At 31.3% G+C, this 72089-nt stretch overlaps 1 protein-coding gene, 1 non-coding gene and 2 pseudogenes across 2 annotated transcripts; all 4 read left to right on the forward strand.

Annotated features, from left to right (window-relative positions):
• The first annotated feature begins 1124 nt into the window (after window positions 1-1124).
• LOC110664962 (protein argonaute 16-like) lies at window positions 1125-17902 on the forward strand (annotated as a pseudogene).
• Window positions 17903-31112: 13210 nt separating this feature from the next.
• On the forward strand, window positions 31113-53358 carry LOC131169330 (protein argonaute 16-like; annotated as a pseudogene).
• LOC131169999 (small nucleolar RNA R71) lies at window positions 40813-40919 on the forward strand. Its single transcript, XR_009140943.1, has one exon. It is a non-coding gene; the product is annotated as a small nucleolar RNA R71 (small nucleolar RNA).
• Window positions 53359-60953: 7595 nt separating the features above from the next.
• On the forward strand, window positions 60954-66580 carry LOC110664170 (protein argonaute 16-like). The gene is made up of 22 exons (XM_058129203.1): window positions 60954-61080; window positions 61331-61483; window positions 61576-61772; window positions 61874-62217; window positions 62369-62466; window positions 62547-62644; window positions 62743-62914; window positions 63005-63121; window positions 63196-63303; window positions 63393-63455; window positions 63552-63665; window positions 63761-63926; window positions 64012-64124; window positions 64213-64350; window positions 64412-64542; window positions 64766-64831; window positions 65352-65415; window positions 65575-65692; window positions 65778-65851; window positions 65986-66080; window positions 66175-66206; window positions 66285-66580. Exons 2-22 carry the CDS (start codon window positions 61331-61333, stop codon window positions 66437-66439), a joined length of 2616 nt encoding a protein of 871 aa, XP_057985186.1. The 5' UTR covers window positions 60954-61080; the 3' UTR covers window positions 66440-66580.
• Window positions 66581-72089: the final 5509 nt, after the last annotated feature.

The raw sequence follows: 72089 nt of genomic DNA on the forward strand, positions 1-72089 counted from the left end.
ATTTATATAAATATAGATAGATAAATAGATAGATAGATAGATATAGATAAATATAAATAGATAGATAGATCTCTCCATATAGTTGAATTTGGCTGATTAAAATTTTAAAAAAAGTATAATTTAATTTAATTTAATTTAATTTAATTTCTAATTTTTAAGGGATATAATCCATTTTTATTTGCATAGATGATAAAAAATTTATTATATGTTTTACATATTAATATATTAGTATATATTTAAAGAGTTTTTGTAATATTTTTTAATTATTATATTACAATTAATATTAAGGGATATTTTAATTTGATTTAGTTTTGTACATAAGCAATCATATGCATTTGTTTATAGTCCTTCACGGATTGGGCGGTAAATTGTGTGTACACGTTATCAAAGATTGTATATTTGCAGAGCATCATAAAAATAACGCTCTCTTATAAATATAATTCTTTTTTTTAATATGAAAAATAGATTTATATGGTTGTAAAAGATAATGCTTTTGCATATAATAATCTTTTCACTATACTCAGTAAAATCGAATTTTTATTTAATGGAATTGACGTACATATAACGATTGTATTATGATGATTAATTATGATGAGATTTACGCTTGAATCTATCATAATCAACCATTATAATAAATATGTCTTACCTTTTTAAAATTAATATCATTTTACAGTTTATAAAAAATTATTCTGTTTTAGGTTATGACTACTCTTCTCAATAATACTTCTTTAAGAATCGAATCTAATTTCTCTCCTTAACCTTGCACTACACTCAACGCTTGTTGATAATATATATATATATATATAAGAGAGCAATATTTTTTAAATTCTTTCAGTATATTCAAATAATTAGCCCTCAGGATTGCAACCAAAAATGCATTTTCTTTACGATGTGAATTAATGTTCATGTACGGCATGGAGCGAAGGACAGTGAATCCGCCCATTTTTTAATGGAAACTATGCATGAATGGACAGTGAATCGCCCGCAACGAATCTATAAATACAGGCGATTCCTTAAACACAGCACGCTTTGTATTCTTCTTTCATCCATTGTCTTCAACCTCTTGGTTACCACTGAAGACCAGAAAAGCCAAATACACGCTACCTTCACTCTCAGTAAATAATCATCCATTCCCTAGTATTATTTTTGCTTTCTAGCTTTCTAATTGAATGAGTCTTTGATAGTCTTGTGTTTAGCGTCTATTTTTTTCTTATTTGGTTTCTGATGCGCTGATTTTAGTTGTTTTTCTGTGTTAATCTATGTTTCCATTTGTAATTACAAGCATTTTTTGGCAGAACCCATCTATATTTTGTAAAGCTGATAAGTCACTCATGAGATGATCGTTTCTGTTTTGATTGCAAGATGGAAGAAGTATCTGGTGGATCGCGTCCAAAACCAGCCAAACGTCCTATCATAGGCAGGCCTGGGTTTGGAAGCAGCGGGGATCCCATACGATTGCTCAGCAACCACTTCAAAGTTTCTGTCAATGTCACAGATGTCGTGTTTTACCAGTATAGCGTATGTTTCCAGTGGTTTTCTACTTATTGTCTGCTTTATTTCTGGTATTTCAATATATATATATTTATATGCCTTGTGCCTTACAATGCTGCTGCAGGTTTCTATTACGGCTGAAGATAACAGAGTTGTTGATGAAAAGCGAAAAATAATTGATAGGCTTTGCCAGACGTACTCATATGAACTAGCTGGTAAAAGCTTTGCATATGATGGTGAGAAAACCCTCTATTCATTGGTTCGTCTGCCACAGTCCTGGAAGCAGTTCACTGTAGTTTTTGAGGAATCAATTGCAAAACGGTATGTGAATTTTCCATCCACTTCTATATATGATTTGTGTGTTGGAGCATTTTATGTTGTAATTAACTTGTGTTGAATTAAATTGTCTTTGCATGATAATGGAAGTCCCAACGCCGATGGTGGTCGTAGCTTTGCGGCAACTTGTAAGAGGTCTAAACGTCGTTTGCGGTCAGAGACTTTCAAAGTAGAAATAGTTTATGCTGCGAAAATCCCTTTAAATTCCATTGCTCTGTCTCTCCAAGGAAATGAGACAAATAATAATGCTCGAGATGCTTTAAGAGTGCTGGATACTATCTTGAAGAACAGGCAAAGCGGGTGCCTTCTGTTAAGGCAGACATTCTTTCATGACGATCCAAAGAACTTCACTGATGTCGGAGGAGGTATAACAGGAGTTAGGGGATACCATTCCAGCTTCCGTACCACTCAGGGTGGCTTGTCTCTTAATATGGGTATTAAGTTTTTATTTTTTTTGTTTAAATCAAAATTTGGTTTGAGTAGAATGTTGTGTTGTACTTGTAATTTCTGTGTTTTTAATTTGTTGCTGCTTATTCATTGATGTCTGCCATTCTTCTTCTTTCTGGTGTGCTCCAGATGTGTCTATGACGATGTTCCTAACCCCTGGACCAGTGATTGATTTTCTGAAAGCTAATCAGAATGTACAGGATCCATGCTATATTGACTGGGTGAAGGTAATAAGTTGCTATACTGCATCCGCAAAATCCAGCATAGTTTTGTGTTGTTGAAAATTCATTTACATGTTGATCTACAGGCCAAAAGTATGTTGAAAAATTTGAGGGTTAAGCCAAGGCACCGTAACATGCAATATAAAATTATAGGCTTGAGCCAAAAGGTCTGCAAGGAGCAATAGTAAGCGGTTCTTTGCCATCTGTGCCTTTTCCTTCTTTGAATTGTCACTCTTCGTTTTGTATCCATTGTGAACCTCTAACTTTGCTCTCATTTCCTAGTTTTTCAATGAAAGTGAGAAGCCATGATTGTGCGAATGGTGAGCCGCAGGTTGTGAAGATAACAGTGTATGAGTATTTTACTAAACACTGTGGCATAGAACTCACCGACTCTGCATGTCTGCCTTGCCTTGATGTTGGCAATACTAAACAACCAATCTATCTGCCAATAGAGGTATGCTGAATTTTCTTACGCAACATTCTTATTTTTAGCTTGTGTTGCTTTAATCTTGTCTTACTTCCTATGCTTTTCCCTGTGTTGCAGCTTTGTACGCTTGTTCCGCTCCAGCGTTATGCAAAAGCTCTATTCCCAACTCTAAGAGCATCTTTGGTTGCAAGTTCTAGACAAAACCCTCAAGATAGAAAACGAACTGTGATTGATGTAAGTCTTCTTTTATCCGTATGCTATTTTTATGTGGCCTTAACTAATGTAAAAGCATTTGTATCATTTGGCAGGCTGTGAGAAACTACCGTTGCGATGATGATTCTTTGCTTTCTGCAAGTGGTGTTTCCATAGAAAGACAAATGATGCAAGTTAACAGTCGCGTACTTGAAACTCCAATGGTAAATCTTTCTTTTTCTTGTTCCGCACCCCATCTGTGATTCTCTCTGTGCATTTAAATTGATAAAATGCATCTGTATGTAATACGCAGTTGAGGGTAGGAAACAAGGAAGACTTTTTCCCTAGGAATGGTCGGTGGAACTTCAATTACAAGGTACTGTGACTCTCTATTTTGGCTGAACTTTGCTGATTTTATATTTCATTTGTCATCTATTACGTCTAATGTTATTTAAATCTTCTCCAATTGCAGACTCTTTTCAAAACCACTTGCATTGATCGATGGGCTGTGGTTAACTTTTCTGCTCGCTGTTATACTGATAAAATCTTCCATGATCTCATAAGCTGTGGAAGGAGAATGGGCATAGTATGTTCTTGAATTACATTATTATTTTCAATCTTTACCTTTGTAAATTCTGTTTGTATCGCTCATATGCCTGTTCTATATATGCGTCCCTGAAGCAAATTGAAAGCCCACGTACCCCAATATGGGAGGACCCAAAATCTAGAGGAGACAAACCTCTTGATAGAGTAGAAAATATGTTTGAGATGCTGAACAGAGCTAAGCTTCTGAAAGATACCCAGTTTATTTTGTGCGTCTTGCCAGAGAAGAAATCTGACATTTATGGTATATTAATCATCTGTCTCTGTATTACATTTCTTAGGGTAACTCATTGAAATTACTTGACAAATATGTTCCCTTGCACTCCCAGGACCATGGAAGAAGAAATGTCTTTGTGATTTTGGCATTGTTACACAGTGCATTTACCCATCCACGATTAATGATCGGTATCTTACCAATGTACTTCTTAAGATCAATTCTAAGGTATTTCTTGAAAATAGGACCATGAAGTATCTCTATTTGTTTATCCTTTAGATGAGACATTGAGTTAAAATTGTGTCTTTTATTATAGCTTGGAGGAATTAATTCTCTGTTGGCAATTGAGGATTCCATGCAAATACCCCTCATAAAAGATACTCCTACAATGATTTTGGGCATGGGCGTGTCTCTTGGCTCTCCTGGCCGATCAGATATACCATCAGTAGCCGCGGTAAAATTTGAATTCTAATGAATTTTTTCATGCTCAGTATTGATAATGTTGCTATTTTCAGGTTGTCGGATCTCTATATTGGCCACATATTTCAAGGTATAGAGCTTCTGTAAGAGCTCAATCTCCTAAGGAGGAGATGATTGATGCTCTATACAACCCTTTAGCTAATGGGAAGGATGATGGTATGATGAGGTAATGTAGTAAATAGATTTCAATCACATTTGTCAGATTATCAACCTTTGAAGCCTTATTTACATCCTTGGATCCATTGAAATAATGGTTTCTGGTAACAGCAAAACTGTCTTTAATTTCATCAGATAGTCCCACAATCAATATTGTACATAAACATTGCAAAGAATTGTTGTTTTCATGATTCTATCACTCATCTGAGTTGAGGAATTGTTCACTGTTGCAGGAAGCTTTTAGAGGACTTCTGTCATACAAGCAATGGAAACAAACCAAAGCACATTATTGTTTTCAGGTATCACTGCATTATGTTAATTATATTTTGACATCTAATTTGTTTATTTTAAGGGAAATTTTCCAAATGTCTAGGTTCTAGAAAATTTGAGTAACACATGGATTGCTGCCAATTTGTTTATTTTCCATCATAGGGCAATGCCTTGGTGGGATAACAACACTTGGTAGTGGCCCTGAGAATACCTCACCTATCAATATTCAATCGGTGCCTTTCATTCAAAACTCTCTTTGAAGGACCTGAAGAAAGTAAATATGAGGCTTAGAATTGTCATTCTTGATTGCGCATTTAACAATGAGATCTAATGTTGCACCTATAAGCACAATTAATGGGTGCGAACAAGATTATTCTACTTGTTAAAATTATCTTTGTCTTTCTATTTAAACTGTTTAATTATTTGCATTATTAACAGCCAATTAGAACTTAATTATGGTAGATAAGATATATTTGGGATTTATTTAAATATACCTGGTTCCTACTGCTGGATTCTTTTGGTTGATGAACTTCGACTTGATGCTTTCAGGAATGGAGTGGCTGAGTCACAGTTCAGTAAGGTTTTGAACGTTGAAGTGGAGCAGATCCTAAAGGTTCTGCTACAGATTTGTGCCTATTGTAATACTGTACTTGTTCTTTTTGTTCCATTGTAAATGTTGACCCCACAAGCTCAAAGGAGCATAGATTTTGATGATACCAAAACTCAACTAGAATCAAACTAACATTGTTTTAAGTGTTGTGTATCTCAAAGAAGAAGGACAAAAGGATTTTATAATGGATTGGTCCTTATGAAGAAAAGATGACATTCTAAGGATAACACAAGACGAAGCAAAAGAGATAAAAGAAGAAAAGGTTACCTTCCAAGGCTGCATTGAAAATCAGATTTGAAGGTACATCTAGTATAGAAGTTAGTCTTATTTCTTAGGATTTCTTGTGAAAAGAATTGAGGAGTAAAAGTCAATGATGCTTATTTTTAATCCCTCAAAAGATTTTCTTTTTAAATATCATTACTGGCCTAAAAAGTGTTTGACTATGATTTGGTGTAAAGTTTTATAGTTTTGAAAGTTATGCAGAAAAGTTTTCCTGGTATGCTAACTGGTTTGCTACTGATTTTAGTATGCTAACTGGTTTGCTATTTTCTCAAATCGCTTAAGCTTTCAACTCTGCACAACATCGCAGAAAACGACAAAATAACGGCTATTTTCTTGAAATTCGTATTTGTAACGTTCAAATGAGTTCTGCAACGGTAAAAAACGTTCCAAAGCTATAAATACACCTTCCTTTGGTCATTTTGCACTTAATAAAAGTCCCTCTACTGTTCAAAATCTTTAAAGCTTTCATTCAAAGTGCTCAAAGTGATTTATTGCTCATCATTGGCTTATTTACTCAACTCTTCTTTATAGTTGCTGTTGTAATTGAGTGAGAGTGAGTTTTTCAACACATTATTATCATTTGTGAGAGGTCATTCAAGCACCTATTGAAGCTTGGTTGTGATAAGTGTTTGGGATAACACTTGGTAGAAGTGTGAAGCTACTTGTAAAAGCTTTGTTGAGAAGATTTGTAAAGGGCTTTGTCTCTTGCCTTGAAAAGAGAAGAATAGTGGAGTGAAGACTCAAAGTGTGATCTTTGAGAGAGTGGATGTAGGCTAGTTAAAGCCGAACCACTATAAAAATTCCAGTGTTCATTTTCTCAACCCTTGCTCTTTACATTTTTGCAATTTAGCTTTATGAATGATATGCTTTTGCTGATATGAAAATTGATATCATATCTTTGTTGATCTTGCCGCTATCCGAGAAAAATAGTTTCTTGCAAAATCTGCGATATCCGATATATTACATTGGTTATCTGTTGTCTTTGTCGGATAGGATATCCGTATATTGCTCTAGTTGCTATGATAAAAGCGTATTCGGTTCTTGATATATTTCTTGAATGCTTATATAGTCCATTATATCGATTATCACGATTGCATACTGACAACCTTGAGTCAACTTGTCAATAGAGCTATATTGTTCATATTTAGCATTAGTTAATTAAGTTGAACTTAGCTGCAATTTTCAAAGGTTTTGAGCAAGAACCGAAAATTGTTTTTAAAGTCCAATTCACCCCCCTCTTGGACATATTTTGGGACATCAATTTGGTATCAGAGCTTGTCTCTCTTGCTTGAGGATTAAACCCCTTAGAGTGATCCACACACATGGCTAGTTCATCTAGAAATTCTGCTGGTATACCTGCCCCCTTAGCTGAAGGTTATTCCATCACTAGACCACCACTTTTTAATGGCACAAATTACTCCTTTTGGAAAACTAGAATGAGAAACTTTATACAATCTGTTGACATTGATGCTTGGAGAATAGTTAAAGATGGTCCTTATATTCCTTATAAAACCAGTGAAGGAACTGTACAAATTCCTAAAGCTGAAGTTGAATTTGATGATAATGATTGGAAGAAAATTTCTACAAATGCCAAGGCTATTAATATTCTTCATTGTGCTCTTGATATTAATGAGTATAATCGTGTTTCAGGATGTCAAACAGCAAAAGAGATATGGGACAAACTAGAAGTCACATATGATGGAACTTATGTGTTAAAAGAGTCAAAGGAAAACGTCGTCATCCGTGATTATGAATTATTTGAGATGAAACACAGTGAAACTATTCTTTGAGATGAGTACCAGTTTACGGACCTTGTAAATCTACTTAAAGCTCTTGGAAAGAGATTTGAAGAACAAGAACTTGTAAAGAAAATTAGAGGTCTCTTCCAAAGACATGGGAAGCAAAGACTCATTATTCAAGACACCAAGGATTTCAGAAAATACACCTATGATGAGCTGATTGGTTCTCTCATTGCACATGAGATGATTTATAAGAAAGATGAGAATGAAGGTGATCAAAAGAAAAAGAAAGGGATAGCTTTCATATCCGAAAAAGTAGATGAGAAAAGAAAAATGTTGCTCTTAAAAGTGGTTCAAGTGATGATTCAAGTGCTTCAAGTGATGATGATGAAGACATGGCTATGATAGTCAAAAGATTCAAAAGAGCATTTAGAAAAGGTGGAAGCAAATACAAGAAGTTCACAAAGAAATATGCTCCAAAGACTCCAAATCATTCAAGTGAAATAGTTTGTTATGAGTGTAACAAACCAGGCCACATTAAGCCAAAATGTCCTACATTGAAAAAGAAAAATAAGTTTAGAAAGGACAAAAGCAAAAAGGCAATGGCAAAAACTTGGAGTGTGGTGATTCTTCATCAAATAATGAAACAAGTGACAAAGAGGCTGCAAATACTTGTATGATGGCAATTGAAGAAAAAGGTGAAAGCTCACACATCGAAGATAGTGAAAATGAGGTAAATCTTGAACTTTCTAATGTTGATGAATTAGAACTTGCATTTGTGAAGACATATGATAAGTAAAGAACTTTTAAAAAGAAATGCAAAATTTTAGTTCATGAAAATTGTGCTTTAAGATCAGAAAATATTTCATTGAGTATGGTTTCAAAGGAAAATGAATTTTATAAATCTCAAATGAAATTATTTAAGGAATTTAATGATGAGCTTCAAAGATAAAAAGAAGTATGTGAACAAATTATTGAGAAAAAGCAATTCTTGAAGAAAAGTTGAATCTTTGACAAGAGATTTATCTAAATTTACAAAAGGAAAAGAAACACTTGATATACTTCTTGGGAATCAAAGATTTACAAATGAAAAATCTGGAATTGGATATGATGGATTTATGAAGTATGGAAAATACAAACAATTTTTTGTTAAAGCTACATCCTTTTCTCAACCGAGTATTACATGCTTTTATTGTAATCATAGAGGTCATATGATTAATGCTTGTCCTATTAGGAAAGGAACCTTTAAGGCAAAGAAAGTATGGGTGCCTAAAGGAACCCTACCTAATGTTACTAACATTCAAGGACCCAAAGTTGCTTGGGTACCTAAGAACAGTTAACTGATTTCAGGTCTGCCTAAGGAGTATCTTTGGAAAGCAGAACATTGGTACATTGATAGTGGCTGCTCTAGGCACATGACAGGAAATAAAGGCAAGTTTTCCTCTCTTACCTTGAAAGAAGAAGGTTATGTGAAATTTGGTGATAAAAGCAAAGCTAAATTGTTGGATGTGGAACTATTGGTAAAAATCCTTGCATTGAGAATGTTGCATTAGTTCAAGGATTAAAGTATAATCTTTTAAGTGTTAGTCAACTATGTGATAATGGTTTTAAAGTGATTTTACTTCTACACATTGTGAGATTCATGGAAATAATGTTATGTTTGCTGGTGCTAGAATAGATAATATTTACCTACTTGATTTAACAAGCCTTGAAGAAAATTGTGAAACATGCTTTATGACTTCACATGATAGTGCATGGTTATGGCATAGAAAATTAGGACATGCTAGCATGAGTACTCTTGCTAAACTCTCTAGAAAGAACCTTGTTAGAGGACTTCCAAAGCTAAGATTTGAAAAAGAATTTCAATGTAAAGCTTGTGCACTTGGTAAGCATACAAAATCATCTTTTAAATCAAAAAATGTTGTAACTACGTCTAGACCATTGGAATTGTTGCATCTTGATCTTTTTGGTCCAATCACACCTAGAAGTCTAGGAGGCAAGGCATATGCATTTGTAATTGTTGATGATTTTTCAAGATTCACATGGACTTTCTTTCTTGCTCATAAAGATGAAACCTTTGATATATTTGAAGCCTTTTGCAAAAGAACTCAAAATGAAAAAGGATATTGCATTACATCTTTGAGGAGTGATCATGGAAAAGAATTTGAGAATAATTTGTTTGAAAATTTCTGCTCTCAAAATGGTATTTATCATACATTTTCAGCTCCTAGAACTCCACAACAAAATGGAGTTGTTGAAAGGAAAAATAGATCTTTGCAAGAAATGGCAAGAACAATGCTGAATGAAAACAGTTTACCAAAATATTTCTGGGCAGAAGCTGTAAATACAGCATGCTATATTTTGAACAGAGTTTCCATTAGAGCTATTTTAAAGAAAACTCCTTATGAACTTTGGAAAGGAAGAAAACCCAATATTGCATATTTTCATGTCTTTGGTTGCAAATGTTACATTTTGAATAACAAAGACAGCAATCTCAAGAAATTTGATGCTAAATCTTATGAAGGAATATTTCTAGGGTATTCAACAAATAGCAAAGCATATAGGATTTTCAATAGAAAAACATTGACCATGGAAGAATCAATGCATATACTTTTTGATGATGCTAACACTTCCTTGCAAAGGAAAGATTCTTGTGATGATGAATTTGAGCAGATTCTAAATTCAAAGAAGTCGAATAATGATGAGCTTGAATCAAAAGAACAAGTGGAGGATGATCAAAATGACAAAGAAGAAGAACTTCCTTGCTCCACAAATATTGAAATTCAAGAAGACTCCCAACCAAATGTGGAAGAACTACAAATTGAGGAACCTCAACATCAAGATATTCCACAAGAATGGAGGTACCATAGAAATCATTCCAAAGATGACATTCTTGATAGTCCATCACAAAGAATGATGACAAGAGCTCAACTTAGAAGATACTTTGGTAATGTTGCTTTTGTTTCTCAATTTGAACCCAAAACATATGATGATGCTCAAAATGATGAAAATTGGCTTTTTGCTATGCAAGAGGAATTAAATCAATTTGAAAGAAACAAAGTCTGGACACTTGTTCCTAAACCTAAAAAGCACACTGTTATTGGAACTAAATGGGTATTTAGGAATAAGATGGATGAAAAAGGACATGTAGTTAGAAATAAAGCTAGACTAGTAGCTCAAGGATACAACCAAGAGGAAGGTATTGATTTTGATGAAACCTTTGCTCCGGTTGCTAGAATTGAAGCTATTAGAATGTTATGTGCATTTGCATGTTTTAAGAATTTCATGCTTTATCAAATGGATGTTAAAAGTGCATTTTTAAATGGATATATTGATGAAGAAGTTTATGTAGCTCAACCTCCTGGTTTTGAAGACCCTCACTTTCCAAATCATGTTTACAAGCTTACTAAAGCTCTCTATGGTTTAAAGCAAGCTCCTAGAGCATGGTATGAGAGACTTAGTAAATTCTTGCTTCAAAATGATTTTAAAAGAGGAAAAGTGGATACTACTCTTTTCATTAAGAAAATTGGAAAAGACATGCTTATTGTGCAAATTTATGTAGATGATATTATTTTTGGTGCTACTAACCATTCTCTTTGTAAGAAATTTTCCAACATGATGAAAAGTGAATTTGAAATGAGTATGATGGGTGAACTTACTTTCTTCCTTGGATTGCAAATTAAGCAAATGAAAGATGGAATTTTTATAAATCAGTCCAAGTACATAAAGGATATGCTAAAGAAATTCAAAATGGAGGATATGAAAAGTGTTGGAACTCCCATGAGCTCAACAATTAAATTGGAGAAAGATGAAAAAGGTAAAGAGGTAGATAACAAATTTTATAGAGGTATGATTGGTTCTTTACTCTACTTAACAGCATCTAGACCAGATATTCATTTTAGTGTATGTTTATGTGCAAGATTTCAGTCATGTCCAAAAGAATCTCATCTTGTAGCAGTTAAGAGAATTTTTAAATACCTTATTGGCACTCACAATATTGGCTTATGGTATCCAAAATGTGAATCATTTGATCTTATTGGTTATAGTGATTCAGATTTTGCTGGTAGTAGATTAGACAGAAAAAGCACTTTTGGAACTTGTCAATTTTTAGGTCATGCATTAGTTTCATGGCACAGTAAAAAGCAAACCTCTGTTGCACTTTCTCTGCGAAAAGAATATATATTGCGGTGGAAGTTGTGTTGCACAAATTTTGTGGATGAAACAACAGCTTGAAGACTTTGAAATTAAATTTGATCACATTCCCATAAGATGTGACAATACTAGTGCTATAAACCTATCAAAAAATCATGTTCAACACTCTAGAAGCAAGCATATTGAAATTAGACATCATTTCATTAGGGATCATGTTCAAAATGGTGATATTCAAATCGAATTTGTCCCTTCGGAAAAACAGCTTGACATTTTCACAAAGCCACTTAGTGAGGAAACTTTTTGCAAAATAAGAAGAGAACTTGGTATGATTGATGCTTTTGATTAAATTTTGATGTATTCTCATGTTTCCATATGAAAATGAAGTGATATATGTTGATTTGCGATGTTGAAAATGCATTCGATATTTTGGTGTAATTTGAAAAATTACGGATTATATCGGATATGAGCGATGTCTGCGAATTTGCTCTCGGTGGCATACTAATCCGTTTGCTAATTTTCTTGTTTGCTAAACGCTTTACCACTCGCTCCTACTTTTATTTGGCAAGCCGAAGTCAGTCTGATTGCTCTAAAACTCTAAAATTATTTTTCTCAAGCACCTATTACGCATGTTTAAAGCCCATATGACTTAAATACCCCTCTACTTAAAGTATTGCATCATTATGTATTTAAGGGCAAAATGGACTTTTAACACTTTGATTTCTTGAGATTTAATTTTTCTTCTGAACCATCAGTCTTCTCGCCGTCCTTCCTCTGCTACACGCTACCTATTCCCTGCAAAAACCTATAGTTGTGTCCTTTCAAGTTTTAAAATTCAAAACCCTTCTTTCCGTCGCCTCGTTTCCCAGAACCCGAACGGCTTCGTTTTTCTTTTCACCTGCTAACCCGTTTCGGTCGCACCACTTCAAGCGTTCGTCTCCCTTCATCGTTCGTAAATACTTCCGAAAACCTTTGACAGTGAATCGATTAAATCGATTATTTACAGAAAGAAAATCCCCAAAGTTTTTCGTCTCCGTTAAATCTGCCGAAAGAAATCATTTGGCTTTGGTTATTTTTCTTTGTCGATTTGCACTCTCTGTTTCAGTATATTTCAGGTATAAAGCTTAAACCTTTAATGGAATCGTGTTCCATATTCGTCTATGCCTGTGTGTTCTGCCTTCGTAATAGGTTGATATTTTGATTTGCTCTTGTCTGTTTACTCTGCTTTTGTAATATGCTGATAATTTTTTTATTGCTCTCGGTCGTTTGTTCTGTTCTAGCGCTCTGTTGTTAATTTTTGGGCATTAACGTTTCATAAAATATGATACATAATATTAACTCGACAGCTATGGATTTATAAGAACTCTAATATTTTTTTTGCTGTCTGTTCTATTTTGTCATTGCGCTCTGTTGTGAAAAATGAATGTTGATATGCTTAAATTGATTATATATATAAATATATATATATATATATTGGCTGCTCACATCACTTATTTTACAATCTCAGTTCTCTCTGTCATTTCGGCCTAATTTATTTCTAAGATTGGTTATGGCACGAGACAAAGGAAAAGGGAAAGCCAAAATCACCACATATTCATCCTCAGACTCAACTGACGCTAGTGTCCCTGCGTCACCACCTCCACAAAAGGATGCTCCTCTGATAATTGGTAAACCAAAAGAAAAGACCAAGAAAAGAACAAGCGAGCCAGTTCAAGAAAGGGGAACCAAAAAGAAAAAGATTTTAAAAGCTCCAGTTGTGCATATGGAGAGGGCTATTCATGAGCCAAGGTATATTCACTGGCCTGCTTTTGTTGAAATTTCTGTTCCTTTGCAATCTTTGTTTGAGTATCAAAAATGGGATAAACTATGTTCTGATACTGAAGGAGTGTATGTGGACTTAGTGCAAGAATTCTATAAAAATTTGAGGGTTGATGATTCTGAAAAAGATGAGTCCTTTAAGGTGAAAATGAAAGGGACAATTTATGAAGTGACAGTAGCTAGATTAGCTAAAGCCCTAGGAATTCCAAACAGTGGAAACAAAATCTGCTCCCACAAAGATGTTTTTGCTGTTGGTGGGTTCAACAAAAGGGATTTTGAGGGTGAAGTGTTTAAAGGAGAAGTGAAGGATAAGACAAGCATTACTCATGCTCATCAACACATTAAAATTCTGCATAGTTTTATTATTTATGTGTTGAATCCTAGAACCGGCAGTCCCAATTATTTGAGTACCCTTGACCTCTGCATAATTTGGCATATAGTGAACCAAATTGAGTTTAATCTTGCCTATTTTATGCTGAAACAAATCATGAAATGGAAGCCACCCTATAAGCTACCCTATGCTCATCTTCTAAATGGTCTATTTAGAGACTTTGGGATACCTTTGGAATCTGAGAAACTTAGAACCAATATGATTCCAATCACTAGCTTACAAAAAGATGATGATGGTAGAAAGCTTAGATTTGAGCAAGGTGCTAGCTCCAAAGATAGTGCAAGTGGCACTTTAAATGTTGAAGGTATTTTGGAGGAAGTAAACAATTTGAGAGAATTTGTTGAGATGGAACTTGGAGAGCTACAAAAATTTAGAAGTTTTCAAACTATTCTTATGAATGCTCTTGACTCCAAGGTTGATGGATCTTTGATGCTAATGTACAAGATTGTTGAAGAGTTGTTTAAAATCAAAGTCCATTTGGGTATTTCAACCACTGAGGCTGGAGAAACCAGTAAGGTTGCTACTGGATCTGTTCCTCTAGCCGAGAAAGTGAAAGAAAAGGAGAAAGAGAAAGAAAAAGAGGAAGAAGAAGAAACAGAAGAGGAAGAGGAAGAAGAAACAGAAGAAGAAAAGGAAGAAGAGGAAGAAAAAGAAGAAGAGGAAAAAGCTGAAGCAGAAAAAGATGATGATGATTCTGATGAAAATGGTAATGGAGGCAGCAAAGATGGTAGTGGGAAAGACATGAGTGACTCAGTCCGAGGCGAACACGAGACACTGCTCTGCTGCTCTCTGCAAAAGGAAAGGGCAAAGCAGCTCAACAAGAACAAAGACGCATAAGCAGAAGAGGAAAGCGGTAAACCCTCCGCAAAAAGACTAAAGCGGCAAAAGTGCGGTGAGTGCAGCACTACTGAGTTAGCAGCTGGGCCTATTGTTCCTTTGACACCCGGGACTGAATTGGCTGCTGCAATTCTTCAAACTTTGAGTGACAAACCTATCAAGCCCAAAAAGCTGAAAATGGGTGCTCCAAAACCAATCAGGAGAAGTTCCAGGCTGAAAGGATAAACTGAACTTTGATTGAATTTTGTCTAACAGTCTGTCTGATAGTTTGCTACTTAGTCTGCTACTTTTGGTTTTTCTGAACTTTAAATTAGTTTGCTATATCAGTTACTATTTTGGCTGTTTATTCACTGCACTTAAACTGAATTTTGACTTATTCACACATGCATGATTTCTCCCATATTCTTTTGATGCTGACAAAAAGGGGGAGAAAAGTAATGAATGAGTAATCTTGTTGATATTACTTGTGGTTGATATAGTTTGTGAATAGTATATTGTTGATATAACTTTATGGTGTGCATATTGTTGATATCACTTGTGAATGATATATACAATTTGTGATTAGTGTGTATATTGTGCATATTTAGTTAGTATCTTTAGTCACACTTGACTCCTTAAGAAAATGCTTATGGATGTTTTATTGAAATTATTAAGGGGGAGTTATTTGTGATTAATTGTTGATATAAGCACATACATAGGGGGAGTTATTCTCACATACACATTCATACACATACTCACACTTATTGACATTTACTTGGTGATTCAATTGAGTTTTGTCATCATCAAAAAGGGGGAGATTGTTGACCCCACAAGCTCAAAGGAGCATAGATTTTGATGATACCAAAACTCAACTAGAATCAAACTAACATTGTTTTAAGTGTTGTGTATCTCAAAGAAGAAGGACAAAAGGATTTTATAATGGATTGGTCCTTATGAAGAAAAGATGACATTCTAAGGATAACACAAGACGAAGCATTAGAGATAAAAGAAGAAAAGGTTACCTTCAAGGTTGCATTGAAAATCGATTTGAAGGTACATCTAGTATAGAAGTTAGTCTTATTTCTTAGGATTTCTTGTGAAAAGAATTGAGGAGTAAAAGTCAATGATGCTTATTTTTAATCCCTCAAAAGATTTTCTTTTAAATATCATTCTTGGCCTAAAAGTGTTTGACTATGATTTGGTGTAAAGTTTTATAGTTTTGAAAGTTATGCGAGAAAAGTTTTCTGGTATGCTAAGCGGTTTGCTCTTGATTTTAGTATGCTAACTGGTTTGCTATTTTCTCAAATCGCTAAGCTGTTTCAACTCTGCACAACATCGCATAAAACGACAAAATAACGGCTATTTTCTTGAAATTCGTATTTGTAACGTTCAAATGAGTTCTGCAACGGTAAAAAACGTTCCAAAGCTATAAATACACCTTCCTTTGGCCATTTTGCACTTAATGAAAGTCCCTCTACTGTTCAAAATCTTTAAAGCTTTCATTCAAAGTGCTCAAAGTGATTTATTGCTCATCATTGGCTTATTTACTCAACTCTTCTTTATAGTTGCTGTTGTAATTGAGTGAGAGTGAGTTTTTCAACACATTATTATCATTTGTGAGAGGTCATTCAAGCACCTATTGAAGCTTGGTTGTGATAAGTGTTTGGGATAACACTTGGTAGAAGTGTGAAGCTACTTGTAAAAGCTTTGTTGAGAAGATTTGTAAAGGGCTTTGTCTCTTGCCTTGAAAAGAGAAGAATAGTGGAGTGAAGACTCAAAGTGTGATCTTTGAGAGAGTGGATGTAGGCTAGTTAAAGCCGAACCACTATAAAAATTCCAGTGTTCATTTTCTCAACCCTTGCTCTTTACATTTATGCAATTTAGCTTTATGATTGATATGCTTTAGCTGATATGAAAACTGATATTATATGCTGTTGATCTTCTTTGCTATCCGAGAAAAATAGTTTCTTGCAAAATCTGCGATATCGATATATTACATTGGTTATCTGTTGTCTTTGTCGGATAGGATATACGGTATCTTGCTCTAGTTCTTTGTGATAAAAGCGTATTCGGTTCTTGATATATTTCTTGAATGCTTATATAGTCTGTTATATCGATTATCGATTGCATACAATTAACCTTGAGTCAACTTGTCAATAGAGCTATATTGTTCATATTTAGCATTAGTTAATTAAGTTGAACTTAGCTGCAATTTTCAAAGGTTTTGAGCAAGAACCGAAAATTGTTTTTAAAGTCCAATTCACCCCCCTCTTGGACATATTTTGGGACATCAGTAAAGTTTGTGGGCTGCTGTAGGACCTGCTGATAAGGGGAGAAATAAAATGAATTTTCCAATTGCTGTTATTTTCAAGTTGATGAACTTTCTTGTTTTGCAGGCCTATCAGGATCATTTTAAAAGTGAGGTAGACATTCCCAAGTTCACGATGGTGTTGCTCGAAGGATCGCCACACTAAGCTATTTCAAGATATTAGCCACGAAAATGTTCCTTACAGTCGGTTAGTCTGCGAGTTGTTTTATTTTTATGTTTTTCATTTCTTTGTTTTTCATTATGCAATACCCCACAAAATTTCACAGGACCGTTGTAGATACAGATTGTGCATCCCGAAACTATGATTTTTACTTGTGCGCTCATGCAAGCATGACCGTAAGTATTCGCCCCTCTCTCTCTATCACACACGGTGATGCTTGATCGATACACTGCGAGCATAACCTCGGTTTTCTTAATAACGAATCAAACTCGTATGCATTATTTTTATTTTTACGCATTATGATAGGGAACTTCAAGGCACGCACACTATCATATCTTGCTTGATGAGATTGGATTCTCTCCTGATGAGTTGCAAAATCTTATCCATGCTCTTTCTTATGTGTAAGCTTTCAAGCTAGAATTCCTTCTCATCCATCATTTGAATGCAAAATTTTTCATCCTCATGATCATTTGATTGGATTTACTTATTTTTCAGAACCAAAGGAGTACTACCGCTATCGAGCAGGTAATTTTATGCACATTTCAATACTCAACAAGATAATTCGTAGTGCCTTAACAATGTTGTTGTTGTATTTCCTGATGGCTCCTTTGCGTTATGCTAACCTTCTTTGCCGACAGATGGGGCGGTTTATGAAGTTTGAGGATAATTTGTGAAATCTCTTGAGGCGAGTCGATTCAGCTGCCTAGGTTGCACAAGAATGTTGCTAGTTCGATGTTCTTCTGGCGATGTCTTTGTGATTGTTCTTCGTAATATAGTAGTTTTGCGTTTGTTGGCTATAGTGCGATTGTGCTAAGGCTTACTACTCTGTTTCTGTGGAGTGAATGCTTTCAGCGATACTATAATAAAGTTTCCTTAAAGCTTATCTTGTTTCTTTTAATAACTAAAATATAATATTTTATAATCGTTGGTACCAATGAAATTTCTCTAAAATGAAGATATCTACGTGAAGATCATGATAAATAGAGAGTGTGTTTATTTTTATTTAATTAAAAAGATGATAGGAAGGGTTCACAAACTCGCTATGATCACGTCTTAGAGATCTATTACGGTGAAAAAATGTACCAGATGGTCTCTTTTTGAAGTTTTAAATGTAAGGAAAATGATAGTGACCTTGCATTTCCCAAATGAAAGTTGGTTTGCCAAAAATTTTGCCACAAAGGCTTATAGGTCCAAAACTTCATTCATTTGATTCATATTAATTAGAATGCTTTGGGGCGCGAGATTAGTGATGGCAATGGTCAAGTTTTTGCAGACATCCAATCCGATCTAGTATGGTTTGGTTTAGGTAGTATATAAATAGGTTGCGGATTGAATTGAAAATTTAATACTCGTAATAAGTTCGGATTTTATATATTGGGTATTCATTACTCAAATTTATTTATATAAATACTTAGTTAAATATAAAATATGTTTTTATAACAATATTTATAAATTTTTATAGTTTTATTTATATAAAATAAAATTAAAATATTTTATAGAATTTTTAAAATTTTAAAATATAAACTATTAATAAAAATAATTTTTATATAGATTTTTAATTAAAATATATAAAATTAATTGGATTCGATATTTTTCAGATAATAATGATTGAGTTTGAGTTGTTTAAGAATAAATTTTAATCGAATTTTAAGACAAATTTGAGTATTAATCAAATTTGAGTTTAGCTAATTATAATTTTTGTGAGTACCCTTATCTCTATGTAAAATCGTAAGGAACCGTAGACACTAAAATATATTGGAATAAAATATAAAAAAAATTTTATAAAGTTAAAAAATTAAATTTAAAACAAAAATTAAAAAAAAATTAAATTTTATATATTGAAATACATCATAAAATACAAAATTTGAGAAGTTACACTCTTTTCTCCCTTTATCCAATTTCTGTTCATTTTATGTTGTGTTGCTGAAAGGAGGATTGCTACTGTTTTAATGATTATTTTCATTTATTATATTATGAATTCTTAATATTAAAATTTGTATTTCTTAATTTAAATTATTAGTGATGGTGAGTTCATATTTTATATTATATTTAATAATAAAAGAAAATATAAAATATTACAATGATAATTTGTTAGCGATATTATGTTTTTTTTCTGTGCAGCAACAACCCATTTAAATATTTGATTATGAATGGAGCGGCAGGAAAGAGTATACAACGTTGGAAACTTAGAGTGAAGGAAAGAAAGAAAGAAGAAGGGAAATCCATGTGTCAAGTAGGTAGGATTTCACTTAAATTTTTAAATTTATTATATTTATGTAAAATGAAAATTTTAAATTGTATTTATTAATGATAATTTTTCCTATCACATTTTAATTCTATTACATTTATGTAAAATATTAATTTTTAATTAAATTTATTAATAATAATTTTTTCTTTATTTTGTAAACTGTTATAATATATAATTATTATATAATTTAATTTTTTTAAATATAATCCTTAATTAATTTGATCTTTCAAATTTAAATATTAAAAAAATAATTACTAAATATAATTATCATATATTATCATGCTCCTTAATTTTTATTTTGAGAACGTCAATGACTGTAAAATCAATGCTCATATTTATTTTAAAAGAAAACTACAACTGTTTAATATAATATTTTTAAACACATTTACTGCAATAAAATTTAGTGTTTAATTACTGATAATTTGTCAACAAAAAAATGTTTAATTTCAAAAAAATTCTATGAATATTATATTACTCTGTAGTTATTGCCATGACTAAAGGTTTAATTTTCTTTAAAATATTTATTCTAAATTAGAATCAAACTTCATGGGATACTTAATTTTTATGAGAAATTAAGGATTGAATTTTTTTTCTAAGCATGTCTAATTATTAAAGATAATGTCTATCCATTAATTTTTAAATTATTTTAAAAAAAGTCAATATTAATTTTTTTTTTGTATTTCCTAAACAATTATAATATATAACTAGTAAATATAGTTATCATCCACTATTATATTCCTTAATTTTTAATTTCAAAACATTAACTGTAATTATATTTAGTATTTAATTGCTGATGATTTGCCAATGTAAGACGTGTAATATTTCATTAAATAATAATAATAATAATAATAATAATAATAATAAAGAATAACTTATGGCCAATAAAAAAAAAAAGAAAAGCTTATGGCCATTAAGGCCACTAATTTGAAAGTAATTGCCAACTTACTTGATAAAAGTTTATGGCTAATATTTTAGAGTTTTAATATTTCAAATAGCAACGTTAAAATTCTTTCAATTAAAAAATAGCTTTTTTTTAGTTAACAATGATTTAATGCTCTAAATAAATTTAATATGAACTTTCTCTATCTCTTTGCTTATAAATAGTTAATAACTTTTGGTTTTTGTCATTTGACATACACCAAACTTTTTTCTTCTCATCAACCATTATCTCTTCATCAATTGCTCTTAAATCCTCTTTTAATTTGCTCTATTATTTTTCTTGTTTCTTTTAAGAATTATTAGTTTCAATTCACAAATCTTATTATTTTTAATTCTTATTTTACTTTTCTCATTCCATTAAGCACAAGAAAATTAAAATAAATTAATTTTTTTTATAAAAAAAGAGTTGAACTAACATAAATTACGAATTAAATTAAAATAATCAAATAAAAATTAATATTATATTATAGTTAATTAATATAAAGTCAACCTATATTCTCTATATGAAGTTACCCAAATACATAATTGTTGTAAAAAATCACACCCACACAAAATAAAAAACACAAAATTTAACGTGGTTCAGCACAAGCCTATTCCACCAATAAATTCACTATCAAGAAAAAATAATTACAACTACTAATTATTTTTTCTCACCCTCACAAATTACTCAAATAAAACTAAAGGAATTTGACGCACCTCTCCACTTCGTGAACTCTCTACAATGCATTCCATATAATGGCTAACTAACTATTCATATATACAGGCCACTAAAACCTAGCTCTTTTAATATTCTAATTATTAAACTTCATAATTTAAATTATACTAAACTTCCTAAACTAATTGGGTAAATTTTAACAACTGTACTTGAACTTATATAGTTGTAACACTATAGTCCTTTAATTTAAAAATATAACATAAAATCCCCTCAACTTTTAAATTTAGCACAGTAAAATCCCTCTAATCTCCAATCACCGATTTTCTAGTTAGACGTTGACCTGGACAATTTCAGCGTAATGCTTAGTCATCATTTCTCTTTCTTCTCTCAAGTCATGTGTAAATTGAATCCTTCTATTCTCTATAGAGAAAATAATTTTTTTATGTGTTGAGAGAATAATTTTAGACTTTGCATAAGAAAGAAAAGAAAAATGTTGACTAAATACCACGCTAAATCTGTTCACGTTAGCATCTAACCGGAAAATCAGTAATTGGAAGTCAGAGAGATTTTACAGTGTAAAATTTGAAAGTTGAAGGGGTTTTATATTACATTTTAAAGTTGAAGGACTATAATGTTACAACCATATAAGTTCAGGGACAGCTGTTAAAATTTATCATAAACTAATCAAACTTCCTAATTCCAATTGGACTTGGACTCTAACAATAATCTATGCTCTTTTATATGGTTAATGTAATTTTTTCCTAAAAAGTTGAGAGCTATCTTTAAAGTCTTCACTATATAGGGGTTACAGTCATTTTTTTCTATTTCTTTTTTATTTGTTTTTTTACATTAGATTATTTTCCTGTTTTAGTTAAATATTTATTTTTTTATGCAGCCAGAAAAAAGTCAAAGATATATAAAAAAATTACATAAAAAATTTAACTACAAGCAAAAATAATTAAAAATATTAGCAGAAATGAAATAAAAAAATGAAACGTATATGATAATTTGGTCAATGAATCAAATGTTAAAATAGTCCAAATGTGTAATCTTATCAAATTAGGAAATATTTAGTATCGTCAAATTTATTTGACCAATAATATCGGTAAATTTTAATCCATTTTTAAATAAAATAATATTATTATATTTAAATAAATTAATTAATTATATAAACTACCATTAATTTATATATAAAAAATTAAAAATATATTTTTGTTGTATAATTTCGCCATAAACTAATTTAAAAGTTACTATTAAAAAAGAAAATTTATTTAATTAAATTAATTAAGTAAAAATTTTAAATAAAAATTAATTTAATAATAAAAATTTATTATTATTATTATATATATATAATTTATATTTTTTTATTAATTAAATTGATTAATACTAGCAAATGCGGATGTGGAAATAGATATTGCTTAATAAAAACATGTTAAGATATTTTAGTAAGTAAATTCTCATAAACAAATTAAGTTACATTCACTGTTTCATGTACGATTCCTTTATTGCTTCCTTATTTAATAAAAATTAATTATAAAACTAAAAAGTTAACATCCCCTCATTATTTATGATTAATATACAATTTTTATACAATTTTTATTTTATATATATATATTATCCTTGTTTTAAACATTTACATCATATATACATAATATTGATAAGACTAAAATACCCCTGTACGGGAACACCTGGCTATAAAAACAACTGCAATTGCCACAACCGCTACTCAAACTTTACTTGTACGTGGAAAATGTTATATCTAAGCACGTAATTAAAGTGTATGTAAAGTAGTGGCTTATATCATTCGGTTATAACTCAATAATTAAACTCAACTGATGAAATTTGGTTATTCAATAAAAATAAGTTTAATTTAATTATTTTTTTTAATAATAATAAAAATTTTTAATTTTCAATTATCGATTCAGTTACTTTTGACTTAATAACCGTACTAATCAAAATAATTGAATTTCTATTAATTAATATATTAATTATATTTTTTTATGATTTTATAACAATATTTAACTTATAATTATTATCTTATTAATATTCGATTATATTTATTATTTTTTATGAATAAAAATTATAAATAAATTTTTATTAATAATTAATTAATAATATAAAAAATATATTTTATTTTTTCCAATTAATTCAATTATGACCTACAGAATATTTTCGGTTTTGATTAATTTTAGTTTTATATCAATTTCAATTTGATTTGATTAATAATTTTAGAGTATGTTAATTAATGTAAATGTAAATATTTAATCTAATAATTTGATTAGTTAAAATTTTAATTTAATTCAATTCAATTCAATTCAATTTGATTAATGTAAATGTGAATATTTAATCTAATAATTGTTAAACTAATTCTCATATAAACTTGAGCTTACAGCAAACACCCTTGTAAAAAAAATGCTCATAACTACTTCTCATAGTCCCAAGCATATCCTTTCCTCCCTTCCTTAATCCGTTCCATTAAATGAAGATTAAATTAATTGCATGGTTGTTTAAGTGTAACAAGAGATGAAGTCCAATATACAAAATGTTCAATGAATCATTATTAGCTTTTCCCATTGCAATAACTTCGGTGGGATAAATTTTAACAACTATCCCTAAACTTATATGATTGTAACATTATAGTCCTTCAACTTTAAAATGTAACATGAAACCTCCATCAACTTTTAAATTTTATACAGTAAAATCTCTCTGACTTTCAATTATTGATTTTTCAATTAGATGCTGATGTAAATAGATCCAGTGAGGCGCTTAGTCAGCATTTTTCTTTCTTTTCTTATACAAAGTATATAATTATTCACTCTACACATGAAAAATTATGTTCTCTATGGAGAGCAGAAGGATTCAATTTACATATGGTTTGAGAGAGGAAAGAGAAATGATGACTAAGCGTTACGGTGGAACTGTCCAGGTCAATATATAACTGGAAAACCGGTGATTGAAGGCCGAAGGGATTTTTCTGTGTAAAATTTGAAAATTGGAGTGCTTTATATTACATTTTTAAATTAAAGGACTGTAATGTTATAACTATATAAGTTCAAAAACGGTTGTTAAAATTTACCCAACTTCGTTGCATCCAACGTTTTTAGCTGTAATACCTTTGAATGTTTAATGGGTGAATTACAAAATCATCCCTGTAGTTTAGCATAATTAATAAATTAACCCATTTATTTTTAAAAGATAATTATTACATCTACATAGTTTGAACCCCTTAATATATAGGTCGCTACATTTAAATTTTATGGCATGATTGAGGGTGGTTTTTGCCATTTTTGGCTCCGATTATTTTGTGATAAAATATTTTTTAAAATATTTTTTTTTATTTTGAGCGTTTTCGATATTCAGAAAATGAGTTAATGGAAATGTATTTTTTAGAGAGAAAATTAAATTATTTTTAAGGAAAAGATTTTGATAATCTTATTAAAATACGAAAACACTTATATATGCATAGTGTAAACACATATTATTTTTTAATGTTGCAATTAAATAATAAAAAATATTTTATGAATAATTTTGTTAAAAAAATAAAAATTATTTTCTATGGAATAAATAGAGCCTTTTATTTTGCTTTTTGCTCTTTGTAATTAAACCCTAGTTGGAATTGGAATTTTTGGAGTTGATGATCCAACCTCATGAATTTTGATTTCATTTGATTTGAAATTTTTTTAAATTCACCCATAGGGACTTGTATATTTGTCGCTATAAACATGTTTTTTAATATTTTTGTAAATAATAGATAGATTAATAATATTTTTTAATTTTTAATTTTTTAATTTATTTAATTACTTCTTATAAAATTTTATATTTAATTGAAGTTAAATATAAGTAGATGAAGAATTTTAGAAAATCTCCAATTAGACCGATTCAAAAGTTTCCTACCATCTGTGCACCGGTAATATTATACTAGCTCGCCTTGATTAAAAAATCTTCTTTTGCTAAGGTAATCTATATTTATATTATCTATAAATATATGAAAGAAAGACTATTGACTTTATTCAAATTACCTTTCATTTTTAAAATTAATTACAATTATATTTTTATTATTTAAATTAATTTTAAAATTTATATAAATCTAAAATTGTTAATTTTAGAGTTCATATAAATTTAAAATTCTGAATCTACTTATATTTAACTTCAATTAAATATAAAATTTTATAAGAAGTAATAAAATAAATTAAAAAATTAATAAATAAAAATAAAAAAATAAAAAATATTATTAATCTATCTATTATTCACATAAGCAATCATATGCATTTTTTTATAATCCTTTCTTGATTGGGTGGTAAATTGTGGGTACAAGTTATCAAAGATTGTATATTTGCATAGCATCATAAAAATAATGCTCTCCTTAACCTTGCACTACACTCAACACACATCGATAATAATTTATATATATATTTAAGAGAGCAATATTTTTAAATTCTTTCAGTATATTCAAATAATTAGCCCTCGTGATTACAACCAAAAAGCGGTTTCTTTACGATGTGAATTAATATCCATGTACGGCATGGAGCGAAGGCGATGAATCGCCCATTTTTAATGGAAAGTATGCATGAATGGACGGTGAATCGCCATAGCGTATCTATAAATACACGCGATTCCTTAAACGCAAGACGCTCTGTATTCTTCTTTCCTCCATTGTCTTCACTCTCTTGGTGACCATCAAGACGGAGAAGCCAAATACACACCGCCTTCACTCTCGGTAAATAATCATCCATTCCCAGTATTATTTGTGCTTTCTAGCTTTACGCTTGAATGAGTCTTTGATAGTCTTGTGTTTAGCGTCTATTTTTTCTTAATTGGTCTCGATACTCTGATTTTGGTTGTATTTACGTGTCAATCTGTTTTCATTTACGTAATAACAAGCATTTTTGGTATGAATCCATCTATATTTTGGGAAGTGATAAGTCACTTATGAGATGATCGTTTCATTTTGATTGCAAGATGGAAGAAGCGGTGGATCTGTCCAAAACCAACGAAACGTTCTATCATAGCCGGGCACGGTTTGGAAGTAGCGGGCATCCCATGCCATTGCTCGAGAACCACTTCAAAGTTTACGTCAATGTCACGGATGTCGTGTTTTACCAAGATAGTGTATGTTCACCCGGTGGTTTTACGCTTATTATGCCTTTGTTTTACGGTATTTCAATATATATATATATGCCTTATGCCTTACAATGTTGCAGGTTTCTATTACTGCCGAAGATAACAGAGTTGTTGATGAAAAGCGAAAAATAATTGATAGGCTTTGCCAGACGTACTCATGTGAACTAGCTGCTAAAAGCTTCGCATATGATGGTGAGAAAACCCTCTATTCATTGGTTCGTCTGCCACAGTCCTGGATGGAGTTCACTGTTGATGTCCCAAAATATGTCCAAGAGGGGGGTGAATTGGACTTTAAAAACAATTTTCGATTCTTGCTCAAAACCTTTGAAAATTGCAGCTAAGTTCAACTTAATTAACTAATGCTAAATATGAACAATATAGCTCTATTGACAAGTTGACTCAAGGTTAAGCTGTATGCAATCAGTATACTGATATAACAGACTATATAAGCATTCAAGAAATATATCGATGGCCGAATACGTTTTTATCACAAAGAACTAGAGCGATATACGGATATCCTATCCGACTGTGAGATAACCAAGCAGAATATATCGGATATCGGATTTTGCGAGAAACTATTTTTCTCGGATAGCGGCAAGATCAACGGATATGATATCAATTTTCATATCGACAAAAGTATATCATTCATAAAGCTAAATTGCAAAAATGTAAAGAGCAAGGGTTGAGAAAATGAACACTGGAATTTTTATAGTGGTTCGGCTTTAACTAGCCTACATCCACTCTCTCAAAGATCCCACTTTGAGTCTTCACTCCACTATTCTTCTCTTTTCAAGGCAAGAGACAAAGCCCTTTACAAATCTTCTCAACAAAGCTTTTACAAGTAGCTTCACACTTCTACCAAGTGTTATCCCAAACACTTATCACAACCAAGCTTCAATAGGTGCTTGAATGACCTCTCACAAATGATAATAATGTGTTGAAAAAACTCACTCTCACTCAATTACAACAGCAACTATAAAGAAGAGTTGAGTAAATAAGCCAATGATGAGCAATAAATCACTTTGAGCACTTTGAATGAAAGCTTTAAAGATTTTGAACAGTAGAGGGACTTTCATTAAGTGCAAAATGGCCAAAGGAAGGTGTATTTATAGCTTTGGAACGCGTTTTTACCGTTGCGAGAACTCATTTGAACGTTCTGAATCGAATTTCAAGAAAATAGCCGTTATTTTGTCGTTTTACTGCGATGTTGTGCGAGTTGAAACAGTTAGCGTACTTGAGAAAATAGCAAACCAGTTAGCATACTAAAATCAGTAGCAAACCAGTTAGCATACCAGGAAAACTTTTCTGCATAACTCTCAAAACTATAAAACTTTACACCAAATCATAGTCAAATACTTTTTAGGCCAATAATAATGATATTTAAAATGAAAAACTTTTGAGGGATTAAAAATAAGCATCATTGACTTTTACTCCTCAATTCTTTTCACAAGTAATTCTAGAAATTAAAACTAATTTCTATACTAGATGTACCTTCAATTTTGATTTTCAATGCAGCCTTGGAAGGTAACATTTTCTTCTTTGATCTCCTTTGATTCGTCCTGTGTTATCCTTAGAATGTCATCTTTTCTTCAAAAGCACGAATCCATCATGAAATCCTTAGTCTTTTTCACAATACTTAAAACAATGTTAGTTTGATTCTAGTTGAGTTTTGGTATCATCAAAATCTATGCTCCTTTGAGCTTGTGGGGTCAACAATCTCCCCCTTTTTGATGATGACAAAACTCAATTGAATCACCAAGTAAATGTCAATAAGTGTGAGTATGTGTATGAATGTGTATGTGAGAATAACTCCCCCTATGTATGTGCTTATATCAACAATTAATCACAAATAACTCCCCCTTAATAATTTCAATAAAACATCCATAAGCATTTTCTTAAGGAGTCAAGTGTGACTAAAGATACTAACTAAATATGCACAATATACACACTAATCACAAATTGTATATATCATTCACAAGTGATATCAACAATATGCACACCATAAAACTATATCAACAATATACTATTCACAAACTATATCATGCACCATTAATCACAAACTATATCAAGTATCAAGATTACCATTCATTACTTTTCTCCCCCTTTTTGTCAGCATCAAAAGAATATGGGAGAAATCATGCATGTGTGAATAAGTCAAAATTCAGTTTAAGTGCAGTGAATAAACAGTCAAAATAGTAACTGATATAGCAAACTAATTAAAAGTTCAGAAAAACCAAAAGTAGCAAACTAAGTAGCAAACTAACAGACAGACTGTTAGACAAAATTCAATCAAAGTTCAGTTTATCCTTTCAGCCTGGAACTTCTCCTGATTGGTTTTGGAGCACCCATTTTTCAGCTTTTTGAGCTTGATAGGTTTGTCACTCAAAGTTTGAAGAATTGCAGCAGCCAATTCAGTCCCGGGTGTCAAAGGAACAATAGGCCCAGCTGCTAACTCAGTAGTGCCAGACTCAGCTGTAGATTTTTTGCCAGTTTTAGTCTTTTTGCCAGTGGGTTTACCAGTTTCCTCTTTCTGTTTGCGTCTTTGTTCTTGTTGAGCTGTTTTGCCCTTTCCTTTTGCAGGAGCAGGTGTCTCAGGTTCTGCTTCAGACTCTGAGTCACTCATGTCTTTCCCACTTCCATCTTTGCTGCCTCCATTACCATTTTCATCAGAATCATCATCATCTTTTTCTGCTTCAGCTTTTTCCTCTTCTTCCTTTTCTTCCTCTTTCTCTTCTTCTTCTTCAGTTTCTTTCTCTTCCTCTTCTTCTGTTTCTTCTTCTTCTTCCTCTTCTGTTTCTTCTTCTTCTTCTGTTTCTTTCTCTTTCTCCTTTTCTTTCACTTTCTCGGCTAGAGGAACAGAACCAGTAGCAACCTTACTGGTTTCTCCAGCCTCAGTGGTTGAGATACCCAAATGGACTTTGATTTTAAACAACTCTTCAACAATCTTGTACATCAACATCAAAGATCCATCAACCTTAGAGTCTAGAGCATTCATGAGAATAGTTTGAAAACTTCTAAATTTTTGTAGCTCTCCAAGTTCCATCTCAACAAATTCTCTCAAATTGTTTACTTCCTCCAAAATACCTTCAACATTGAAAGTACCACTTGCACTATCTTTGGAGCTAGCACCTTGCTCAAATCTAAGCTTTCTACCATCATCATCCTTTTGCAAGCTAGTGATTGGGATCATATTGGTCCTAAGTTTCTCAGTTTCCAAAGGTATCCCAAAGTCTCTAAATAGACCATTTAGAAGATGAGCATAGGGTAGCTTATAGGGTGGCTTCCATTTCATGATTTGTTTCAACATAAAATAGGCAAGATTAAACTCAATTTGGTTCACTATATGCCAAATTATGCAGAGGTCAAGGGTACTCAAATAGTTGGGATCATGGTTCTAGGATTAAACACATAAATGATAAAACTATGAAGAATTTTAATGTGTTGATGAGCATGAGTAATGCTAGTCTTATCCTTCACTTCTCCTTTAAACACTTCACCCTCAAAATCCCTTTTGTTAAACCCACCAACAGCAAAAACATCTTTGTGGGAGCAGATTTTGTTCCCACTGTTTGGAATTCCTAGGGCTTTAGCTAATCTAGCTACTGTCACTTCATAAATTGTCCCTTTCATTCTCACCTTAAAGGACTCATCTTTTCGAATCATCAACCTCAAATTTTTATAGAATTCTTGCACTAAGTTCACATACACTCCTTCAAGATGTCGAACACGCTTTATCCCATTTTTGATACTCAAACAAAGATTGCAAAGGAACGGAAATTTCAACAAAAGCAGGCCAGTGAATATACCTTGGCTCATGAATAGCCCTCTCCATATGCACAACTGGAGCTTTTAAAATCTTTTTCTTTTTGGTTCCCCTTTCTTGAACTGGCTCGCTTGTTCTTTTCTTGGTCTTTTCTTTTGGTTTACCAATTATCAGAGGAGCATCCTTTTGTGGAGGTGGTGACGCAGGGATACTTGCGTCAGTTGAGTTTGATGATGAGTATGTGGTGATTTTGGCTTTCCCTTTTCCTTTGTCTCGTGCCATAACCAATCTCAGAAACAAATTAGGCCGAAATGACAGAGAGAACTGAGATTATAAAATCAGTGATGTGAGCAGCCAATATATATATATATTTATATATATAATCAATTTAAGCATATCAACATCCATTTTTCACAACAGAGCGCAATGACAAAAAAAATTAGAACAGACAGCAAGAAAAATATTTGGGTTCTTACGAATTCATGGCAGTCGATTTATTATTATATACCACATTTCACGAAGTGTTAATGCCCAAAAAAAAATAACTGAGCGCGAAAACAGAGCAAACAATCGAAAGCAGATAAAAAAAAATTATCATATTGCGAAAACAAATAAAACAAGCATAGATAAAATGTAAAACACGATTCCATCGAAGGTTTAGATTTTATACGAGATATCTTGAAGCAGAGTGCGAGTCGATTCAGGCAAAGGAAAAAAAAAATATCCAACAGCAAACAATTTCTTTCGGCAGATTTAGAGAAATAAAGGAAACGAAGAGTTTTGGGAATTTCTTTCTGCAAACAATCGATTTAATCGATTCACTAACAATAGGTTTCGGAAGTATTTAAAAATGATGAAGGAAAACGATTGCTTGAAGGGGTGCGACCAAAATGGTTTTGTGAATGGAAAGAGAAAGAAAGCGTAGTTCGGGTTAGGAAGCGAGGCGGAAGAAGGGTTTTGAATTTTAAAACTTGAAAGGACACAACTGTAGGTTTTGCAGGGAATAGGTAGCGTGTAGCAGAGGAGAGACGGTGAGAAGACTGATGGTTCAGAAGAAAAAAATTAAATCCCGCGCAAATCAAAGTGATAAAAAGTCCATTTTGCCCTTAAATACATAATGATGCAATACTTTAAGTAGAGGGGTATTTAAGTTATATGGGCTTTAAGCATGCAGAATAGGCGCTTCGAGAAAAAATAATTTTAGAGTTTTAGAGCAATCGGACGACTTCGGTTTGCCAACGAAAAAGTAGGAGCGATGGTAAAGCGTTTAGCAAACAAGAAAATTAGCAAAGCAGTTAGTATGCCACGAGAGCAAATTCTGCAGACATCGCTCATATCGATATAATCCAGAATTTTTCAAATTACACAAAAAAATATCAGAATGCATTTTCAACACTGCAAATCAACATATATCACTTCATTTTCATATGGAAACATGAGAATACATCAAAATTTAATCAAAAGCATCAATCATACCAAGTTCTCTTCTTATTTTGCAAAAAGTTTCCTCACTAAGTGGCTTTGTGAAAATGTCGACAAGTCGTTTTCGTAAGGACAAATTCAATTTGAATATCACCATTTTGAACATGATCCCTAATAAAATGATGTCTAATTTCAATATGCTTGCTTCTAGAGTGTTGAACAGGATTTTTTGATAGGTTTATAGCACTAGTATTGTCACATCTTATGGGAATGTGATCAAATTTAATTTCAAAGTCTTCAAGCTGTTGTTTCATCCACAAAATCTGTGCAACACAACTTCCAGCTGCAATATATTCAGCTTCTGCAGTAGAAAGTGCAACAGAGGTTTGTTTTTACTGTGCCATGAAACTAATGCATGACCTAGAAATTGACAAGTTCCAGAAGTGCTTTTTCTGTCTAATCTACTACCAGCAAAATCTGAATCACTATAACCAATAAGATCAAATGATTCACATTTTGGATACCACAAGCCAATATTGTGAGTGCCAATGAGGTATTTAAAAATTCTCTTAACTGCTACAAGATGAGATTCTTTTGGACATGACTGAAATCTTGCACATAAACATACACTAAAATGAATATCTGGTCTAGATGCTGTTAAGTAAAGTAAAGAACCAATCATACCTCTATAAAATTTGTTATCTACCTCTCTACCTTTTTCATCTTTCTCCAATTTAATTGTTGAGCTCATGGGAGTTCCAATACTCTTCATATCCTCCATTTTGAATTTCTTTAGCATATCCTTTATGTACTTGGACTGATTTATAAAAATTCCATCTTTCATTTGCTTAATTTGCAATCCAAGGAAGAAAGTAAGTTCACCCATCATACTCATTTCAAATTCACTCTTCATCATGTTGGAAAATTTCTTACAAAGAGAATGGTTAGTAGCACCAAAAATAATATCATCTACATAAATTTGCACAATAAGCATGTCTTTTCCAATTTTCTTAATGAAAAGAGTAGTATCCACTTTTCCTCTTTTAAAATCATTTTGAAGCAAGAATTTACTAAGTCTCTCATACCATGCTCTAGGAGCTTGCTTTAAACCATAGAGAGCTTTAGTAAGCTTGTAAACATGATTTGGAAAGTGAGGGTCTTCAAAACCAGGAGGTTGAGCTACATAAACTTCTTCATCAATGTATCCATTTAAAAATGCACTTTTAACATCCATTTGATAAAGCATGAAATTCTTAAAACATGCAAATTGATACGGTGTGTCCGCAAGTGCACGGGTCACAGTAGTATAGTTTTAAAAATTGATATCGATCCCACAGGGAATTGTGCTTAAATTGGAAATAAAAGTATAAGCTAATTAGAATGACAAAAATTAAAAGATATTAAAAATAAAATCTAAAAATTAAAATTAAGACAAAAATTAAAGATGTAAAATGAAATTTGGAATTAAAATTGGTATTTGAGGAATTAAAACTAGATCAATCAATTAACTAAAATTAATTAAACTAGATTACCAAAAATTAATTTGAAATTTCTATTTATGAAATTAAGAAGAATTAAATCTAAAAAAAAAATAAAGTAATTCTAGATATTGGATTTAAATTGGAATTAAATTTAAATTGGATTTAAATTGAAATTGCTATTTATGAGGTTTGGAGAATTTATATCTAATTTCAATGAAAAATAAATTGATTCTAGAGATTGGATTTTCAATATTGTTTGCATGTGATTTTTCCCTAATTTAGCCAAACACATGAGAATTGCAATTTTGAGGGAAATCAATTCTTAAATTTTTGAAACCTTTTTCAAGCATCTCAAAATTGGTTTTCATTAAATCAAACCCTGTTTTCACGGTATTTCAAATCTAACAAAAACCCAATTAATGCTCTAATTGATTTTTGGAAAGTTCCCCTTAATCTTCTTAGCTTATTTCTAACACCAAGAAAATAAAGTTTATTGCAAGATTATCCATCCCCAATATTCACTTTTCAGTCCATCTATTAAGGATTAAAACTTAACTTAATGAGGGCCCATTCATCAAGCAAGGAAATAAGCACACAAGCAATAAATCAAAATATAACAATCTTCATTTAAATGGCTAAATCAGTTCAAAATCACAAAACAAATCAATATTTACAAACCCATCTCTAGAATCTCAATCAACTACTCACAAATCATTGTTTAAAAATAAACCCAAATGAAGAAATGAAGAAATAATGGAAATGTAAGCTTAAAGGGGTAGAAAAACCCAGCAGATTTGCAGCAGGATCTCTGCAGAAAAGTGCAGAAACTTGATCCTTGCTGCTGCTGGAAGAAGATGCAGAAAGTGCTCCTCCTTTTCCCTCTTTCTATCTTTCTAAAAATGACTCCCTTGCTCTCTATGGAAAGAAAGTGATAAAGGGCACTTTATATAGGCAAGGGGACTGTTCTAGAATGGGTAAAAGGGGGAAGGATCCAGAGAAAGTGAGGTAAAAAGGCTGGAGTAACGGAAATGCCACGTCAAAAATTTTCCAGTAAAAACGACATAAGCCGAGTCAGTTGTGTCGCGGGTTGTGTCGCTCTCGGCGTGAATATCTGACGATCGACACAACCTGCGACATGAGCTAATTCGGTTGTGCTGCAGGTTGTGTCGCTCTCGGCCAATTTTTTTTTTTTTTTTTTTTTTTTCAACTTCAAAATTTTTGCAATTCGATTTTAATCTCCTCCAAATGGCTACTCTGATCAAAATACATCAAATTTCTCCAGATTTAACCTACAAAACAAATAAATTCCAAAAATTAAACTAAGAAATGTGAAAATTGTAAAATTGACTAAATATATACTAATATCTAAAATAATAGCTATGAATAAGGGTAAATTATGTGCAAAAATTATACCTAAATGATGATATAAAATGCATGCATCAAATTCCCCCATACTCAAACTCTTGCTTGTCCTCAAGCAAAAATTTCATTGAAACTCATTTGGAAGGGAATAGAATCAGTCTTTGAAAACTCAAAAATTCACTAATCCAAACTACCAACTTACCTCTAGCCACCAACATTCCAAATTCCCACCAGCAAAAGCACAAAGAATGAAGCAAGCACTCTCAACTATTACAGAATAGCTAAGAATTAACCAATCAACCCAAGCAACAAATACCAACCAGCTACAAGAGTCAATTGTGCCAAAACAAACCTAAATGAAATAGATAGCCAATGTGTCTCAAATAGATGGTGAGTAATGTATGAAAGATTATATTGCCAAACCCATATGCAAGCATAAAAGATCTAACTCTACTAATGTAACAAGCATTTTTCAAAGAATCATTAGGTCTTTTTAAGGGTTGTAATGGGGTCAAATAGGGTAAGATTGTGGTTAACAAAGAAAGGGAATAAGGTAAACAAAATATGAGAATAATATTAACCATGAAACTCAAAGTGCATCCATTTTTTTTTTTTCATATATAATACTAATTTTTTTTATCAAGAGGAAAGAAATTCACAATGAATCTTAAGTGCTAACACAATAAAGGGACTACTTTTATAATATATTTTTTTTATTTTGTATGTGTCCCTATTTCACGTCACACCCAAAATTACCTTTGGGATATTTTTGTGACTATTTATTATTTTTTTTATCAACTTTTCACAATTACTCTAGCACTTTTCAAGATGTTTCAATCCTCCAAGTTTTTTTTTTTTTTTTTTATGCACTTAATTGCTAAAATATTATTCTCATAATAGGTGGTAGTGTTTAGGTTTAATGGCTAGGTAAATGATTTGGGTTCCAAAGAAGTTAGGGATTTAAGGTTCAAGGGGGTTTGCAAGGGTTAAAATGAAATTAAGGTAGGTTAAGGCTAAATGTGAGGTTTAAAATATGAAGAAATGCCTAAATCATATTCTTATCAAATGCAAGTTAAAAATTTCGCTTTGAAAGATCTAAGATGCTTGTTCTAGGAATGGTGAGACGACAATGACCATTTTCTTCCTTAAAGGCTTATCCAGACACTCAAAACTCAAAATAACTAACTAGCACTGCATACCTAGATTGATATATTAATTTTCAGCTATTAAATAAGAGAAAGAATAATGCTTAAGACTTTGTACCCAGCTGGAACTTTCATTCCACTAACCATCTAAAGGCAAGTTGGATTGCTTGAATAAGTGGCTTATGGAGTTCAAAGACTGGTTTAAAAATCCAAAAATTTTAAATGAGTGAATGAAATGCATGAGTGTAAATGTCTAGTCAACCTATATGCAACTAAGTATGCATAACTAAGTATATGAAGCTATATGCAGTGTATATACGTGAATATGTACAAGTATGAAGTAATGAGTGTGTCGCTATATGCAAATGAAAAAGAAAAATAATTTTTGCAAGGAAAAATAATTTTTGCAAGGAAAAATAATTTTTGCAAAAAATTTACCCTCTCCCCCATACTCAGAATGAACATTGTCCTCAATGTTAAAAATGTGCAAGGAATGGGATAATTTGGCTATATGTGCATAGAAAGCTAAAATTTAAAGCTAAATAAAATTTTTATTGCTCATTTGCTTGCAATGCATTGCATCCCATCTGCACAAGGAAATTAGAACAATGTTAAATTCTGAATACGGAGTATATAAAAAAAACTTAAAACAAATGAAAGAAAAATTGGGAGTTATGCACAAAAATGCTAAGTTTAGGTCTTTAGCTTGACCATACTTACTCAAAATTTCATGGAGAATGAGAAAGATAGCAAGTTGCTATTTTCTCAATTGGCTCACCAGCTAAATAATGCCTCAACCTTTGTCCATTTACCTTGAAATTACCAGATTTTTCACCAAAAATTTCCACAGCACCATGAGGTAAAACTTTCAAAATTTTAAATGGACCTGACCACCTTGATTTTAATTTTCCTGGAAAAAATTTCAACCTTGAATTGAATAAGAGAACCAAATCTCCTTCTTTAAAGTCCTTTTTCTTGATATGCTTATCATGCCATTTTTTTGTTCTTTCTTTATAGATCCTAGCATTTTCATAAGCATCAAGTCTCAATTCTTCTAACTCATCAAGTTGCAAAAGTCTTTTATGTCCAAAGACTTGTAAATCAAAATTGATTGCTCTTATGGCCCAATAAGCTTTATGTTCTAACTCTACGGGCAAATGGCATGATTTCCCAAAAACTAACCTATAAGGTGTAGTTCCTATGGGGGTTTTAAATGCTGTTCTATATGCCCAAAGAGTGTCATCTAATTTAAGGGACCAATCTTTTCTGGACTTATTGACAGTTTTCTCCAAGATTTGCTTGATTTCTCTATTTGTGATTTCTACTTGGCCATTTGTTTGAGGGTGATATGGTGTGGCAATCCTATGTTTTACCCCATATTTTCTCATCAATTTTTCAAATTGGTGGTTGCAAAAATGGCTACCACCATCACTAATTATGGCACGTGGGGCACCAAACCTGGTCAAAACAAATTTTTTCAGAAATTTCACCACAACTTTTGCATCATTGGTAGGTGTAGCAATAGCTTCTACCCATTTAGATACATAGTCCACCCCTACCAAGATATATTTATTTCCATAAGAAGATGGAAATGGCCCCATGAAATCAATTCCCCACACATCAAATAGTTCAACTTCTAATATGGACTGTTGAGGCATCTCATCTCTTTTGGAAATGTTGCCTACCCTTTGACACCTATCACACTTGCTTACAAAGTCTCTCACATGTTTAAACATTTTAGGCCAATAGAAACCTGATGTCAAGACTTTTTCAACAGTTTTTGAGACACTAAAATGACCACCATATTCAGAGGAATGACAATGGTAAATAACATCATGTATTTCTTCCTCTGGTATACATCTTCTAATTATTCCATCATTGCATCTCCTAAACAAAAGAGGTTCTTCCCAAGAATAAAATTTAACATCATGCAAGAATCTTTTCTTTTGCTGCCAAGATAAATCAGGTGGCAAGACACCACAAGATAAGAAATTCACAATATCAGCAAACCATGGAAGTGCAGAATTCAACACATACAATTGCTCATTCATGAAAAACTCATCAATTGGCACAATTTCATCATCTTTATTTTCAGTTTTTATCCTAGAAAGGTGATCAGCCACCACATTCTCAACACCCTTTTTATCTCTTATTTCCAAATCAAATTCTTGAAGTAATAAAATCCATCTAATCAACCTAGATTTAGCTTCTTTCTTGCTCATTAAATACTTTATTGCTGCATGATCAGTGAAAACAATTACCTTTGAGTTGACCAAATAAGAACGGAATTTATTAAGTGCAAATACTACCGCAAGGAACTCCTTTTCAGTTGTGGCATAATTAACTTGAGCTTCATCAAGGGTTCGGCTTGCATAGTAAATGGCATAAGGTTTCCTATCTTTCCGTTGGCCAAGGACAGCTCCAACAGCAAACTCGCTTGCATCACACATGATTTCGAATGGCAAAGTCCAATCCGGGGGTTGCATGATAGGAGCTGTTGTTAATGCCGTCTTTAACCTGCAAAAAGCAACCATACAATCTTGATTAAAATCAAATTTAACATCATGATTCAAAAGATTTGTTAAGGGTTTAGCAAGTTTAGAAAAATCCTGAATAAATCGCCAGAAACCCGGCATGTCCAAGAAAACTCCGCACTCCTTTGACAGTGGTTGGAGGGGGCATTTTTTCAATAATTTCTATTTTAGCTCTATCCACTTCAATTCCCCTATTTGAGATCAAATGCCCTAAAACGATCCCCTCTTGGACCATAAAATGGCATTTCTCCCAATTCAACACCAAATCATTATCAGCACACCTCTGCAAGATTTTAGACAAATTAGTCAAGCATGAATCAAAATTAGTGCCATATACTGAAAAGTCATCCATGAAGACCTCCATAATTTCTTCAATAAAATCAGAAAAAATGGCCATCATGCACCTTTGAAATGTGCCAGGTGCATTACACAATCCGAATGGCATCCTTCGATAGGCAAAGGTGCCATAGGGACAGGTAAAGGTAGTTTTCTCTTGGTCATCAGGATGTATTGGAATTTGAAAGAAACCAGAATATCCATCTAAGTAACAAAAGAATGAATGCTTGGCTAATCTCTCTAACATTTGATCCATAAAAGGAAGGGGAAAATGGTCTTTTCTTGTAGCATTGTTCAACTTCCTATAGTCTATGCACATTCTCCAACCTGTAACAGTTCTAGTGGGTATCAATTCATTATTCTCATTTTTAACAACTGTCACCCCACCTTTTTTTGGTACAACATGCACAGGACTAACCCACTCACTGTCAGAAATGGGGTAAATAATTCCAGCAGCTAGTAATTTTAGGATTTCCTTTTTCACAACATCCTTCATTGTAGGATTCAATCTTCTTTGGTGTTCAATGGAAGGTTTACTATTTGGCTCTAGGAAAATCCTATGCATACAAACTGTTGGACTAATTCCCTTTATATCATCAATTGCATAACCCAAAACTCTTCTATATTTTCTCAAAACTCTCAACAATTTGTCAATCTCAATATCAGTCAAACATGCATTAATTATAACAGGATATGTTTCATTTGGTCCAAGAAAAGCATACCTGAGGTTGGAAGGAAGAGGTTTAAGATCTACCTTTGGGGCATCCTCTACCTTTAATGATGGTGGTTTGATCTCCAGATTTTGTACTCCTTCAAGTTGAAAAATTGTGGCTTCAGGATGTGGTGGAGAGCTCTCCAAGTGTTGTGCAAAAATAGCCATGTTATGATTATCATCATTAATGCTCCCACCATGGATTAAGCAATTTTCAAGTGGGTCTTGTGGATAGCTTTTTCTGAAATGCTCTTGAACAATCTCTTCAATAATGTCTACCCGCAAACAAGACTCAACTTCTTCATGTTTCCTTTTCATGGCTGGATTGATGTTGAAAATCATTTGATCATCTCCCACTCTAAGTGTCAATTTCTCACCCTTCACATCAATTAATGCACCAGCTGTTGCCAAGAAGGGTCTTCCCAATAAGATAGGAACTTTTGTGTCTTCTTCCATATCTAAAATGACAAAGTCCACCGGAATGTAGAATTTCCCAACCTTGATAGGCACATTTTCAAAAATGCCTTCTGGATACTTAATTGAACGGTCAGCTAATGAAAGATACATGTTTGTGGGCTTCAATTCTCCCATATTCAACTTCTCATATATTGAAAGAGGCATTAGGCTGACGCTAGCTCCAAGGTCACATAAAGCATTTGCCACACAATTATCACCAATATGACAAGGGATGGAAAACACACCCGGATCTTTGAGTTTGGGAGGTAACTTTTTCTGAATTATAGCACTGCATTGCTCTCCCAAATTGATGGTGTCATAATCTTCTAGTCTTCTCTTGTTGGAAAGAATCTCCTTCAAAAACTTGGCATAACTTGGCATTTGGGATAGTGCCTCAGTGAATGGCACATTGATATACAACTTCTTTAGCACTTCAAGGAATTTGCCAAATTGTTTGTCTAGCTTATGCTTGATGAATCTTTGAGGGTAGGGAAGGGTGGGTTTGTAAGGTTCAGGTGGGATGTATGGTTTCTCTCCCTCATCTTGCTCACTTTTGCTTTCTTCTTCTTTTTCATTTTTCTTGCTCTCAACTGAATTTTCTTCTTTTGTGCTCTCTTTTTCTTCTCTCTTGTTTTCACTCTCTTGACCAACTTTTTTACCACTTCTCAAGGTTACAAACTTACATTGTTCATGAGGGTTTTGTGGTTGGCTAGGTAGTTTCCCATAGGAATTGCTTCCTGATGAGCTTGCTTGTTGCGCCAATTGAGTCTCCAACATGCGGTTGTGGACTTGTAATTGATCCATGGTTTGTCTCATGTGTTGCATTTCTTCCTCCAATTTGCTATTCATCTTGCTTTGTTCAGCAAAAAATTTCTCCATCATGTTCTCCAAAGATGGCTTCGGTTCATGGGATGGAAGGGATTGTTGTGCTCTTGCTTGATATCCAGGTGGTGGTTGTCTTGTGGGCTGAAATTGAGGCTTGTTCTGCTGCATAAACTGCTGGTTATGAGGATAATTTGAGCTTTGGCCTTGTTGAGCAAAAGTTGCTTGTGGTCTCCATGTTGAGTTGTTCATATTAGAATAAGAATTTCCCATAGGTTTTTGTTGATAACCTCCTGCATAAGCAGCTTGCTCTTGCAAATAATCATCACCATAAGAAGAATAATCAACTCCACAACTTTGGGTTCCATCTGTGAAGGCAACTTGTTGCATAGTTGTAGGAGTTGAGGTTGTTGCCTTTGTGCAAAAATCACTAAGAAGTTGAGTCAACTGATCAAATCTTGCATTCATGTAGCTAACTGAGTCTAGTTCATAGATCCCAGCTTTCTTTGGCTCAAGTGCTCTAGGATTTCCCCATAAATGGGTATTATGAGCAATCTTCTCTAATAGATCATAGCATTCTTCACTTGTCATTCTCATGAAATCTCCTCCTGCTTGTGAATCAATTGTGTTTCTTATGGCTGGAGTAACTCTGGTGTAGAAATTCTGAACAATCATCCATTTGGGTATTTCATGATGAGGACATTGCCTTTCAAGCTCCTTAAATCTCATCCAAGATTCATACAAAGTTTCATCATCCCTTGGTTTAAAAGCTACCATCAAATTCCTCAAATGAGTGGTTTTCCCAGGTGGGAAAAATTGAGATAGAAAAGCTTGAGATAACTGCTCCCAAGTAGCTATAATAGCTTGTGGGAGTGAGTCATACCACTCCAATGCTGAATCCCGAAGAGAGAATGGAAATAAAGTGAGCCGAATAACTTCATCAGAAACTCCAGGTTGTCTTTGTGTACCACATATCATCAAAAATTTCTTCAAATGAGAATGAGGATTTTCAAGTGGGCAACCTCCAAATTGTGAATTCTGAACCATTTGAATAAGACCAGTTTTTAATTCAAATTGATTAGCTCCAATAATAGGTCTGTTATCTCTCACATCAGTACATCTAGGAAAAGCATAATCTAACATGGATCTTCTTTGAGGATCATTTTGATTAACCACAGCATTTTGCCTGTTTTGCTCGTTTCCTCCATTATCTCCACCAATAGCTCTATTTTGATTCTCCATATTTTCTATTGTCTCCTCTTGCTCAAATATTTGTTGTTCTTCTTTTTCTGCTTCTTTTCTTCTCTTGAATTCCTTTTTGTTGGCTCGACAGAATTTTTCAATTTCTGGGTTGAACAACAATTCAGTGTCACTTGTGCTTTTCGATCGTCTCATAAACAAGAAAAGTACCTGAAAAACACAAGGAACAATAGTGAAAATAAAAGAAAATAAAAATTCTAATTAGCTTAAAACAATTAAAATCCAACTTAAAAACAAACAATTACCAGGCACATGCTCCAAAAACTTGATACGGTGTGTCCGCAAGTGCACGGGTCACAGTAGTATAGTTTTAAAAATTGATATCGATCCCACAGGGAATTGTGCTTAAATTGGAAATAAAAGTATAAGCTAATTAGAATGACAAAAATTAAAAGATATTAAAAATAAAATCTAAAAATTAAAATTAAGACAAAAATTAAAGATGTAAAATGAAATTTGGAATTAAAATTGGTATTTGAGGAATTAAAACTAGATCAATCAATTAACTAAAATTAATTAAACTAGATTACCAAAAATTAATTTGAAATTTCTATTTATGAAATTAAGAAGAATTAAATCTAAAAAAAAATAAAGTAATTCTAGATATTGGATTTAAATTGGAATTAAATTTAAATTGGATTTAAATTGAAATTGCTATTTATGAGGTTTGGAGAATTTATATCTAATTTCAATGAAAAATAAATTGATTCTAGAGATTGGATTTTCAATATTGTTTGCATGTGATTTTTCCCTAATTTAGCCAAACACATGAGAATTGCAATTTTGAGGGAAATCAATTCTTAAATTTTTGAAACCTTTTTCAAGCATCTCAAAATTGGTTTTCATTAAATCAAACCCTGTTTTCACGGTATTTCAAATCTAACAAAAACCCAATTAATGCTCTAATTGATTTTTGGAAAGTTCCCCTTAATCTTCTTAGCTTATTTCTAACACCAAGAAAATAAAGTTTATTGCAAGATTATCCATCCCCAATATTCACTTTTCAGTCCATCTATTAAGGATTAAAACTTAACTTAATGAGGGCCCATTCATCAAGCAAGGAAATAAGCACACAAGCAATAAATCAAAATATAACAATCTTCATTTAAATGGCTAAATCAGTTCAAAATCACAAAACAAATCAATATTTACAAACCCATCTCTAGAATCTCAATCAACTACTCACAAATCATTGTTTAAAAATAAACCCAAATGAAGAAATGAAGAAATAATGGAAATGTAAGCTTAAAGGGGTAGAAAAACCCAGCAGATTTGCAGCAGGATCTCTGCAGAAAAGTGCAGAAACTTGATCCTTGCTGCTGCTGGAAGAAGATGCAGAAAGTGCTCCTCCTTTTCCCTCTTTCTATCTTTCTAAAAATGACTCCCTTGCTCTCTATGAAAAGAAAGTGATAAAGGGCACTTTATATAGGCAAGGGGACTGTTCTAGAATGGGTAAAAGGGGGAAGGATCCAGAGAAAGTGAGGTAAAAAGGCTGGAGTAACGGAAATGCCACGTCAAAAATTTTCCAGTAAAAACGACATAAGCCGAGTCAGTTGTGTCGCGGGTTGTGTTGCTCTCGGCGTGAATATCTGACGATCGACACAACCTGCGACATGAGCTAATTCGGTTGTGCTGCAGGTTGTGTCGCTCTCGGCCATTTTTTTTTTTTTTCTCAACTTCAAAATTTTTGCAATTCGATTTTAATCTCCTCCAAATGGCTACTCTGATCAAAATACATCAAATTTCTCCAGATTTAACCTACAAAACAAATAAATTCCAAAAATTAAACTAAGAAATGTGAAAATTGTAAAATTGACTAAATATATACTAATATCTAAAATAATAGCTATGAATAAGGGTAAATTATGTGCAAAAATTATACCTAAATGATGATATAAAATGCATGCATCACAAATGCACACAACATTCTAATAGCTTCAATTCTAGCAACCGGAGCAAAGGTTTCATCAAAATCAATACCTTCCTCTTGGTTGTATCCTTGAGCTACTAGTCTAGCTTTATTTCTAACTACATGTCCTTTTTCATCCATCTTATTCCTAAATACCCATTTAGTTCCAATAACAGTGTGCTTTTTAGGTTTAGGAACAAGTGTCCAAACTTTGTTTCTTTCAAACTGATTTAATTCCTCTTGCATAGCAAAAAGCCAATTTTCATCATTTTGAGCATCATCATATGTTTTGGGTTCAAATTGAGAAACAAAAGCAACATTACCAAAATATCTTCGAAGTTGAGCTCTTGTCATCATTCTTTGTGATGGACTATCAAGAATGTCATCTTTGGAATGATTTCTATGGTACCTCCATTCTTGTGGAATATCTTGATGTTGAGGTTCCTCAATTTGTAGTTCTTCCACATTTGGTTGGGAGTCATCTTGAATTTCAATATTTGTGGAGCAAGGGAGTTCTTCTTCTTTGTCATTTTGATCATCCTCCACTTGTTCTTTTGATCCAAGCTCATCATTATTCGAATTCTTTGAATTTTGAATCTGCTCAAATTCATCATCACAAGAATCTTTCCTTTGCAAGGAAGTGTTAGCATCATCAAAAAGTATATGCATTGATTCTTCCATGGTCAATGTTTTTCTATTGAAGATCCTATATGCTTTGCTATTTGTTGAATACCCTAGAAATATTCCTTCACAAGATTTAGCATCAAATTTCTTGAGATTGCTGCCTTTGTTATTCAAAATGTAACATTTGCAACCAAAGACATGAAAGTATGCAATATTGGGTTTTCTTCCTTTCCAAAGTTCATAAGGAGTTTTCTTTAAAATAGCTCTAATGGAAACTCTGTTTAAAATGTAGCATGCTGTATTTACAGCTTCTGCCCAAAAATATTTTGGTAAACTATTTTCATTCAGCATTGTTCTTGCCATTTCTTGTAAAGATCTATTTTTTCTTTCAACAACTCCATTTTGTTGTGGAGTTCTAGGAGCTGAAAATGTATGATAAATACCATTTTGAGAGCAGAAATTTTCAAAAAAATTATTTTCAAATTCTTTTCCATGATCACTCCTCAAAGATGTAATGCAATACCCTTTTTCATTTTGAGTTCTTTTGCAAAAAGCTTCAAATATATCAAAGGTTTCATCTTTATGAGCAAGAAAGAAAGTCCATGTGAATATTGAAAAATCATCAACAATTACAAATGCATATGCCTTGCCTCCTAGACTTCTAGGTGTGATTGGACCAAAAAGATCAAGATGCAACAATTCCAATGGTCTAGACGTAGTTACAACATTTTTTGATTTAAAAGATGATTTTGTATGCTTACCAAGTGCACAAGCTTTGCATTGAAATTCTTTCTCAAATCTTAACTTTGGAAGTCCTCTAACAAGGTTCTTTCTAGAAAGTTTAGCAAGTGTACTCATGCTAGCATGTCCTAATTTTCTATGCCATAACCATGCACTATCATCTGAAGTCATAAAACATGTTTCACAATTTTCTTCAAGACTTGTTAAATCAAGTAGGTAAATATTATCTATTCTAGCACCAGCAAACATAACATTATTTCCATGAATTTCACAATGTGTTGAAGTAAAAATGACTTTAAAACCATTGTCACACAATTGACTAACACTTAAAAGATTATACTTTAATCCTTGAACTAATGCAACATTCTCAATACAAGGATTTTTACCAATAGTTCCACATCCAACAATTTTAGCTTTACTTTTATCACCAAATTTCACATAACCTTCTTCTTTCAAGGTAAGAGAGGAAAACTTGCCTTTATTTCCTGTCATGTGCCTAGAGCAGCCACTATCAATGTACCAATGTTCTATTTCCAGATACTCCTTAGCGGACACTGAAATCGCTTAATCGTTCTTAGGTACCCAAGCAACTTTGGGTCCTTGAATGTTAGTAACATTAGGTAGGGTTCCTTTAGGCACCCATACTTTCTTTGCCTTAAAGGTTCCTTTCCTAATAGGACAAGCATTAATCATATGACCTCTATGATTACAATAAAAGCATGTAATACTCGGTTGAGAAAAGGATGTAGCTTTAACAAAAAATTGTTTGTATTTTCCATACTTCATAAATCCATCATATCCAATTCCAGATTTTTCATTTGTAAATCTTTGATTCCCAAGAAGTATATCAAGTGTTTCTTTTCCTTTTGTAAATTTAGATAAATCTCTTGTCAAAGATTCAACTTTTTCCTCAAGAATTGCTTTTTCTCAAGAAGTTGTTCACACACTTCTTTTGATCTTTGAAGCTCATCATTAACTTCCTTAAATAATTTCATTTGAGATTTATAAAATTCATTTTCCTTTGAAACCATACTCAATGAAATATTTTCTGATCTTAAAGCACAATTTTCATGAACTAAAATTTTGCATTTCTTTTTAAAAGTTCTATATTTATCATATGTCTTCACAAATGCAAGTTCTAATTCATCAACATTAGAAAGTTCAAGATTTACCTCATTTTCACTATCTTCGATGTGTGAGCTTTCACCTTTTTCTTCAATTGCCATCATACAAGTGTTTGCAGCCTCTTTGTCACTTGTTTCATCATTTGATGAAGAATCACTGTCACTCCAAGTTGCTGCCATTGCCTTTTTGCTTTTGTCCTTTCTAAACTTATTTTTCTTCTTCAATGTAGGACATTTTGGCTTAATGTGGCCTGGTTTGTTACACTCATAACAAACTATTTCACTTGAATGATTTGGAGTCTTTGGAGCATATTTCTTTGTGAACTTCTTGTATTTGCTTCCACCTTTTCTAAATGCTCTTTTGAATCTTTTGACTATCATAGCCATGTCTTCATCATCATCACTTGAAGCACTTGAATCATCACTTGAATTAGCTTTAAGAGCAACATTTTTCTTTTTCTCATCTACTTTTTCGGATATGAAAGCTATCCCTTTCTTTTTCTTTTGATCACCTTCATTCTCATCTTTCTTATAAATCATCTCATGTGCAATGAGAGAACCAATCAGCTCATCATAGGTGTATTTTCTGAAATCCTTGGTGTCTTGAATAACAGTAGTTTTTGCTTCCCACGTCTTTGGAAGAGACCTCAGAATTTTCTTCACAAGTTCTTGTTCTTCAAATCTCTTTCCAAGAGCTTTAAGTAGATTTACAAGGTCTGTAAATCTGGTACTCATTTCAGCAATAGTTTCACCAGGTTTCATCTCAAATAATTCATAATCACGGATGAGGAGGTTAGCCTTTGACTCTTTTACCACATCAGTTCCTTCATATGTGACTTCTAGTTTGTCCCATATCTCTTTTGCAGTTTGACATCCTGAAACACGATTATACTCATTAATATCAAGAGCACAATGAAGAATATTAATAGCCTTGGCATTTGTAGAAATTTTCTTCCAATCATTATCATCAAATTCAACTTCAGCTTTAGGAATTTGTACAGTTCCTTCACTGGTTTTATAAGGAATATAAGGACCATCTTTAACTATTCTCCAAGCATCAATGTCAACAGATTGTATAAAGTTTCTCATTCTAGTTTTCCAAAAAGAGTAATTTGTGCCATTGAAAAGTGGTGGTCTAGTGATGGAATAACCTTCAGCTAAGGGGGCAGGTATACCAGCAGAATTTCTAGATGAACTAGCCATGTGTGTGGATCACTCTAAGGGGTTTAATCCTCAAGCAAGAAAGACAAGCTCTGATACCAAATTGATGTCCCAAAATATGTCCAAGAGGGGGGTGAATTGGACTTTAAAAACAATTTTCGGTTCTTGCTCAAAACCTTTGAAAATTGCAGCTAAGTTCAACTTAATTAACTAATGCTAAATATGAATAATATAGCTCTATTGACAAGTTGACTCAAGGTTAAGCTGTATGCAATCAGTATACTGATATAACAGACTATATAAGCATTCAGTAAATATATCAGTAAACTGAATACGTTTTTATCACAAAGAACTAGAGCGATACCGGATATCCTATCCGACAAAGACAATGTATAACCAATGTAATATATCGGATATCGCAGATTTTGCAAGAAACTATTTTTCTCGGATAGCGGCAAGATCAACAAAGATATGATATCAATTTTCATATCAGAATAGTATATCATTCATATAGCTAAATTGCAAAAATGTAAAGAGCAAGGGTTGAGAAAATGAACACTGGAATTTTTATAGTGGTTCGGCTTTAACTAGCCTACATCCACTCTCTCAAAGATCCCACTTTGAGTCTTCACTCCACTATTCTTCTCTTTTCAAGGCAAGAGACAAAGCCCTTTACAAATCTTCTCAACAAAGCTTTTACAAGTAGCTTCACACTTCTACCAAGTGTTATCCCAAACACTTATCACAACCAAGCTTCAATAGGTGCTTGAATGACCTCTCACAAATGATAATAATGTGTTGAAAAACTCACTCTCACTCAATTACAACAGCAACTATAAAGAAGAGTTGAGTAAATAAGCCAATGATGAGCAATAAATTACTTTGAGCACTTTGAATGAAAGCTTTAAAGATTTTGAACAGTAGAGGGACTTTCATTAAGTGCAAAATGGCCAAAGGAAGGTGTATTTATAGCTTTGGAACGTTTTTTACCGTTGCAGAACTCATTTGAACGTTACAGATACGAATTTCAAGAAAATAGCCGTTATTTTGTCGTTTTCTGCGATGTTGTGCAGAGTTGAAACAGTTAGCGTACTTGAGAAAATAGCAAACCAGTTAGCATACTAAAATCAGTAGCAAACCAGTTAGCATACCAGGAAAACTTTTCTGCATAACTCTCAAAACTATAAAACTTTACACCAAATCATAGTCAAATACTTTTTAGGCCAATAATAATGATATTTAAAATGAAAAACTTTTGAGGGATTAAAAATAAGCATCATTGACTTTTACTCCTCAATTCTTTTCACAAGTAATTCTAGAAATTAAAACTAATTTCTATACTAGATGTACCTTCAATTTTGATTTTCAATGCAGCCTTGGAAGGTAACATTTTCTTCTTTGATCTCCTTTGATTCGTCCTGTGTTATCCTTAGAATGTCATCTTTTCTTCAAAAGCACGAATCCATCATGAAATCCTTAGTCTTTTTCACAACACTTAAAACAATGTTAGTTTGATTCTAGTTGAGTTTTGGTATCATCAAAATCTATGCTCCTTTGAGCTTGTGGGGTCAACAACTGTAGTTCCTAAGGAATCAATTGCAAAACGGTATGTGAATTTTCCATCCACTTCTATGATTTGCGTGTTGGAGTGTTTTATGCTGGAATTAACTTGTGTTGAATTAAACTTTCTTTGCATGATAATGGAAGTTGCAACGCTGATGGTGGTCGTAGCTTTGCGGTAACTTGTGAGAGGTCTAAACGTCGTTTGCGGTCAGAGACTTTTAAAGTGGAAATAGTTTATGCTGCGAAAATCCCTTTAAATTCCCTTGCTCTGTCTCTCCATGGAAATGAGACAAATAATAATACTCGAGATGCTTTAAGAGTGCTGGATAGTATCTTGAAGAACAGGCAAAGCCGGTGGCTTCCGTTAAGGCAGACATTCTTTCATGACGATCCAAAGAACTTCACTGATGTCGGAGGAGGTGTAACAGGAGTTAGGGGATACCATTCCAGCTTCCGTACCACTCAGGGTGGCTTGTCTCTTAATATGGGTATTAAGTTTTTATTTTTTTGTTTAAATCAAAATTTGGTTTGAGTAGAATGTTGTGTTGTGTTGTGTTGTACTTGTAATTTCTGTGTTTTTAATTTGTTGCTGCTTATTCATTGATGTCTGCCATTCTTCTTCTTTCCGGTGTGCTCCAGATGTGACTATGACGATGTTCCTAACCCCTGGACCAGTGATTGATTTTCTGAAAGCTAATCAGAATGTACAGGATCCATGCTGTATTGACTGGGTGAAGGTAATAAGTTGCTAAACTGCATCCGCAAGATCCAGCATAGTTTTGTGTTGTTGAAAATTGATTTATATGTTGATCTACAGGCCAAAAGTATGTTGAAAAATTTGAGGGTTAAGCCAAGGCACCGTAACAAGGAATATAAAATTATAGGCTTGAGCCAAAAGGTCTGCAAGGAGCAATAGTAAGCGGTTCTTTGCCATCTGTGCCTTTTCCTTCTTTGAATTGTCACTCTTCGTTTTGTATCCATTGTGAACCTCTAACTTTGCTCTCATTTCCTAGTTTTTCAATGAAAGTGAGAAGCCATGATTGTGCAAATGGTGAGCCGCAGGTTGTGAAGATAACAGTGTATGAGTATTTTACTAAACACTGTGGCATAGAACTCACCGACTCTGCATGTCTGCCTTGCCTTGATGTTGGCAATACTAAACAACCAATCTATCTGCCAATAGAGGTATGCTGAATTTTCTTACGCAACATTCTTATTTTTAGCTTGTGTTGCTTTAATCTTGTCTTACTTCCTATGCTTTTCCCTGTGTTGCAGCTTTGTACGCTTGTTCCGCTCCAGCGTTATGCAAAAGCTCTATTCCCAACTCTAAGAGCATCTTTGGTTGCAAGTTCTAGACAAAACCCTCAAGATAGAAAACGAACTGTGATTGATGTAAGTCTTCTTTTATCTGTATGCTATTTTTATGTGGCCTTAACTAATGTAAAAGCATTTGTATCATTTGGCAGGCTGTGAGAAACTACCGTTGCGATGATGATTCTTTGCTTTCTGCAAGTGGTGTTTCTATAGAAAGACAAATGATGCAAGTTGACAGTCGCGTACTTGAAACTCCAACGGTAAATCTTTCTTTTCTTGTTCCGCACCCCATCTGTGATTCTCTCTGTGCATTTAAATTGATAAAATGCATCTGCATGTAATACGCAGTTGAGGGTAGGAAACAAGGAAGACTTTTTCCCCAGGAATGGTCGGTGGAACTTCAATCACAAGGTACTGTGACTCTCTATTTTGGCTGAACTTTGCTGATTTTATATTTCATTTGTCATCTATTACGTCTAATGTTATTTAAATCTTCTCCAATTGCAGACTCTTTTCAAAACCACTTGCATTGATCGATGGGCTGTGGTTAACTTTTCTGCTCCCTGCTAAACTGATAAAATCTTCCATGATCTCATAAGCTGTGGAAGGAGAATGGGCATAGTATGTTCTTGAATTACATTATTATTTTCAATCTTTACCTTTGTAAATTCTGTTTCTATGGCTCATATGCCTGTTCTATATATGCGTCCTTGAAGCAAATTGAAAGCCCACGTACCCCAATATGGGAGGACCCAAAATCTAGAGGAGACAAACCTCTTGATAGAGTAGAAAATATGTTTGAGATGCTGAACAGAGCTAAGCTTCTGAAAGATACCCAGTTTATTTTGTGCGTCTTGCCAGAGAAGAAATCTGACATTTATGGTATATTAATCATCTGTCTCTGTATTACATTTCTTAGGGTAACTCATTGAAATTACTTGACAAATATGTTCCCTTGCACTCCCAGGACCATGGAAGAAGAAATGTCTTTGTGATTTTGGCATTGTTACACAGTGCATTTACCCATCCACGATTAATGATCGGTATCTTACCAATGTACTTCTTAAGATCAATTCTAAGGTATTTCTTGAAAATAGGACCATGAAGTATCTCTATTTGTTTATCCTTTAGATGAGACATTGAGTTAAAGTTGTGTCTTTTATTATAGCTTGGAGGAATTAATTCTCTGTTGGCAATTGAGGATTCCAAGAAAATACCCCTCATAAAAGATACTCCTACAATGATTTTGGGCATGGGCGTGTCTCTTGGCTTTCCTGGCCGATCAGATATACCATCAGTAGCCGCGGTAAAATTTGAATTCTAATGAATTTTTGATGCTCAGTATTGATAATGTTGCTATTTTCAGGTTGTCGGATCTCTATATTGGCCACATATTTCAAGGTATAGAGCTTCTGTAAGAGCTCAATCTCCTAAGGAGGAGATGATTGATGCTCTATACAACCCTTTAGCTAATGGGAAGGATGATGGTATGATGAGGTAATGTAGTAAATAGATTTCCATCACATTTGTTAGATTATCAACCTTTGAAGCCTTATTTACATCCTTGGATCCATTGAAATAATGGTTTCTGGTAACAGCAAAACTGTCTTTAATTTCATCAGATAGTCCCATAATCAATATTGTACATAAACATTGCAAAGAATTGTTGTTTTCCTGATTCTATCACTCATCTGAGTTGAGGAATTGTTCACTGTTGCAGGAAGCTGCTAGAGGACTTCTGTCACACAAGCAATGGAAACAAACCAAAGCACATTATTGTTTTCAGGTATCACTGCATTATGTTAATTATATTTTGACTTCTAATTTGTTTATTTTTTGGGAAATTTTCCAAATGTCTAGGTTCTAGAAAATTTGAGTGACACATGGATTGCTGCCAATTTGTTTATTTTCCATCATAGGGCAATGCCTTGGTGGGATAACAACACTTGGTAGTGGCCCTGAGAATGCCTCACCTATCAATATTCAATCGGTGCCTTTCATTCAAAATTCTCTTTGAAGGACCTGAAGAAAGTAAATATGAGGCTTAGAATTGTCATTCTTGATTGCGCATTTAACAATGAGATCTAATGTTGCACCTGTAAGCACAATTAATGGGTGCGAACAAGATTATTCTACTTGTTAAAATTATCTTTTTCTTTCTATTTAAACTGTTTAATTATTTGCATTATTAACAGCCAATTAGAACTTAATTATGGTAGATAAGATATATTTGGGATTTATTTGAATATACTTGTTTCCTACTGCTGGATTCTTTTGGTTGATGAACTTCGACTTGATGCTTTCAGGAATGGAGTGGCTGAGTCACAGTTCAGTAAGGTTTTGAACGTTGAAGTGGAGCAGATCCTAAAGGTTCTGCTACAGATTTGTGCCTATTGTAGTACTGTACTTGTTCTTTTTGCTCCATTGTAAAGTTTGTGGGCTGCTGTAGGACCTGCTGATAAGGGGAGATATAAAATGAATTTTCCAATTGTTGTTATTTTCAAGTTGATGAACTTTCTTGTTTTACAGGCCTATCAGGATCATTTTAAAAGTGAGGTAGACATTCCCAAGTTCACGGTAATTGTTGCTCAGAAGGATCGCCACACTAAGCTATTTCAAGATATTAGCCCTGAAAATGTTCCTTCTGGTCAGTTAGTCTGCAGAGTTGTTTTATTTTTATGTTTTTTCATTTCTTTGTTTTTCATGATGCAATACCCCACAAAATTTCACAGGGACCGTTGTAGATACAGAGATTGTGCATCCCAGAAACTATGATTTTTACTTGTGCGCTCATGCAAGCATGACTGTAAGTATTCTGCCTCCTCTCTCTATCACACACACAGTGATGCTTGATCTGATACACCTGCGAGCATAACCTCGGTTTTCTTAATAACGAATCAAACGCGTATGCATTATTTTTATTTTTCTGCATTATGATAGGGAACTTCAAGGCCTGCACACTATCATATCTTGCTTGATGAGATTGGATTCTCTCCTGATGAGTTGCAAAATCTTATCCATGCTCTTTCTTATGTGTAAGCTTTCAAGCTCGAATTCCTTCTCATCCATCATTTGAATGCAAAATTTTTCATCCTCATGATCATTTGATTGGATTTACTTATTTTTCAGGAACCAAAGGAGTACTACCGCTATCAGAACAGGTAATTTTACTGCACATTTCAATACTCAACAAGATAATTCGTAGTGCCTTAACAATGTTGTTGTTGTATTTCCTGCAGTGGCTCCTTTGCGTTATGCTAACCTTGCTGCACGACAGATGGGGCAGTTTATGAAGTTTGAGGATAATTTGTCTGAAATCTCTTCAGGACAGGGTCCAGTTCCAGAGCTGCCTAGGTTGCACGAGAATGTTGCTAGTTCGATGTTCTTCTGCTGATGTGCTGCTGATTGTTCTTCCTAATATAGTAGTTTTGCGTTTGTTGGCTATAGCTGCCAGTGTGCTAAGGCTTACTACTACTGTTTCCTGTGGAGCTGAATGCTTTCTGACAGTACTATAATAAAGTTTCCTTAAAGCTTATCCTGTTTCTTTTAATAACTAAAATATAATATTTTATAATCGTTGGTATCAATGACATTTCTCTAAAATGAAGTATCTAGGTGAAGATCATGATAAATAGAGAGTGTGTTTATTTTTATTTAATTAAAAAGATGATAGGAAGGGTTCACAAACTCGCTATGATCACGTCTTAGAGATCTTTTACGGTGAAAAATGTACCAGATGGTCTCTTTTTGAAGTTTTCAATGTAAGGAAAATGATACTGACCTTGCATTTCCCAAATGAAAGTTGGTTTGCCCAAAATTTTGCCACAAAGGTTTATAGGTCCAAAACTTCATTCATTCGATTCATATTAATTAGAATGCTTTGGGGCGCGAGATTAGGGATGGCAATGGTCAAGTTTTTGCAGACATCCAATCCGATCTAATATGGTTAGGTTTAGGTAGTATATAAATAGGTTGCGGATTGAATTGAAAATTTAATACTCCTAATAAGTTCGGATTTTATATATTGGGTATTCATTACTCAAATTTATTTATTTAAATACTTAATTAAATATAAAATATATGTTTTTATAACAATATTTATAAATTTTTAAAATTTTATTTTATATAAAATAAAATTAACATATTTTACAGAATTTTTAAAATTTTAAAATATAAACTATAAATAAAAATAATTTTTATATAGATTTTTAATTAAAATATATAAAATTAATTGGATTCGATATTTTTCAGATAATAATGATTGAGTTTGAGTTGTTTAAGAATAAATTTTAATCGAATTTTAAGACAAATTTGAGTATTAATCAAATTTGAGTTTAGCTAATTATAATTTTTGTGAGTACCCCTATCTCTATGTAAAATTGTAAGGAACCGTAGACACTAAAATATATTGGAATAAAATATAAAAAAAATTTTATAAAGTTAAAAAATTAAATTTAAAAAAAAAATTAAAAAAAAAATTAAATTTTATATATTGAAATACATCATAAAATACAAAATTTGAGAAGTTACACTCTTTTCTCCCTTTATCCAATTTCTGTTCATTTTATGTTGTGTTGCTGAAAGGAGGATTGCTACTGTTTTAATGATTATTTTCATTTATTATATTATGAATTCTTAATATTAAAATTTGTATTTCTTAATTTAAATTATTAGTGATGGTGAGTTCATATTTTATATTATATTTAATAATAAAAGAAAATATAAAATATTACAATGATAATTTGTTAGCGATATTATGTTTTTTTTCTGTGCAGCAACAACCCATTTAAATATTTGATTATGAATGCAGCGGCAGGAAAGAGTATACAACGTTGGAAACTTAGAGTGAAGGAAAAGGCAGAGAAAAGAAAGAAAGAAGAAGGGAAATCCATGTGTCAAGTAGGTAGGATTTCACTTAAAATTTTAAATTTATTATATTTATGTAAAATGAAAATTTTAAATTGTATTTATTAATGATAATTTTTCCTATCACATTTTAATTCTATTACATTTATGTCAAATATTAATTTTTAATTAAATTTATTAATAATAATTTTTTCTTTATTTTGTAAACTGTTATAATATATAATTATTATATAATTTAATTTTTTTTAAATATAATCCTTAATTAATTTGATCTGTCAAATTTAAATATTAAAAAAATAATTACTAAATATAATTATCATATATTATCATGCTCCTTAATTTTTATTTTGAGAACGTCAATGACTATAAAATCAATGCTCATATTTATTTTAAAAGAAAACTATAACTGTTTAATATAATATTTTTAAACACATTTACTGCAATAAAATTTAGTGTTTAATTACTGATAATTTGTCAACAAAAAAATATTTAATTTCAAAAAAATTCTATGAATATTATATTACTCTGTAGTTATTGCCATGACTAAAGGTTTAATTTTCTTTAAAATATTTATTCTAAATTAGAATCCAACTTCATGGGATACTTAATTTTTATGAGAAATTAAGGATTGAATTTTTTTTCTAAGCATGTCTAATTATTAAAGATAATGTCTATCCATTAATTTTTAAATTATTTTAAAAAAAGTCAATATTAATTTTTTTTTTTGTATTTCCTAAACAATTATAATATATAAATAGTAAATATAGTTATCAGCCACTATTATATTCCTTAATTTTTAATTTCAAAACATTAACTGTAATTATATTTAGTATTTAATTGCTGATGATTTGCCAATGTAAGACGTGTAATATTTCATTAAATAATAATAATAATAATAATAATAATAATAATAATAATAATAATAATAATAAAGAATAACTTATGGCCAATAAAAAAAAAAAGAAAAGCTTATGGCCATTAAGGCCACTAATTTGAAAGTAATTGCCAACTTACTTGATAAAAGTTTATGGCTAATATTTTAGAGTTTTAATATTTTAAATAGCAACGTTAAAATTCTTTCAATTAAAAAATAGCTTTTTTTTTAGTTAACAATGATTTAATGCCCTAAATAAATTTAATATGAACTTTCTCTATCTCTTTGCTTATAAATAGTTAATAACTTTTGGTTTTTGTCATTTGACATACACCAAACTTTTTTCTTCTCATCAACCATTATCTCTTCATCAATTGCTCTTAAATCCTCTTTTAATTTGCTCTATTATTTTTCTTGTTTCTTTTAAGAATTATTAGTTTCAATTCACAAATCTTATTATTTTTAATTCTTATTTTACTTTTCTCATTCCATTAAGCACAAGAAAATTAAAATAAATTAATTTTTTTTATAAAAAAAGAGTTGAACTAACATAAATTACGAATTAAATTAAAATAATCAAATAAAAATTAATATTATATTATAGTTAATTAATATAAAGTCAACCTATATTCTCTATATGAAGTTACCCAAATACATAATTGTTGTAAAAAATCACACCCACACAAAATAAAAAACACAAAATTTAACGTGGTTCAGCACAAGCCTATTCCACCAATAAATTCACTATCAAGAAAAAATAATTACAACTACTAATTATTTTTTCTCACCCTCACAAATTACTCAAATAAAACTAAAGGAATTTGACGCACCTCTCCACTTCGTGAACTCTCTACAATGCATTCCATATAATGGCTAACTAACTATTCATATATACAGGCCACTAAAACCTAGCTCTTTTAATATTCTAATTATTAAACTTCATAATTTAAATTATACTAAACTTCCTAAACTAATTGGGTAAATTTTAACAACTGTACTTGAACTTATATAGTTGTAACACTATAGTCCTTTAATTTAAAAATATAACATAAAATCCCCTCAACTTTTAAATTTATACGATAAAATCCCTCTATTCTCCAATCACGGATTTTCTATTTAGAGGTTGACCTGGACAATTTCAGCGTAATGCTTAGTCATCATTTCTCTTTCTTCTCTCAAGTCATGTGTAAATTGAATCCTTCTATTCTCTATAGAGAAAATAATTTTTTTATGTGTTGAGAGAATAATTTTAGACTTTGCATAAGAAAGAAAAGAAAAATGTTGACTAAATACCACGCTAAATCTGTTCACGTTAGCATCTAACCGGAAAATCAGTAATTGGAAGTCAGAGAGATTTTACAGTGTAAAATTTGAAAGTTGAAGGGGTTTTATATTACATTTTAAAGTTGAAGGACTATAATGTTACAACCATATAAGTTCAGGGACAGCTGTTAAAATTTATCATAAACTAATCAAACTTCCTAATTCCAATTGGACTTGGACTCTAACAATAATCTATGCTCTTTTATATGGTTAATGTAATTTTTTCCTAAAAAGTTGAGAGCTATCTTTAAAGTCTTCACTATATAGGAGTTCTGATCATTTTTTCTATTTCTTTTTCATTTGTTTTTTTACATTAGATTATTTTCCTGTTTTAGTTAAATATTTATTTTTTTATGCAGCCAGAAAAAAGTCAAAGATATATAAAAAAAGTACATAAAAAATTTAACTGCAAGCAAAAATAATTAAAAATATTAGCAGAAATGAAATAAAAAATGAAATGTATATGATAATTTGGTCAATGAATCAAATGTTAAAATAGTCCAAATGTGTAATCTTATCAAATAAGGAAATATTTAGTATCGTCAAATTTATTTGACCAATAATATCGGTAAATTTTAATCCATTTTTAAATAAAATAATATTATTATATTAAAATAAATTAATTAATTATATAAACTACCATTAATTTATATATAAAAAATTAAAAATATATTTTTGTTGTATAATTTATAAATAAACTAATTTAAAAGTTACTATTAAAAAAGAAAATTTATTTAATTAAATTAATTAAGTAAAAATTTTAAATAAAAATTAATTTAATAATAAAAATTTATTATTATTATTATATATATATAATTTATATTTTTTTATTAATTAAATTGATTAATACTAGCAAATGCGGATGTGGAAATAGATATTGCTTAATAAAAACATGTTAAGATATTTTAGTAAGTAAATTCTCATAAACAAATTAAGTTACATTCACTGTTTCATGTACGATTCCTTTATTGCTTCCTTATTTAATAAAAATTAATTATAAAACTAAAACGTTAACATCCCCTCATTATTTATGATTAATATACAATTTTTATACAATTTTTATTATATATATATATATATTATCCTTGTTTTAAACATTTACATCATATATACATAATATTGATAAGACTAAAATACCCCTGTACGGGAACACCTGGCTATAAAAACAACTGCAATTGCCACAACCGCTACTCAAACTTTACTTGTACGTGGAAAATGTTATATCTAAGCACGTAATTAAAGTGTATGTAAAGTAGTGGCTTATATCATTCGGTTATAACTCAATAATTAAACTCAACTGATGAAATTTGGTTATTCAATAAAAATAAGTTTAATTTAATTATTTTTTTTAATAATAATAAAAATTTTTAATTTTCAATTATCGATTCAGTTACTTTTGACTTAATAACCGTACTAATCAAAATAATTGAATTTCTATTAATTAATATATTAATTATATTTTTTATGATTTTATAACAATATTTAACTTATAATTATTATCTTATTAATATTCGATTATATTTATTATTTTTTATGAATAAAAATTATAAATAAATTTTTATTAATAATTAATTAATAATATAAAAAATATATTTTATTTTTTCCAATTAATTCAATTATGACCGATAGAATATTTTCGGTTTTGATTAATTTTAGTTTTATATCAATTTCAATTTGATTTGATTAATAATTTTAGAGTATGTTAATTAATGTAAATGTAAATATTTAATCTAATAATTTGATTAGTTAAAAATTTAATTTAATTCAATTCAATTCAATTTGATTAATGTAAATGTGAATATTTAATCTAATAATTGTTAAACTAATTCTCATATAAACTTGAGCTTACAGCAAACACCCTTGTAAAAAAAAATGCTCATAACTACTTCTCATAGTCCCAAGCATATCCTTTCCTCCCTTCCTTAATCCGTTCCATTAAATGAAGATTAAATTAATTGCATGGTTGTTTAAGTGTAACAAGAGATGAAGTCCAATATACAAAATGTTCAATGAATCATTATTAGCTTTTCCCATTGCAATAACTTGATTGGGATAAATTTTAACAACTATCCCTAAACTTATATGATTGTAACATTATAGTCCTTCAACTTTAAAATGTAACATGAAACCTCCATCAACTTTTAAATTTTATACAGTAAAATCTCTCTGACTTTCAATTATTGATTTTTCAATTAGATGCTGATGTAAATAGATCCAGTGAGGCGCTTAGTCAGCATTTTTCTTTCTTTTCTTATACAAAGTATATAATTATTCACTCTACACATGAAAAATTATGTTCTCTATGGAGAGCAGAAGGATTCAATTTACATATGGTTTGAGAGAGGAAAGAGAAATGATGACTAAGCGTTACGGTGGAACTGTCCAGGTCAATATATAACTGGAAAACCGGTGATTGAAGGCCGAAGGGATTTTACTGTGTAAAATTTGAAAATTGAAGGAGTTTTATGTTACATTTTTAAATTAAAGGACTGTAATGTTATAACTATATAAGTTCAAAAACGGTTGTTAAAATTTACCCAACTTCGTTGCATCCAACGTTTTTAGCTGTAATACCTTTGAATGTTTAATGGGTGAATTACAAAATCATCCCTGTAGTTTAGCATAATTAATAAATTAACCCATTTATTTTTAAAAGATAATTATTACATCTACATAGTTTGAACCCCTTAATATATAGGTCACTACATTTAAATTTTATGGCATGATTGAGCGTGGTTTTTGCCATTTTAGGCTTCGCTTATTTTGTGATAAAATATTTTTTAAAATATTGTTTTTTATTTTTTAGCGTTTTCGATATTCAAAAAATGAGTTAATGGAAAAGTATTTTTTAGAGAGAAAATTAAATTATTTTTAAGAAAAAGATTTTGATAATCTTATTAAAATACGAAAACACTTATATATGCATAGTGTAAACACATATTATTTTTTAATGTTGCAATTAAATAATAAAAAATATTTTATAAATAATTTTGTTAAAAAAATTTTATATAAAAATTATTTTCTATGGAATAAATAGAGCCTTTTATTTTGCTTTTTGCTCTTTGTAATTAAACCCTAGTTGGAATTGGAATTTTTGGAGTTGATGATCCAACCTCATGAATTTTGATTTCATTTGATTTGAAATTTTTTTAAATTCACCCTTAAGGACTTGTATATTTGTCGCTATAAACATGTTTTTTAATATTTTTGTAAATAATAGATAGATTAATAATATTTTTTAATTTTTAATTTTTTAATTTATTTAATTACTTCTTATAAAATTTTATATTTAATTGAAGTTAAATATAAGTAGATGAAGAATTTTAGAAAATCTCCAATTAGACCGATTCAAAAGTTTCCTACCATCTGTGCACCGGTAATATTATACTAGCTCGCCTTGATTAAAAAATCTTCTTTTGCTAAGGTAATCTATATTTATATTATCTATAAATATATGAAAGAAAGACTATTGACTTTATTCAAATTACCTTTCATTTTTAAAATTAATTACAATTATATTTTTATTATTTAAATTAATTTTAAAATTTATATAAATCTAAAATTGTTAATTTTAGAGTTCATATAAATTTAAAATTCTGAATCTACTTATATTTAACTTCAATTAAATATAAAATTTTATAAGAAGTAATAAAATAAATTAAAAAATTAATAAATAAAAATAAAAAAATAAAAAATATTATTAATCTATCTATTATTCACATAAGCAATCATATGCATTTTTTTATAATCCTTTACTGATTGGGTGGTAAATTGTGGGTACAAGTTATCAAAGATTGTATATTTGCATAGCATCATAAAAATAATGCTCTCCTTAACCTTGCACTACACTCAACACCTGTCGATAATAATTTATATATATATTTAAGAGAGCAATATTTTTTAAATTCTTTCAGTATATTCAAATAATTAGCCCTCAGGATTACAACCAAAAAAGCAGTTTCTTTACGATGTGAATTAATATCCATGTACGGCATGGAGCGAAGGACAGTGAATCCGCCCATTTTTTAATGGAAAGTATGCATGAATGGACAGTGAATCGCCCGCAACGTATCTATAAATACACGCGATTCCTTAAACGCAGCACGCTCTGTATTCTTCTTTCCTCCATTGTCTTCACTCTCTTGGTGACCACTGAAGACCAGAGAAGCCAAATACACACTGCCTTCACTCTCAGTAAATAATCATCCATTCCCCAGTATTATTTGTGCTTTCTAGCTTTCTGCTTGAATGAGTCTTTGATAGTCTTGTGTTTAGCGTCTATTTTTTTTCTTAATTGGTCTCTGATACTCTGATTTTGGTTGTATTTCTGTGTCAATCTGTGTTTTCATTTCTGTAATAACAAGCATTTTTGGTATGAATCCATCTATATTTTGGGAAGCTGATAAGTCACTTATGAGATGATCGTTTCTGTTTTGATTGCAAGATGGAAGAAGCTGGTGGATCCTGTCCAAAACCAACGAAACGTTCTATCATAGCCAGGCCTGGGTTTGGAAGTAGCGGGCATCCCATGCCATTGCTCAGCAACCACTTCAAAGTTTCTGTCAATGTCACAGATGTCGTGTTTTACCAGTATAGTGTATGTTCACCCAGTGGTTTTCTGCTTATTGTCTGCTTTGTTTCTGGTATTTCAATATATATATATATGCCTTATGCCTTACAATGTTGCAGGTTTCTATTACTGCCGAAGATAACAGAGTTGTTGATGAAAAGCGAAAAATAATTGATAGGCTTTGCCAGACGTACTCATGTGAACTAGCTGCTAAAAGCTTCGCATATGATGGTGAGAAAACCCTCTATTCATTGGTTCGTCTGCCACAGTCCTGGATGGAGTTCACTGTAGTTCCTAAGGAATCAATTGCAAAACGGTATGTGAATTTTCCATCCACTTCTATGATTTGCGTGTTGGAGTGTTTTATGCTGGAATTAACTTGTGTTGAATTAAACTTTCTTTGCATGATAATGGAAGTTGCAACGCTGATGGTGGTCGTAGCTTTGCGGTAACTTGTGAGAGGTCTAAACGTCGTTTGCGGTCAGAGACTTTTAAAGTGGAAATAGTTTATGCTGCGAAAATCCCTTTAAATTCCCTTGCTCTGTCTCTCCATGGAAATGAGACAAATAATAATACTCGAGATGCTTTAAGAGTGCTGGATAGTATCTTGAAGAACAGGCAAAGCCGGTGGCTTCCGTTAAGGCAGACATTCTTTCATGACGATCCAAAGAACTTCACTGATGTCGGAGGAGGTGTAACAGGAGTTAGGGGATACCATTCCAGCTTCCGTACCACTCAGGGTGGCTTGTCTCTTAATATGGGTATTAAGTTTTTATTTTTTTGTTTAAATCAAAATTTGGTTTGAGTAGAATGTTGTGTTGTGTTGTGTTGTACTTGTAATTTCTGTGTTTTTAATTTGTTGCTGCTTATTCATTGATGTCTGCCATTCTTCTTCTTTCTGGTGTGCTCCAGATGTGACTATGACGATGTTCCTAACCCCTGGACCAGTGATTGATTTTCTGAAAGCTAATCAGAATGTACAGGATCCATGCTGTATTGACTGGGTGAAGGTAATAAGTTGCTAAACTGCATCCGCAAAATCCAGCATAGTTTTGTGTTGTTGAAAATTGATTTATATGTTGATCTACAGGCCAAAAGTATGTTGAAAAATTTGAGGGTTAAGCCAAGGCACCGTAACAAGGAATATAAAATTATAGGCTTGAGCCAAAAGGTCTGCAAGGAGCAATAGTAAGCGGTTCTTTGCCATCTGTGCCTTTTCCTTCTTTGAATTGTCACTCTTCGTTTTGTATCCATTGTGAACCTCTAACTTTGCTCTCATTTCCTAGTTTTTCAATGAAAGTGAGAAGCCATGATTGTGCAAATGGTGAGCCGCAGGTTGTGAAGATAACAGTGTATGAGTATTTTACTAAACACTGTGGCATAGAACTCACCGACTCTGCATGTCTGCCTTGCCTTGATGTTGGCAATACTAAACAACCAATCTATCTGCCAATAGAGGTATGCTGAATTTTCTTACGCAACATTCTTATTTTTAGCTTGTGTTGCTTTAATCTTGTCTTACTTCCTATGCTTTTCCCTGTGTTGCAGCTTTGTACGCTTGTTCCGCTCCAGCGTTATGCAAAAGCTCTATTCCCAACTCTAAGAGCATCTTTGGTTGCAAGTTCTAGACAAAACCCTCAAGATAGAAAACGAACTGTGATTGATGTAAGTCTTCTTTTATCTGTATGCTATTTTTATGTGGCCTTAACTAATGTAAAAGCATTTGTATCATTTGGCAGGCTGTGAGAAACTACCGTTGCGATGATGATTCTTTGCTTTCTGCAAGTGGTGTTTCTATAGAAAGACAAATGATGCAAGTTGACAGTCGCGTACTTGAAACTCCAATGGTAAATCTTTCTTTTTCTTGTTCCGCACCCCATCTGTGATTCTCTCTGTGCATTTAAATTGATAAAATGCATCTGCATGTAATACGCAGTTGAGGGTAGGAAACAAGGAAGACTTTTTCCCCAGGAATGGTCGGTGGAACTTCAATCACAAGGTACTGTGACTCTCTATTTTGGCTGAACTTTGCTGATTTTATATTTCATTTGTCATCTATTACGTCTAATGTTATTTAAATCTTCTCCAATTGCAGACTCTTTTCAAAACCACTTGCATTGATCGATGGGCTGTGGTTAACTTTTCTGCTCCCTGCTATACTGATAAAATCTTCCATGATCTCATAAGCTGTGGAAGGAGAATGGGCATAGTATGTTCTTGAATTACATTATTATTTTCAATCTTTACCTTTGTAAATTCTGTTTCTATGGCTCATATGCCTGTTCTATATATGCGTCCTTGAAGCAAATTGAAAGCCCACGTACCCCAATATGGGAGGACCCAAAATCTAGAGGAGACAAACCTCTTGATAGAGTAGAAAATATGTTTGAGATGCTGAACAGAGCTAAGCTTCTGAAAGATACCCAGTTTATTTTGTGCGTCTTGCCAGAGAAGAAATCTGACATTTATGGTATATTAATCATCTGTCTCTGTATTACATTTCTTAGGGTAACTCATTGAAATTACTTGACAAATATGTTCCCTTGCACTCCCAGGACCATGGAAGAAGAAATGTCTTTGTGATTTTGGCATTGTTACACAGTGCATTTACCCATCCACGATTAATGATCGGTATCTTACCAATGTACTTCTTAAGATCAATTCTAAGGTATTTCTTGAAAATAGGACCATGAAGTATCTCTATTTGTTTATCCTTTAGATGAGACATTGAGTTAAAGTTGTGTCTTTTATTATAGCTTGGAGGAATTAATTCTCTGTTGGCAATTGAGGATTCCATGAAAATACCCCTCATAAAAGATACTCCTACAATGATTTTGGGCATGGGCGTGTCTCTTGGCTTTCCTGGCCGATCAGATATACCATCAGTAGCCGCGGTAAAATTTGAATTCTAATGAATTTTTTCATGCTCAGTATTGATAATGTTGCTATTTTCAGGTTGTCGGATCTCTATATTGGCCACATATTTCAAGGTATAGAGCTTCTGTAAGAGCTCAATCTCCTAAGGAGGAGATGATTGATGCTCTATACAACCCTTTAGCTAATGGGAAGGATGATGGTATGATGAGGTAATGTAGTAAATAGATTTCCATCACATTTGTCAGATTATCAACCTTTGAAGCCTTATTTACATCCTTGGATCCATTGAAATAATGGTTTCTGGTAACAGCAAAACTGTCTTTAATTTCATCAGATAGTCCCATAATCAATATTGTACATAAACATTGCAAAGAATTGTTGTTTTCCTGATTCTATCACTCATCTGAGTTGAGGAATTGTTCACTGTTGCAGGAAGCTGCTAGAGGACTTCTGTCACACAAGCAATGGAAACAAACCAAAGCACATTATTGTTTTCAGGTATCACTGCATTATGTTAATTATATTTTGACTTCTAATTTGTTTATTTTTTGGGAAATTTTCCAAATGTCTAGGTTCTAGAAAATTTGAGTGACACATGGATTGCTGCCAATTTGTTTATTTTCCATCATAGGGCAATGCCTTGGTGGGATAACAACACTTGGCAGTGGCCCTGAGAATGCCTCACCTATCAATATTCAATCGGTGCCTTTCATTCAAAATTCTCTTTGAAGGACCTGAAGAAAGTAAATATGAGGCTTAGAATTGTCATTCTTGATTGCGCATTTAACAATGAGATCTAATGTTGCACCTGTAAGCACAATTAATGGGTGCGAACAAGATTATTCTACTTGTTAAAATTATCTTTTTCTTTCTATTTAAACTGTTTAATTATTTGCATTATTAACAGCCAATTAGAACTTAATTATGGTAGATAAGATATATTTGGGATTTATTTGAATATACTTGTTTCCTACTGCTGGATTCTTTTGGTTGATGAACTTCGACTTGATGCTTTCAGGAATGGAGTGGCTGAGTCACAGTTCAGTAAGGTTTTGAACGTTGAAGTGGAGCAGATCCTAAAGGTTCTGCTACAGATTTGTGCCTATTGTAATACTGTACTTGTTCTTTTTGCTCCATTGTAAAGTTTGTGGGCTGCTGTAGGACCTGCTGATAAGGGGAGATATAAAATGAATTTTCCAATTGTTGTTATTTTCAAGTTGATGAACTTTCTTGTTTTACAGGCCTATCAGGATCATTTTAAAAGTGAGGTAGACATTCCCAAGTTCACGGTAATTGTTGCTCAGAAGGATCGCCACACTAAGCTATTTCAAGATATTAGCCCTGAAAATGTTCCTTCTGGTCAGTTAGTCTGCAGAGTTGTTTTATTTTTATGTTTTTTCATTTCTTTGTTTTTCATGATGCAATACCCCACAAAATTTCACAGGGACCGTTGTAGATACAGAGATTGTGCATCCCAGAAACTATGATTTTTACTTGTGCGCTCATGCAAGCATGACTGTAAGTATTCTGCCTCCTCTCTCTATCACACACACAGTGATGCTTGATCTGATACACCTGCGAGCATAACCTCGGTTTTCTTAATAACGAATCAAACGCGTATGCATTATTTTTATTTTTCTGCATTATGATAGGGAACTTCAAGGCCTGCACACTATCATATCTTGCTTGATGAGATTGGATTCTCTCCTGATGAGTTGCAAAATCTTATCCATGCTCTTTCTTATGTGTAAGCTTTCAAGCTCGAATTCCTTCTCATCCATCATTTGAATGCAAAACTTTTCATCCTCATGATCAAATGATTGGATTTACTTATTTTTCAGGAACCAAAGGAGTACTACCGCTATCAGAACAGGTAATTTTACTGCACATTTCAATACTCAACAAGATAATTCGTAGTGCCTTAACAATGTTGTTGTTGTATTTCCTGCAGTGGCTCCTTTGCGTTATGCTAACCTTGCTGCACGACAGATGGGGCAGTTTATGAAGTTTGAGGATAATTTGTCTGAAATCTCTTCAGGACAGGGTCCAGTTCCAGAGCTGCCTAGGTTGCACGAGAATGTTGCTAGTTCGATGTTCTTCTGCTGATGTGCTGCTGATTGTTCTTCCTAATATAGTAGTTTTGCGTTTGTTGGCTATAGCTGCCAGTGTGCTAAGGCTTACTACTACTGTTTCCTGTGGAGCTGAATGCTTTCTGACAGTACTATAATAAAGTTTCCTTAAAGCTTATCCTGTTTCTTTTAATAACTAAAATATAATATTTTATAATCGTTGGTACCAATGACATTTCTCTAAAATGAAGTATCTACGTGAAGATCATGATAAATAGAGAGTGTGTTTATTTTTATTTAATTAAAAAGATGATAGGAAGGGTTCACAAACTCGCTATGATCACGTCTTAGAGATCTTTTACGGTGAAAAATGTACCAGATGGTCTCTTTTTGAAGTTTTCAATGTAAGGAAAATGATAGTGACCTTGCATTTCCCAAATGAAAGTTGGTTTGCCCAAAATTTTGCCACAAAGGTTTATAGGTCCAAAACTTCATTCATTCGATTCATATTAATTAGAATGCTTTGGGGCGCGAGATTAGGGATGGCAATGGTCAAGTTTTTGCAGACATCCAATCCGATCTAATATGGTTAGGTTTAGGTAGTATATAAATAGGTTGCGGATTGAATTGAAAATTTAATACTCCTAATAAGTTCGGATTTTATATATTGGGTATTCATTACTCAAATTTATTTATATAAATACTTAGTTAAATATAAAATATATGTTTTTATAACAATATTTATAAATTTTTAAAATTTTATTTTATATAAAATAAAATTAACATATTTTATAGAATTTTTAAAATTTTAAAATATAAACTATAAATAAAAATAATTTTTATATAGATTTTTAATTAAAATATATAAAATTAATTGGATTCGATATTTTTCAGATAATAATGATTGAGTTTGAGTTGTTTAAGAATAAATTTTAATCGAATTTTAAGACAAATTTGAGTATTAATCAAATTTGAGTTTAGCTAATTATAATTTTTGTGAGTACCCCTATCTCTATGTAAAATTGTAAGGAACCGTAGACACTAAAATATATTGGAATAAAATATAAAAAAAAATTTTATAAAGTTAAAAAATTAAATTTAAAACAAAAATTAAAAAAAAATTAAATTTTATATATTGAAATACATCATAAAATACAAAATTTGAGAAGTTACACTCTTTTCTCCCTTTATCCAATTTCTGTTCATTTTATGTTGTGTTGCTGAAAGGAGGATTGCTACTGTTTTAATGATTATTTTCATTTATTATATTATGAATTCTTAATATTAAAATTTGTATTTCTTAATTTAAATTATTAGTGATGGTGAGTTCATATTTTATATTATATTTAATAATAAAAGAAAATATAAAATATTACTATGATAATTTGTTAGCGATATTATGTTTTTTTTTCTGTGCAGCAACAACCCATTTAAATATTTGATTATGAATGCAGCGGCAGGAAAGAGTATACAACGTTGGAAACTTAGAGTGAAGGAAAAGGCAAAGAAAAGAAAGAAAGAAGAAGGGAAATCCATGTGTCAAGTAGGTAGGATTTCACTTAAATTTTTAAATTTATTATATTTATGTAAAATGAAAATTTTAAATTGTATTTATTAATGATAATTTTTCCTATCACATTTTAAGTCTATTACATTTATGTCAAATATTAATTTTTAAATAAATTTATTAATAATAATTTTTTCTTTATTTTGTAAACTGTTATAATATATAATTATTATATAATTTAATTTTTTTAAATATAATCCTTAATTAATTTGATCTTTCAAATTTAAATATTAAAAAAATAATTACTAAATATAATTATCATATATTATCATGCTCCTTAATTTTTATTTTGAGAACGTCAATGACTATAAAATCAATGCTCATATTTATTTTAAAAGAAAACTATAACTGTTTAATATAATATTTTTAAACACATTTACTGCAATAAAATTTAGTGTTTAATTACTGATAATTTGTCAACAAAAAAATATTTAATTTCAAAAAAATTCTATGAATATTATATTACTCTGTAGTTATTGCCATGACTAAAGGTTTAATTTTCTTTAAAATATTTATTCTAAATTAGAATCCAACTTCATGGGATACTTAATTTTTATGAGAAATTAAGGATTGAATTTTTTTTCTAAGCATGTCTAATTATTAAAGATAATGTCTATCCATTAATTTTTAAATTATTTTAAAAAAAGTCAATATTAATTTTTTTTTTGTATTTCCTAAACAATTATAATATATAACTAGTAAATATAGTTATCATCCACTATTATATTCCTTAATTTTTAATTTCAAAACATTAACTGTAATTATATTTAGTATTTAATTGCTGATGATTTGCCAATGTAAGACGTGTAATATTTCATTAAATAATAATAATAATAATAATAATAATAATAATAATAATAATAATAATAATAATAAAGAATAACTTATGGCCAATAAAAAAAAAAAGAAAAGCTTATGGCCATTAAGGCCACTAATTTGAAAGTAATTGCCAACTTACTTGATAAAAGTTTATGGCTAATATTTTAGAGTTTTAATATTTTAAATAGCAACGTTAAAATTCTTTCAATTAAAAAATAGCTTTTTTTTTAGTTAACAATGATTTAATGCCCTAAATAAATTTAATCTGAACTTTCTCTATCTCTTTGCTTATAAATAGTTAATAACTTTTGGTTTTTGTCATTTGACATACACCAAACTTTTTTCTTCTCATCAACCATTATCTCTTCATCAATTGCTCTTAAATCCTCTTTTAATTTGCTCTATTATTTTTCTTGTTTCTTTTAAGAATTATTAGTTTCAATTCACAAATCTTATTATTTTTAATTCTTATTTTACTTTTCTCATTCCATTAAGCACAAGAAAATTAAAATAAATTAATTTTTTTTATAAAAAAAGAGTTGAACTAACATAAATTACGAATTAAATTAAAATAATCAAATAAAAATTAATATTATATTATAGTTAATTAATATAAAGTCAACCTATATTCTCTATATGAAGTTACCCAAATACATAATTGTTGTAAAAAATCACACCCACACAAAATAAAAAACACAAAATTTAACGTGGTTCAGCACAAGCCTATTCCACCAATAAATTCACTATCAAGAAAAAATAATTACAACTACTAATTATTTTTTCTCACCCTCACAAATTACTCAAATAAAACTAAAGGAATTTGACGCACCTCTCCACTTCGTGAACTCTCTACAATGCATTCCATATAATGGCTAACTAACTATTCATATATACAGGCCACTAAAACCTAGCTCTTTTAATATTCTAATTATTAAACTTCATAATTTAAATTATACTAAACTTCCTAAACTAATTGGGTAAATTTTAACAACTGTATTTGAACTTATATAGTTGTAACACTATAGTTCTTTAATTTAAAAATATAACACAAAATCCCCTCAACTTTTAAATTTAGCACAGTAAAATCCCTCTAATCTCCAATCACCGATTTTCTAGTTAGACGTTGACCTGGACAATTTCAGCGTAATGCTTAGTCATCATTTCTCTTTCTTCTCTCAAGTCATGTGTAAATTGAATCCTTCTATTCTCTATAGAGAAAATAATTTTTTTATGTGTTGAGAGAATAATTTTAGACTTTGCATAAGAAAGAAAAGAAAAATGTTGACTAAATACCACGCTAAATCTGTTCACGTTAGCATCTAACCGGAAAATCAGTAATTGGAAGTCAGAGAGATTTTACAGTGTAAAATTTGAAAGTTGAAGGGGTTTTATATTACATTTTAAAGTTGAAGGACTATAATGTTACAACCATATAAGTTCAGGGACAGCTGTTAAAATTTATCATAAACTAATCAAACTTCCTAATTCCAATTGGACTTGGACTCTAACAATAATCTATGCTCTTTTATATGGTTAATGTAATTTTTTCCTAAAAAGTTGAGAGCTATCTTTAAAGTCTTCACTATATGGGGGTTACAGTCATTTTTTTCTATTTCTTTTTTATTTGTTTTTTTACATTAGATTATTTTCCTGTTTTAGTTAAATATTTATTTTTTTATGCAGCCAGAAAAAAGTCAAAGATATATAAAAAAATTACATAAAAAATTTAACTACAAGCAAAAATAATTAAAAATATTAGCAGAAATGAAATAAAAAAATGAAATGTATATGATAATTTGGTCAATGAATCAAATGTTAAAATAGTCCAAATGTGTAATCTTATCAAATTAGGAAATATTTAGTATCGTCAAATTTATTTGACCAATAATATCGGTAAATTTTAATCCATTTTTAAATAAAATAATATTATTATATTTAAATAAATTAATTAATTATATAAACTACCATTAATTTATATATAAAAAATTAAAAATATATTTTTGTTGTATAATTTCGCCATAAACTAATTTAAAAGTTACTATTAAAAAAGAAAATTTATTTAATTAAATTAATTAAGTAAAAATTTTAAATAAAAATTAATTTAATAATAAAAATTTATTATTATTATTATATATATATAATTTATATTTTTTTATTAATTAAATTGATTAATACTAGCAAATGCGGATGTGGAAATAGATATTGCTTAATAAAAACATGTTAAGATATTTTAGTAAGTAAATTCTCATAAACAAATTAAGTTACATTCACTGTTTCATGTACGATTCCTTTATTGCTTCCTTATTTAATAAAAATTAATTATAAAACTAAAACGTTAACATCCCCTCATTATTTATGATTAATATACAATTTTTATACAATTTTTATTTTATATATATATATATATATTATCCTTGTTTTAAACATTTACATCATACATAATATTGATAAGACTAAAATACCCCTGTACGGGAACACCTGGCTATAAAAACAACTGCAATTGCCACAACCGCTACTCAAACTTTACTTGTACGTGGAAAAGGTTATATCTAAGCACGTAATTAAAGTGTATGTAAAGTAGTGGCTTATATCATTCGGTTATAACTCAATAATTAAACTCAACTGATGAAATTTGGTTATTCAATAAAAATAAGTTTAATTTAATTATTTTTTTTAATAATAATAAAAATTTTTAATTTTCAATTATCGATTCAGTTACTTTTGACTTAATAACCGTACTAATCAAAATAATTGAATTTCTATTAATTAATATATTAATTATATTTTTTTTATGATTTTATAACAATATTTAACTTATAATTATTATCTTATTAATATTCGATTATATTTATTATTTTTTATGAATAAAAATTATAAATAAATTTTTATTAATAATTAATTAATAATATAAAAAATATATTTTATTTTTTCCAATTAATTCAATTATGACCGATAGAATATTTTCGGTTTTGATTAATTTTAGTTTTATATCAATTTCAATTTGATTTGATTAATAATTTTAGAGTATGTTAATTAATGTAAATGTAAATATTTAATCTAATAATTTGATTAGTTAAAAATTTAATTTAATTCAATTCAATTCAATTTGATTAATGTAAATGTGAATATTTAATCTAATAATTGTTAAACTAATTCTCATATAAACTTGAGCTTACAGCAAACACCCTTGTAAAAAAAAATGCTCATAACTACTTCTCATAGTCCCAAGCATATCCTTTCCTCCCTTCCTTAATCCGTTCCATTAAATGAAGATTAAATTAATTGCATGGTTGTTTAAGTG

Source organism: Hevea brasiliensis, chromosome 10 (assembly GCF_030052815.1).
Source record: "Hevea brasiliensis isolate MT/VB/25A 57/8 chromosome 10, ASM3005281v1, whole genome shotgun sequence".
Classification (NCBI taxonomy): Eukaryota; Viridiplantae; Streptophyta; class Magnoliopsida; order Malpighiales; family Euphorbiaceae; genus Hevea; species Hevea brasiliensis.

Coding starts and splice junctions, on each gene's coding strand:
- LOC110664170 (XM_058129203.1), top strand. CDS start 61,331: ATGGAAGAAGCTGGTGGATCCTGTCCAAAACCAACGAAACGTTCTATC. Junction 62,467..62,546: donor GCTGTATTGACTGGGTGAAG/GTAATAAGTTGC, acceptor GTTGATCTACAG/GCCAAAAGTATGTTGAAAAA. Junction 66,081..66,174: donor ATCCATGCTCTTTCTTATGT/GTAAGCTTTCAA, acceptor CTTATTTTTCAG/GAACCAAAGGAGTACTACCG.